General features: G+C 31.6%; 4 protein-coding genes across 5 annotated transcripts; 1 reads left to right on the forward strand and 3 right to left on the reverse strand.

The window, feature by feature from the left end:
- LOC109343413 (serine/threonine-protein kinase ATG1t) lies at positions 9,978-15,173 on the reverse strand. Of its 2 annotated transcripts, none has more exons than XR_002107207.1 (9): positions 14,831-15,173; positions 13,255-13,375; positions 13,117-13,175; positions 12,376-12,440; positions 12,172-12,265; positions 11,753-11,833; positions 11,564-11,675; positions 11,223-11,462; positions 9,978-10,225 (listed from the first exon to the last, which is right to left on the reverse strand). XR_002107207.1 is itself a non-coding variant. In XM_019581684.1 (9 exons), exons 1-9 carry the CDS (start codon positions 15,089-15,091, stop codon positions 10,214-10,216), a joined length of 864 nt encoding a protein of 287 aa, XP_019437229.1. In that variant the 5' UTR covers positions 15,092-15,173; the 3' UTR covers positions 9,978-10,213. The 2 variants fall into 2 exon arrangements, 1 of the variants encoding a protein (XP_019437229.1); XM_019581684.1 differs by having other exon boundaries at positions 11,404-11,462.
- On the forward strand, positions 23,265-23,943 carry LOC109343414 (histone H3.2). Its single transcript, XM_019581685.1, has one exon. It carries the CDS (start codon positions 23,358-23,360, stop codon positions 23,766-23,768), a length of 411 nt encoding a protein of 136 aa, XP_019437230.1. The 5' UTR covers positions 23,265-23,357; the 3' UTR covers positions 23,769-23,943.
- LOC109343415 lies at positions 25,149-30,270 on the reverse strand. Its single transcript, XM_019581686.1, has 8 exons — positions 29,946-30,270; positions 28,942-28,971; positions 28,258-28,356; positions 27,288-27,414; positions 26,392-26,689; positions 26,235-26,289; positions 25,382-25,484; positions 25,149-25,349 (listed from the first exon to the last, which is right to left on the reverse strand). The coding sequence occupies exons 1-7, from the start codon at positions 30,075-30,077 to the stop codon at positions 25,410-25,412; spliced, it is 816 nt and encodes a 271-aa protein (XP_019437231.1). The 5' UTR covers positions 30,078-30,270; the 3' UTR covers positions 25,149-25,349; positions 25,382-25,409.
- On the reverse strand, positions 34,690-39,374 carry LOC109343416 (WAT1-related protein At5g64700-like). Its single transcript, XM_019581687.1, has 7 exons — positions 39,132-39,374; positions 38,980-39,042; positions 38,647-38,763; positions 37,139-37,385; positions 36,901-37,059; positions 36,052-36,203; positions 34,690-34,943 (listed from the first exon to the last, which is right to left on the reverse strand). Exons 1-7 carry the CDS (start codon positions 39,302-39,304, stop codon positions 34,835-34,837), a joined length of 1,020 nt encoding a protein of 339 aa, XP_019437232.1. The 5' UTR covers positions 39,305-39,374; the 3' UTR covers positions 34,690-34,834.

Here is a 72,089-nt window from a genome sequence, read left to right on the forward strand (position 1 = left end):
CATGTTGCCCATAAGGGTGTTGTACCTTAGGGTACCTTAGTTCAGTGGGAGTCTATATGTTTTATGTTTTGCTTTGGATATTATATACAATTTTTATGCATAATAAAGTTGATGATTTATTGTTTCATTTTGAAATTGTGCATTATAACTATTATGTTGCAATTAAATACTTTGGATTGATCTCACTAAAGAATAAAGAAGGACCATTTGGAAATAGACATGTTTGAGATCACGTTGCATAAAATTCCCATGTCACTCATCCATATTTGATCTATGTCATTGAGTATATTAATATGGTGATCATCGTGATCGAGTCACACTTAAAGGTGATGAAAGTTGTGGTGGTTCCATAGTTGATATATGAGATGGACCAGATTGTATTAAGGAGAAGTCTAAATGTAAATAGCATACGGATGCGCGCCTAAAGAACCTGTGCTATAATTGTTTCAGGAAGATATGAAGCCCAAGTGGGAAATTGTTAGAAATTTATAATTTCTAATTAAGGTGAGCATCATATATTTGATACAATGATATCAGCTATTTATTTTCGTGGTTATATTATAAGTGATCTAATTACTAGCTCCCATTAGATTTCTAAAAGCTGATAACGGATATGAACTTAATGGGTGGATACCCATCAGGTTAACCCATAGGGGATAATGGTAACCCTATAAGTTAACACATAAGGAAGGTTATGATCCCCAACACACCAAATCAAATTTAGTTTTCTCTTCTCCCCATCAAAGTGAAAACGAAAGTCCCAAGAGGAATCAAAGATTTGGTTGAGGAAGGTCATCATACCACAAAACCTCTTTTTGAAATGTAGATCAAAGGAGCATATCCAGAAACATGGATTCAGGTATGACACTACACCCTTTGTTTCATATATGTGTGTGAGAATCATGAGATTCAAGATCCCAGGATTGGTATTTCACCAATCATAAGGAATTCCCAATAATATATGCATTTGATATTCCTCGTTTTACCATCGATTGAGATGCCATGCTTCCAACCGATATCACTTCTATTTCCTGGAGCATTTTTGGGACCTTGGAACGACTTGAACCTTCAGTCGAATGAACTGAAGCACCACTAGCATCACCAGACCCAGTTGAAGCCATTATCGAATTAAAATCTGAAACATATTAATATAATTATAAGACTAAATTAAAAATAATAAATAACACCTCACAAAAAAAATATAGTATGTAACATTATATACATATAATATGAAATGTGCCCACTGTAAATAATATGTGCATTCTGTGATCTACAATTATTAAAACATAAAATATGGTTGTGCATAGCATAACTTATGCACAATGTGTCATCCGTGTATATAATATTATATCCATGCACAATGTGTCCTACATAAAATATGACCATTGTGCTTAAGCACAACGTGTCAAACATAAAATATGGCCACTGTGCATATACACAACATGTCCTTCATGTATATAATATTATATATATATATATAATATGGTTAACATGGCCACTGTGAATGTGATATATATAATATGATATTATACATAAAAGGATAGAGAAAGAGCATTGTACACAGAGCCAACAAAAATAAAATATTATTTCATTTAGGCAGAAGCACAGAGTAGGTTTAAAGAATAGAGAGAAAAGGTAATTGTCATTTACGCAGAGTAGGTTCAAAGAAGAGAGAGAAAGGGTAATGGTCTTTCTTCAAATAAGAGAGCTAGAGTATACTATTTTCAAAAAGAACAAAGTAAGTATGTTGAAGATGAAAAAGGAAAACTTACTTTATGAAGATGAAGATGAAGATGAGAGAAACTTCTAGACTTCTTTCACATGGAAATTAATTTTTGGTATAGTATATTTTTTTATCTTGCTATTTAGGGTTTAAAATAATTTGGGGTGGGTCAAATGATTTTGTGCCATGGGTTTCCCTTCTATTCGGCTTTAGAAGACTAGGATTTTACAATTTGGAGCTTTTGCAACAAAAATAATAATAACTCATAAGATGTTTCTCGATTTCAGGATCCTACAATCTTCCTTGATGATCTCAATGGCGGTGGTGACATCGCATTCAAAGTGGACATGTGACTCGTTAACTCTTGAAAACTCATAAGATCTACCGATCCTATGAGTTAACTCGTGAATTTAACTACTATGATACCACAAATACAAGTGTTTTGAAGAAGGAGCAGAGTTGTTTGATTTTTTATTCTAGCACTAATTGAAGGATCAATTATATAAAAACAATGGGAATGGAATAATCCTTAGTAGAAATTAATCTATGAGAAAAAGTGGAGGGCAAGAAGAAAGATAAGGTTCCATTATCCCTAGTGGTATGGGACGAACCTCTGCTCATTCAAAACCAAAAGGTCCTTTACTAACCTCATTTCTATAGTCCATGTGGACCTATCCTATTATAGTGATTATTTCATGAATCAATTCTTCTAGAAAGTTTAAATTATCTCAAGGAAAATGCATGTTGAGTTCTAAATTATACAACAATCTAAATTCTGATTAATTATTATTTCGAAAAGAAAGAAAAAACTATAGAGAAAAAGGTTGTACATTAACATTATGTTCACTACGCCATATATCATAATTAACAATGGTCATTCAACAACGTTTTCTTGAACGATGTTGTTAAAAATGAGGCAGAAGAACATCAACAATGCACATTAAAGCAAACGTTGTCAATATGGGTAGATGGATACAACTTTAACAGCATAGTCTTGAAAAAGCAATGTTGAACATCACTGATGTTAGCGTTGGCTTGAATCAGTTTTGTTTAATAGTGTAAATTATAGGAAGTATTGTTAATGTACATCAATTCAACAGCGCGAGATTAAAGAAATATTGTTAAAGATGACATAGTAACAACCCTTTCTTAAATGTGTGTTGTTGCTTGTTTACGAGGTTTTATGCGTCTTTTCGTTTCAATGGAAATTCTTTGTTTTCATAGAAAAATTAATTGGTTGCACATATGTCAAGGATGGCGATAACGATTCTCTTTCCATTTGAATATGTAAATGTTGCGGTTTACTCCATTGTCTGCTTCATTGTCTCATTTTATAATTTTAGTCATGGCACCCAAGTAGAAAAATATTGGAGGAAGAAAATACGAAGAAACCGAAAAGAGTACAATACAAGGCACAGAGAAAAAGGGAAGTTTTGTAAAAAAAATAGAAAAAAGACATTCCTAAAAAAGGATGTGTATGTCAATTTTGCAATAATCTCCAATCACTATGTTTAATTTCTATGTTTAATCTTTATATCTAATTTTTTATTTTTGTTTTTTCAGAAATTCTTAATTGCTATAGGAGACGATGACCCAGACTATATGGAATATCTTAATTCTATTATGCACTTAGGGGATGATTTCTTCGACTGATATGGAGCATTTTGAAGAAATTATTTTGTTAATTTTTGTTTTATTGTTTTTATTTTATTTTACTATGAAGAATTTGTTTTGGCAGTATTTTGGCAACAACCAAGTTTGGAAATTTGAATGAAGAATGAGCAATTATTTCATATATTAATTTCAATTTTGTTGTTATTTATTTAAATGGTTGTATTTTGGCAGTTCCATTTTAATAAACACAATAAACAAATTCACAAAACTTAATGTTTAATATTTTTTGGATATTTTGGCAACGTTGTATATTTTGCGGCAACATTCAATAACCAAAAGTATCATTATAGTTTACTAACTATGTTAATTAACATATGTTAACTTATTTTTCATCTAGTATTTTTACGTGTAATGTAATATTTTCATTAACAACACAAATTTAGGAAAACATTGTTAATTTGGATATTGAATTATGCGCTGGCTTGAATGAGTTCACCTTAACAACGCATAATTAAGATGACGATGTTAATTAGAATGTATTCAACAATGCATATTTAACGAATCGTTGTTGATGTGTTCATGAATATGAGCTGTCGAAAGCTGGATTCGACTAGGATATTTAACATTGCTTTTTCATGCAATAGTTGTGGAAGATATAATATTCAACATCACATTATTAAGATGACATTGTTAATTAATATATATTCAACAGGGCATAGTCAAAGAAGCGTTGTTGATGTGTTCATGAATATGAGCAGTCAACAGTTAGATTCACAGTGGATATTTAACAATGTTTTTATAGGAAATCATTATGGAAGATGTAAAATCAACATCCCATCCCTTAAGTAGCGTTATTCAAGATGTCAAAACAACAACGCTTCCTTTATTATGCGTTGTTGAAGAGGTCCTATCTACAACGCTTTCTAAATGTTGAATGGTTACTACATTATAAATACCTAAAAGATGATTCAGTTCACACTACGCTCTAAAACTTGATCGGACGGAAACCTCATATTCTCATAAACCTAATACTCTAAGAAACCTCAAAAAACTTTATCAATGACTTCCCAAAGTGGTGATCGTGGTTCTCATAGTGGTGACGAAGCTACACCAAGTCCACATGACAAGCAAATTGTTGCTAAAAAATGAACTCCGTGTGGAATGACTTCTATGAAGAATGTCATCCGGGCAAGAAGTAAGGATACGAAGATAGAAGTTCAATGAAACTGAAAAGGTCAACCGTTAAACTCGAAGGGTGGAATCACTTCTAGGATGCTTGTTGATGAATTGTCTTCTTCGGGTGCATCCCAAATAATGTATGTCTTCTTAGCTTTGATGTCTCGAGAGTCTTTCTTGTTGTCATGTTCAATCTTCTTGAGAAAGGTAGGACATGTGTACCTCATGTTGCCTACATTCCTACTCTTATGGCAAGTTGCTTTGTCTTTGGGATACTTGCACATTTTGATTGAACCTTCTTCATCTTCCTTGTCAAGCTTCTAGAATCCTCCATTATTTCTTAAGTACTTTATGAATTTGTTGATGAGGAGGGACATGGCTTCATCACTTATGTCAAAATCGGACTCATCATCATCATATTTCTCCTTTTGACTTCTTGAACGTGGTTTTGTCGCTTTGAAGGAGATTTATTTGATATTCTCGTCCATTTTCTCATTGGGTGTCAAACGTCTTAATTCTATCTCATGTTCTTGAAGTTTGCCAAATAATGTTGTGAGCGTCATTTGTTCCAAGTCCTTTGACTCCATGATGGTAGTCACCTTAGGTTGTCATTTCCTGTCACGACATCTCAAGTTGCCTTGTCTAAAATCTTTCAAGTTATTTATGCACCTCAATATTCAGAATAATCACTCTTCTAGAATCTAAGAACTCTTCTACAAATCTCACAATCAAAATACAAAAAACGTGAGATGCAAGGTTTCTTTTTTAAAAAAGACTTTACAATGAAGCTATTCGAGGATCTTTCTAAAGATTCACCCTTTTCTCTTTTTCAAAAGAACACTTTGAAAATCTCTCTAAAGATATGAAAGTGAAAGAGCAATGATTTTCATTACAATATGAAAAATCAGTTTTTCGTGTATGTGTTCTAACTCTATGACAATATATTCATGTATGTTATGAAGCAATATGAAAAACTTGGAAAATCTATGTGATGCATGTTTGCATACACAATATGCTCATTCATGTATGCTTGCATCTTCAATACAAACTTAGTTCTCTTCTCTTCTCCTACACTCCTCACACGCGATTTCAGTTTGCTTCTTCTCTTTTTATGCATTCTTCTTCTTCCAACAGGATCGAGGTTTGGATTTAGGGAACAATGATGCCCTTTGTTTCTAATTGTTTCACATCATTTTGTGGTTTGTGCATTACAACTCATAAGACAAATGAAGAACATGGCAGCAATTGATCAATGATCAACCAGAAACATGAGAGTGAAACAATAGAAGATTTGTGTTTAGTGCATACTGTGAAAGCTTGGCTATACTATGGTTCTATATGTTGATTGTCCACCATTGATATTCTATCAATTGTGTTGGTGTACTGAATTTCCATCTTGCATATTAACTCTTTAAACAATGATTTCGTTAACAACCATTTAGTGTAAAGGATTGGCCTAATTCAGTTAGCATCCAAGAGATGTTGATTTCTTTTTTCACCTTTGTTGTGACGCCCTTCATATTTATGGTCATTTTTGCCACTAAGAAAATTAAGGATTCTAAGCGAGCATTGGATCCTTTCTGCTCGTGGGCACTCCATGTCGATGCATTACTTATTGGTAGAAGTATATACTAAATTATGTATTTTTATAATATTCATCTTAGGCACTTCAAGGCCATATATATAGTACAAACTTTGTTACTTGAGAAACAAGCTACCCCTAACGGCTCCTAATTAATTTACCTAAATTTCAAATAACTAAGTTCTCATACTGGATTATATGAAATAGTTAATTATGCTCACACAAAAGTCCTAAAACATGGTATTGGCCCACTAATTTAATAGATGGCTCATGACTTGTATTTTCTGACTATGCACCAATGTGCCATTTGACCGTGCCAATTTTCTATGCAGACTAGGCGATTGTTGTGCAGCAAGAACTATGGAATTATTCATATGCATCTAATCAGTTGGCTTAGTAATACTACAAGCACATGTTTTAGCTAGTCTTGTTGATTAGTTGGAACGAGCCATGCCCACGACCTTGATCCATTTACTTGTCTAAGCACATGTCCTTAGTGATGCTAGAATTGTTGGATTCCTTGGTTAACAAGTTAGAAGTTTTATCCTTAGTATTCAATCCCCCCCCCCCCTCGCGCAAACTGGAGAGTATATATTGATTACTCTCAGTTTGTTACGTAAGTAATTGAAGGGTGAAGGGTCTAAAGCTTTTGTGAGGATATCAGCCAGTCATTGTGTTGTTGGAATTGGAAGGAGATTGAAGAGGTTTGATTGAAGGCATTCACGAACAACATGACAATCAATATCAATGTGCTTTATTCTTTCATGGAAGACTGAGTTGGTTGTTATGTGCCTCGCTGTGTCATTGTCGCAGTATAGTAGAGCTGGTTTATTGAAGGGAATTCTGAAATTGAGAAGGAGATAGGTCAGCCATTGGATCTCACATGAAGCTACTACAAGTGCACGATATTCTGCTTCTGAAGATTAATGAGCTAAAACAGTTTGCTTTTTGGATTTCCATGAGACTAAGAAGTTGCCAAGAAAGACACATGAGCCACTTATGGATTTCCTTGAGTCAATATAAGCTTCCAAGTCTGAGTCACTGAAGGATTTTAGTTGTAGAGGTGAAGTGGATAAGTAGAGGAGTCATTGCCCTGGATTGCTCTTTATGTATCTGAAGACCCTGGTAAGTGCTTGATAGTGCATAGTTGTAGGCTTTGCCATAAATTGGCTCAATTCTTGAATTACATAACTCAGGTTTGGCCTTGCATTAGTCAAGTATAGAATTTTGGCAACTAATCTTCTATAGGAGGCAGGGTCATTGTAAGGTGTTGAATCATCTTGATGTAATTTGGTGGTTGTGATGATGGGTGTTGGTGTTGGTTTACAAGCTAGGAATCATGTGTCTGATAAGATGTCCAAAGCATACTTTCTTTGACACAAAATAATCCCTGCATTTGACCTAAGACTTTGAATCCAATAAAGTATTTAATAATACCAAGATCTTTAATTTTAAATTGGTTATGCAGACACTTTTTCACAAGTTGTATCTCATTATGATAGTTACCAGCCAAAACTAAGTTATCCACATATATAAGTAAGGTTGTAAAATGCATACATATTGCCTTGGTGAATAGAGAATGGTCATGATGACGCTATGTGTATCCCAAAGAGATTAGGGTCTTGGTTAGCTTAGAAAATCATTGTCTTCCTGCTTGCTTTAATCCATACAAAGATTTGTGCAGCTTGATACCCTCTTCTGAAATTTGCATATCACTCCTGGAGATATCTTCATGTAGACATCTTCATTCAACTCACCATGGAGAAAAGCATTGTTGACACTAAGTTGATGTACAATCCAATTTTGTGAAGCTGTTAGGGCAAGGAGTAGCCTGACAGTAGTTAATTTAGTCACTAGTGCAAAAGTAGCTAAATAATTTATCTCCTCAGTTTGGTTTTACTCTTTTGCAACTAGTCTAGCCTTATACCTTTTTATGGAACCATATGCCTTACACTTGATTTTATAAACCCACTTACATACAATGGCTACCTTATCAACAGGGAGACCAACAAGGCTCCAAGTGTTATTTACCTTAAGAGCATTTAGCTCATCTTACATAGCCTTGATCCAATGTTAAGACTTAATGGCTTGATGGTAGTATTTAGGTTCAATAGTAGTGGTAATGGAGAGCACATGGCCTAAGTGTGCTGGTGAAATTGAATTGTGTGACATGACAGTGGAGAGGGGATGATGAATGTGCTTCTGTTGATCTAGAGGGTTATTAGAAGGGGATTTCTTAGAGGTTGTTAAATTGCAATGAAAGTCCTCTAAATAGGTAGGTGTTTGTCTTTGTCGAGTAGACCTCCTAAGGTTTTGATATGGTGGATTATTGGAATCTGGATCATGTGTGGTTACATCTAGTTCAACGATGTCCTCATGCCTAATGCAAGTATGATTTTCAGGCAGAGGATCATAGTAATCAGGTTGTTCTAACAAGGCAAAAGTATTGTTCATGACATTGTCTTGAGTGTTAGTGACTAGAGGTTGGTAGGGGAAATGTGTTCATGGAAGATCACATTTCTAGAGATAAAAACCTCCCTGTTTTGTAGGTCAAAGAGTATGTAACCCTTTGTACCTTGTTAACCAAGGAATCCAATAATGCAAGCAACAAAACTTTTAACTTGTTAACCAAGGAATCCAACAATGCTAGCATCACCAAGGACATGTGCTTAGACAAGAAAATTGATCAAGGTCGTGGACATGGCTCGTGCCAACTAAACAAGAAGACTGGCCAAGAACATGTGCTTGCTAGCATTACTAAGAAGCAAGCACATGTTCTTGGCCAGTCTTCTTGTTTAGTTGGCACGAGCCATATCCACGACCTTGATCAATTTTCTTGTCTAAGCACATGTCCCTTGGTGATGCTAGCATTGTTGGATTCCTTGGTTAACAAGTTAGAAGTTTTGATGTTAGCATTGTTGGACTCCTTGGTTAACAAGTCAAAAAGTTTTATCCTTAGTATTTAATATTACTACCAATTGAAAGTTGATCTACACATTATATGATTGTCTTTCTAATGGTGTTCGCGAAACAATCTTCTTGAACCACAATGGAAGGAACAAGTGCATGAAGTACTTATATGTGTTTATACTTATATTATTTGCAGGTATTTAACGAATTTTCAAGTTTAGTTATACATTTATATATCTTATAATGATTAATATATATAATTATTACAACAATAATAATATATGTATATATGATAAATTTATCAATATAATTTAATTACTAAAATTCATTATTACATAATAATAAAATATATAATATATAGCCTTAAAATAATAATACAAAGGTATAATATATACAATATTTAATAAAAAATAAATTATAAATATATAAATACTCATAGGACAAGTATTATGATTTCTGTAACCACTCATAAGCTATTATTTTGGATACTCATTATAGGTATTTTTGTAGGTACCTACTGGTCGGTTATTATTGTCATCCGTAGATGTAACACTCACTTAATTTTGATTCACCAAAATTTCTATGAAAAAACTCAATTAGTATGGTAAGTCCCCCAACTAATTCACCAAAATTCTAAAAGAAATTCGAGTGGCATTGGAAATCATCCATGACAATGAAGTAGATAGAATATTAATATATCTTAACACTCTTCCATTCTTAAAAGTAACACCAGACTCAAAATGTGATACGAGATTGTTTTTTATTGTTGGTACAATGATACGAGATTGTTGGACTCCACTGAAAATGTTAATTTTCAGAATAAAATGACATCTCTAAATGTTTTTTAATCCGGGGTATTTTTGAAAAATCAGACCCCGAAATATATTATATCAATCAAACACAGATCAAACGTAGTAATGGAATGTGACTTGCCCAAACATCATATTCCCTAAAATCACATTTTTTAGAATGTGCCAAAAAACTATTACATCACCTTTCATTCTTATATGATTTATGTACTCGTATTTTGTTATAATTACAATAAAGGCGTGGAAGGCAACGTCATAAGCAATTTACATTATGTGCAACAAACTCTACCTTTATTCATTTCTGATCACAAAAATGAACGCAAAACCTGATCCAAATCTAGGAAATATCTGAACCTCTCTGTAGGCCCTCTTCTAAATCTTGCTAGAACAAATTAGTCCTCAAGTTATTTCCTGTAAATATAGATCAAGTAGAGTTCAGTAAGTTATTATGCATATTTGAAATTCCAAAAAAATAAAAAACATAGCAGGTTTAAATGATGAGTGGGGATCTACTTACTTAAACTTACTCTTCATTCTCGCCATTAATTTTATAGACATCTAATGGTTTAGATCTACATTTATTGAAACCATTGGATTTCCCTAGAATTGATGGTCAGGATGGGGAGTAAGTTTTAAACTTACTCTTGGAGTAAGTGAATCTCTCCTCTTGAATGATTATAGGCATCAAATAAAAAAGTGCAACAAGGCATTAGTCTAGTTGTGTAAGCACCGCTAGATCCTCAAGATGAATAAAAGGTCAAGAATTCAATTGTTGGAAGCGACACTTGTTGGAATGGACAATCATACAACCTAAAAGAGATTAGTTTCTTACCTATAAGATAACGGAATACACTTAGTAGTACCCAAAAAAAAAACCACACTGTGTTGCTACTTTAGCATGAGAGACTGAATAGAAGAACAAAAGATCCAACACTGAACTATGCAAAGCAGTTTATTCATACCAGTAGATGAAACATAATTTGAGTCATTTTTTCCTCTTTGTAAATGAAGATTATCATTAAATGGCTGCATAGACATGGATACTTTAGGCACATGAGGAAAATTATTATTCTTGATGGAAATGTAAAATGGGAACACATTTACTGTCCAACAAAGTGTGTCACTCCGTGTGTCACTCCGTATGTCACTGCTTGTGATTGATTGAAAAAATATACTTAAATTAAAATTTTAATAATTAATTATTTTTCTAACCAATCACAAACAGTGACACATAAAATAGTACACTATTTTGGGACAACAGATGTCTACCCATGTAAAATAGTCCAACAGTCAAAGAAATCCACATAATAATCAAGAGAGGAGGAATCATAGATGGAAAAGGAAAAGAAAAAGAAAAGGCGTCATATTTTTTTGTAGATGATTTTGATAGTTATAAGGAAAGACTTACTAAGGGAAAATCATGAATATTAAGGGTCAGTTTGCCATATGGGTTTTGGAGAAATAGAAGGCTTCAAAGTCATCTTATATATGTATTTATGAATATGAAACCTTCTATTTTCATTTTCTTCCCTCCAAAACTCAACTCGTCGCAAACAGACTCTAAGTTCCTGGAATTTGCATCAAGTTACCATTAATTTTCTTCGTAGAAATCGATGCCGATAAAATTCATCAAAAGATAGGCGTTCCACTGCAACAGGATGCAAGTACTTCAGAAATAGTTATACTTCCAAAGGAAACTGAGTGAATAGAAAAAACAAAAACATCATGAAATCAGAAAGTGTGCATAACCTGGATCTAAGGATAGTAATCTTGAACAAATATCCAGACAGTCTGGATCCAATCCTGACAGAATCAGCTGAGAAAATGGAAGTTGAGTACAGGATTTGATGTTTTTCAACAGCTGAAATTAGCATTTTTTTATTAGCTGTGATCACAGCTGGAAATTTTTGAATAATTATTGTTGACTCATGGTGTTACCTGAACATTGTTTCTACCATTAAAAGGTGGGTAGCCATTTAGAAGCTCAAATAGAATGGTCCCAACACTCCACATGTCTACCTATATAATTAAGTAAACTTCAGCCAAACCAGTTAATTGATGAGAAGATCGGTACAGCATTTGTGAATTACAACGATCAATCAGCATATATCTTCACAAAGTCTCTCCGAGATCCAAGAATATCATATATGTGACAAGACGGATGCATTTGACATATATGCATCAACTTGAGGGGGTGTTGAGATTGTTGGAATCATATCATGTAATTATTTATTTGATTTTGATCCCCCAAAGTTAAGGGTTTTATATATTCATTTTCTTATTTTAAATACATAAGGTTGAGTGTAGGAACTACTCAAACAATTCAGATAAATAATTTGCTGTTTTTCAAGTGATACCTTGTTATCATATCTCTGGAACTGAATAATTTCTGGAGCCATGTAGAATGGAGAACCACAAACTGTTTCAGCATACTCACCCAGGCGGGTAGTTCTCCACATTGTATGCAAGGAAAAGAAGTTATCATGTTAGTGAAAGTAATAAAATGAAATACAAATAAATTATCTTGCCCTCCTTATTCTTTTTCCTAAACCAGTAGCTACCTTGAGAGACCAAAATCAGCTATCTTTAGCACCACATCATCCCCATGGTTTGATAGCAAAATGTTCTGATTCAACAATAACACCAATGCAAACCAAGTTGCTTCTGGTATCAGAGTGATATACACTACAGATAAATAAACACTGGGAGAATGGTTTACGGTGCAATTAAGACATGCTGTTAAAGGGATGCAATGCTCCCTTCTTTGTTTCCAGACTTTTGGTCCCCAGTAAAAGATTTAACAAGCAAAGTAGTCTTATGTTCTGAACTTACTCATAAGTTTGCATGGTTATAACTTGCAAGAATAACAAAATTAAAAGGCCAGCTCGCGAAATAAATACAAAGTTTTAAATCTGAAGCATCACCATTCACCCACATGGTAGGAATTAGGTAAACTTACAAATTCAAACTCTGAGCAAAAAAGACATGATAAAAAATTTAGGAACTTAACTTCTGTGCTCTTATCTGTTTTATAAACCATTCTAGTTTGTCTACTAGGAAGTAGTGACCTTCATTTAAACTCAATGGACTTGTGATTGATCACTACTACCTTGTACTAACTAGCAACATGTTGTAATATATGCTGTTGAATTCAAAACAACTAGAGAGGAGATTAATTACTTGTAAGTCTTGTTTCATATAAATCCTTAGGTAAAAGGCATGAGACACATGTGCCCCTTAAATTTATCATTTTTAAAGGTGTGCTCCATATATGCAAGTTAAACATATATCTTAAGTTTTACCTCTGGTTTCAAGTCTCTGTGAATGATATTGTGAGAGTGCAATACTTTTAGACCAGAGCCTGCACCACACAATTCAAATGTGTAAAAGCCCAGCTAGAATGTTCCAGTAACAAAAGAACATTTCAAAATAGAAGTTACCAAGCTGCTGCATGAATTTTCTGGCCGTTTCTTGTTGAACTCTCCCGTGGCATCTAATATAAGAAGCCAGATCCCCTCCAGCACAAAACTCTAGGACCAGGTACACACATCCATCATCAACCTAAGGTCGAGATCATCGATCAACATTAAACAAAAAATTAAATTTTCAGCCAAGACATCATTTCAAACAAAAAATTAATTTTCAGACTAAACATCATTTTTTTTAACATATTCAATTTTAACTTGAACAACAGTCCCTCTTAAGCTAAATTTTGGGATGGAGGTAGGGGAGAGTGTGTTTTGTAACGCCGCTATAGGTATGTTTGCAAGTTGATTTTGGAGGGGAATTACATGCACGATAGCTGAGGGGATTAGGCCAAGACCTATCATTAAAAATGTATATAAGAAAGGGAAGAAGGGTGTTTGGATCCAGGGATAGCAGGATTACTACTATACCCTTATGACAGTTAGAGTTAGTTAGGAAAGTGTGTTTATAAATAGCACACTGGGCGGGAAAAGAAAGTTACATGGTTGTTTAGAAACTGATTGTGGAATCAGTGGAGGAAAGGGTCATAGGATCCTATTGTAAGTTCTCTCTATTGTAATTCATCTTCTTTCTAATAAAATTCTCTTAGAACCGTAGCAGAATCCTATTGATTCTGGGTAAGGGCATTTCCTTTGAATCTCTATTCTACTTTTCTGTTCTAATTGATACCAGTGTTATCACTGCTATCAGAGCACCTTTCTTAGTGCCTGAGGAGTGGAAACACCATCGCTACTGATGCTGAATTCGGGTTTATGGTGTCAACCAGAAGCATGGCTAAGAGGTTGATAATGGATCCCAAGATCGTGAAGATTTGCAAAGAGAAAGGGAGGAAATTCGTCTCTGGTTAGAATTGAATGAGACTCGAATGAAGAAGATGAATTACAATAGAGAGAACTTATAATAGGATCCCACGACCATTTCCTCCACTGATTCCACAATCAGTTTCTAAACAACCAACTGACTTCCTTTTCCCGCCCAGTGTGCTATTTATAGACACACTTTCCTAACTAACTCTAACTGTCATAAGGGTATAGCAGTAATCCTGCTATCCTTGAATCCAAACACCCCTCTTCCCTCTCTTAGGGGAGTGTGTTTTGTAACCCCGCTATAGATTTGTTTGCAAGTTGATTTTGGAAGGGAATTACATGCACGATAGCACTCTCACAAGGGTATTTTATGGTCGGTTAAACTTTCTCTTTCATTTCTTTTATGTCTAAAAGTCAACTCACAAACGAATACTAAGAGCTCATAATAAATACTAAGAGCTCATAATAAAAAATAAGTTATTTGTTAGTGTATAGTAAAGAGTTTATTTCCATAAGCTATGAGCTTATATATTTCACTTCTTTCATTTTACAAATGTTAACTACCAACAAGCCACAAGTTGTTAGTGGTGCAAGGACCGTTAGATACCCAGAAAGATCGAATAGTTAAAGGTTTGATTCTTGGTAGAGATACTATAGCAATACGGGTAAAAAGACATATATAACAACAACAACAACAAATTAAAGGGTAAAAAAAAGAAAGAACCTGGAAGAAATGGATGAGTCGAATGATATTACGATGTTTGAGAGAGGACAAGAAATTGATCTCATTATCCAAACAGGCCTTGAGATAAGGGTTTAATTTAGAAAGGAAAACTTGTTTCAGTGCAACCACGTCACCACTTGGTCTTTGTTCAGCTCTCCAAACTAACGAATATGAACCCTCTCCGATTTTAGACTTCAAAATGTACTCTATTCCCTCCCCTCCTACTACCACCACCTTCTCCAAATTACTTCTACATTCCATTCAAAATCTTCACTGGCATTCTTTCTTACTCGGGTTAATTTTGAACAGGTTTGTTCAATGTTCTGTTCTATATTTATCTAGTATCTACCATGTTATTTATATAATGTAAATTGACTTTTTTACTGATTTGGAATTTGTGGTGTTTTCACCGATTGACCGACAAGTGCTTTACGTGGGAGCGTTTTGTTGATTGGGACTTTGATTGCTCTTGGGTTGACCGTAGAATTGGGCCCGAAGGTGGTAATGTGTAGGAGATAAGAAAAGAAATTGTTATTCAAAATATTAAAGTAGACACTCTATATGTTTGTGACAAATGTACAAAGCAAAGGTTATTTTTGTCAATTTGAAAAATTGTTGTAATTATAAAATTAGACATTATTCATTTGTGATAAGTGTACAAAGTAAAGGGTTTTTTGTAAAATTGATGGTTTATTGAAATTCCTAAAGTAGACACTCTTCCTTTGGTTATATTTGACAAATGATTTTCAAATTCTAAAAGTAGTCTTCTTCTTCATATTCTCTCTCAAATTACACATTATTTCTCATTTTTTTCAAATTTTATTCAACAAATCTTTTTCCTCAATCTAAATCAACTCAAAGGCATAGATGTAAAAATCGTACCAGCCGGTTCAACCGGAAAACCGGTGATCTAGTTTCCTAATCGGTAGGTACGGATGTTGAACTGGCCAAGTATCAAATCCGGTCAAAAACTGGTCAAAACCGGTGAACGGCCGGTATTTCACTGAACTGGCCGGTTTATACACATATTTTTTGAAAAAAAACTTAAAAACTTAAAAACCCATGATAAGGTGACCCATCTTTCCAACTCTTCTTCAACACTTCAAGGCACATGCATGCTTCCAAGGCATACTTACATTACACATTTTGGTTCCTAACATTCGTGTGTAATCTCATTGACATTTGTGTGTAATCTTGGAGTATTGTTTGAAAATAGGATTTGGTGCAAAAATATAATATCGATATGAGACAACTTTGACTCCTTGATTTTAAATGTTAAAACTCCAAATTTATTTGTTTTGTAGAGTGAATTGTGAACTTGTGTCATTTATTTATATTTTGTGGTTGTTAAGTGATACTTTTGGATTGATATATGTTTTGTAATTTAAACTTTGAATTTGTTAAAGACTTAAAGTTGTTTGTTTATGTGAATTTTGAGTAGATTATGAATATGGGTTATAATTTTTGAGTATCTACCTATTTGAAATTTTTGGTTATAGGTATATATATAAATATAAATAGGTATGTCCGGTTTAACCGGCATGCGGTTTAATTACTGAACCAACGGTTGTACCACTATACCAGTACTCTACTGGTTTGATAACCGGTACGGTTTTAACAACACTACTCAAAGGTATCATTTTCTGTTCTTTTCATTTTTTACTTCTTCCTTTTCAAATGTTAAAGCAACACAGAAATATGATATTTTGGTCTTTTTATTTTTACTTCATCATTCTCATAACTTTTTTCCCAATTTTTGTTCCACAAATCTATCATCTTCACCAACTCAGGTATGATTTGGCTTTTTTAATTCATTTTTACTTCATCATTCTCATAACAAAATTTGTCCATTCTATTGGTAAATATCAATATATTGGTATTTACTGCTTAGTAGTATATATAATAGTTGTAAGAATATATTTGTCTTAACTACGTTTCTTATAACTAATTCTCAATTTTTTTTTTCAGTTTATGTTAAACAAATTTATGATCTTCAACTGTCAAACCAACTCAAAGGTATGATTTTATGTCCTTCTCATTTTTCTTTGTTGGTAGATATAATTGGTTTATTATATCGGTTTATATATGTACATTATTTTACTCACACAATATTCTTTATCCCCAGAGTTAAAAAATTTCAACTTCTTCAACTTTCCACTCACTTACACCAACAAGGTATCACTAGATAATATTTTTTTGCCTTCTAGAAAAAACTTCATTTTCCTCACATGACTTTTCTTAAAATATTTTCCCTATGTGTATATTTTTCTAAATCAAAAAATACGAATTGGTGATGTTCTTTGTTTCGTCATTTGCAGAAGAGAAATCTCACATACTCGAATACAACGATTAGAGGTTACATTCACTATCTGAGTAAGAATAGTGTCTTCAATTTTATTATGTGTTTGTCCTTTTTCATTCAAAGTTAAAAAAATTTTAGTATCTGAATGTGTCAACCTTATATTGGTAAGAATAATCTTTAATCTTTTTTTTCTAATCATAAATAATTTGTCATGTTTAATTGTTGAACATGTATATTCTATCTAAATATTAAAGCAATTTGATTTGATTTGATTGTGATCTCATTTGATTTATATTTTGATTAAATTATTTATCATTCCCTAATTTTAAGCAATCCTAATTATGGATATAAATTTGCAAAATTGTATGTAATAAATTTGTGGAATATATTTATATCTAATTCCATTTATTCTATTTTGTTGAATTTATGGAAGAGTTAAAAAAATAGAATATAAATTTGTAGAATTATAATTAATAAATTTGCAGAATATTAATTGAGTAATACTCACTCATTAATGTTTTACATCATTTCCAATAATTTGTTTAAATTCAGAAAAGTTCAAAAAAAATTCCACCAGTTACAAAAATGACATTGTACATAATTAATCAATTGGTAATTACACTTTGGAATCTAAAATTATTAGGCATGATTGTCTTTGAATGTCTTTTATTCTGTTAAATATTAAAGCAATTTGATTTGGTTGTGATAATCAATTGATTTATATTTTGATCAAATTTTTATGATTTCCTAATTTTAAGCAATGCACATTATGAATATAAATTTGCAGAATTATAAATAATAAATTTTAGGAATGTTAATATTTAATTTAATTTATATTCTATTTTGTTTGAATTTATGGACGAGTTACAAAAATGGAATTTAAATGTGTCAAATTATAATTAATAAATTTATGGAATATTAATTTAGTAATATCTATTAAGCTATAATTTGTCTTGATTCATTGAATACCATAGCATGCGTAATTAATTGAGCATATTACGCAATTACTTTAAAATTTGAAATTTAATACACAACTATAATTATATTGATGAAGAAATAATTAAATAATTCTATTTTTAATGGCATAAAGAAATAGAAAATTTCAATATTTTTAGAGCAGTTATAAAAATGACATTATACACAACTAGTCAATCAAGTTAAACGGTAAAATATATTAAGATGGTGATATAACACATTAATTCTATAATGTATGTGATTTATTGAGCATATTACACAATTACTTTAACAATGGAAACTTAATACATAGTTACAATTGTATTTATTACTAACTAGACATTTAAATAATTCTATTTTTTATGTCGTAAAGAACTAGAATAGTTCAAATTTTTTGGTCCAGATAAAAAAATAAAATTATTGACAATTAATAATTAAATTAAATTATTAAATATAATAATTAATTTTATACTCATCAAATAAATAAATGTATACGATTAATTTTATACTCATCAAATAAATAAATGTATATAGGGGATAAATCATAATATATTATTAACCATTATAGGATAATAATTGTACAAAATTATAAATTTGTTTTTCCTTAATCAATATCTATACCTTATTTCCTACATTGTTGGATTTTTCAAATTCTATCTTATTTTCTAGTTGAATTAATTTTGACAATTTTATTTCTAGAAACCGTTGAAAAATCTATTACACGGGTTTCTATAATGCACAATGATGAAATTATAAAATTTTAAAAAGATGAGAATAACTATTTAAAAATATAAGAGATGTGATTACCTATGCAATGCGTAAAAAATTAGACACTATTCATTTGTGATAAATGTACTAAGTAAATGGTTTTTTTTTTGTAAAATTGATGGATTGTTGAAATTCCTAAAGTAGATACTCTTCCTTTAGATATATTTGACAAATGACTTTTAAATTCTGAAAAGTAGTCTTCTTCTTCACATTCTCTCTACTCAAATTACACACTATTTCTCATTTTCTCCAAATTTTGTTCAATAAATCTTCTTCCTCAATCTAAATCAACTCAAAGGTATCATTTTCTATTCATTTCATTTTTTACTTCTTCCTTTCCAAATGTTAAAGCAACTCAGAAATATGATATTCTGGTCTTTTTATTTTTACTTCATCATTCTCATAACTATTTTTTTTCCAATTTTTGTTCCACAAATCTATCATCTTCACCAACTCACGTGTGATTTTACTTTTTTATTTCATCTTTACTTCATCATTCTCATAACTAAATTTGTACATTCTATTGGTAAATATCAATATATTGGTACTTACTACTTAGTAGTATATGTAATGGTTGTAAGAATATATTTGTCTTAACTACGTTTCTCATAACTAATTCTCATTTTTTTTCCAGTTCGTGTTAAACAAATTTATGATCTTCAACTGTCAAACCAACTTAGATGTATGATTTTATGTCTTTCTCATTTTTTTCTTTGTTGGTAGATATAATTGGTTTATTATATTAGTTTATACATGTACATTATTTTACTCACACGATATTCTTTATCCCCAGAGTTAAAAAAATTCAACTTCTTCAGCTTTCCACTCACTTAGACCAACAAGGTATCACTAGATAATATTTTTTTGTCTTCTAAAAAAAACTTCATTTTCCTCACATGACATTTGTTAAAATATTTTTCCCTGTGTGGATATTTTTCTAAAGCATAAAATACGAATTCGTGATGTTCTTTGTTTCGCCATTTGCAGAAGAGAAACCTCACATACTCGAATACAACGATTAGAGGTTACATTCACAATCTGAGTAAGAATAGTGTCCTTAATTTATTATGTGTTTGTCCTTTTTCATTCAAAGTTAATTTTTTTAGTATCTGAATGTGTCAACCTTGTATTGGTAAGAATAATCTTTAATCTTTTTTTTTTTCATCATAAATAATTTGTCATGTTTAATTATTGAACATGTATATTCTATCTAAATATTAAAGAAAATTGATTTAATTGTGATAATCAATTCGTTTGATTTATATTTTGATTAAATTATTTACGATTCCCTAATTTTAAGCAATCCTAATTATGGATATAAATTTTCAGAATTGTATACAATAAATTTATGGAATATATTTATATATAATTTCATTTATTATATTTTTTTTAATTTATTATATTTACAAAAATAGTATATAAATTTGTAGAATTATAACTAATAAATTTGCGGAATATTAATTGAGTAATACTGACTCATTAATATTTTACATCATTCCCAATAATTTGTGGAATATAAGATTTTTCAGACATAATAACTTCCTTTAATTATTTGCAAAAATATTTTAATACATAATGATAGATTAAAAAATAAGTTTGTTCACACAAAATAACTTCCTTCAAATACTTTTCCAAATTCTCCACACTTCTCTCCACAAAGTTAATTGACCCATATAAAACTATCACCCATATAAAAAATCACATAGATGTACATCTTGAAATGTAATGATGGTGTAGTAGAGTCTAGAATGCAAAATACAACAACTAATTTGTCATCAAGATTTACTAATTCATGGTAGATTTTATAGATTTTGTTGTTATGTATATTGTAAACTTAGTTTGTATATTGTTTAAGGAGTTATTATGCTAATCTGATTTCTGGTTTTTACATACTTTTATGCTCATTCTTATTTTGCTCACATGTTCATGCATTAGATAGATTTTTAGAGAGATTATCTGATTAATCTCTTAGTGTCATATCATCACATAGATTGAGGTTCTTCACCAAGGCTGGGAGGTCTTGATTTGAGGACAAGAATCTTGGCTAAGGCTGTTTCGTGAGAAAGGTTTTCTCATGCGAAGGGTAGAGTCAAACCAAGGATTTAAGGGTCCTAGATTTCAAGAAAGAAGCGTCTTATGTGCTTGTAATTGAATTGGTGTGTATTCATACTTTAACTCAATATTGTGAAGAAGAAAATCTCCCTAGATCAAAAGGGGAGGCCTGAATGTAGTTTGTAGTGGATCGCAAACAAACTAGGATAAAAATCCTTTTGTGCACTCTTTTTTTTTCTCTGAATCTTCTTTTAGTTTCTTGCTGTTATAAATTGAATATGCAACTAATATTTTGGATATTTGCTTATTGTCATATGCTTATTATTTGTGCGTAAAAATATATGTATTATCTCTGTTCAATTGTGTTTAAATAACTGTGCAATCTGTCTGTCCAATCATTTTGTTCTGTGCATTAGTTAATCAATTAAGGCGTGTTGTTAATCGATTAATTGAGCTATTTCCAGTCATTGAGTTTTGGTGCAAAAGAGATTTGAAATGAGAAATATTGGTACAACACTTCTTTATTAATAGAATACAATATGATATATTTTTAGTGGAAATTTACATTAAACGATATTATATTTGAGACTATTAATGATAATTTGTGCAAAAACTTCTTTATTCATAAAACACAATGAAAGAACTTATATTCTTCTTAGAAATATAAATCAAACAATCGAACAATGACAGTTTTTTGCCAATCAAACTAAGATTGTAAAGTGTTGTTAAAAATGTTTAACGTGATGAGCTAAGGAAACAAAAACATATGTGAATATTTTTTGTTACTTACACAAGGACCATGAAAGAAAAGTGAGTGAGATAACTAAGTATTATGGTTTAATTTGTTATTTATTATACTAGTAAACTTAATATTAAATTTAAATAATGTGAATGTGCTATATATAAAACTAATGCAAAATAGTCACATATTTATAGCACCAAAATAATTCTAAAATACCTCAAATGGGATTAAGGTATCCCAATATATTAATCTTACTCTTGTAAGGATATTCTAAGTCCAATTTTGCTTCTTACAAGATGGATAGGTAGAGTATTGGTGACACTTGTCTCTTACTAAAAAGCTATTTAGTTTCTTGATATGACAAAAAGAAGTTTGGGTAGCTATATCATCTAAGCGGGAACATATGTCAGGTTGGGTAAGGCTTATTCTTTATTATATTCTAAATGTTGGTCGAAATATTTATTGAACCTGAACTCGAGCCCTAGACCCAACCCAAAGTATTGATCAGGTCAACCTTTGAACCTGAAAATGATTTTGGACCCAATTAAATATAACGTATATCCCTTTTAGATAAAGTTTTATCAAAATTACTTATTGTTATAGGCATACAATTTGACATATGAATGTTACACATATATATATATTGTTAATCATCTATATATGATGAAAATTAGAAAATCAATGATGTTTTGGCTAAAGCGATGTCATCATTCTACACACAATTAAATAGACACACATATAAACATGATGAATGAATGACCATGAGATAGGTCAGACCATGCATGTCCCTTATCCGATCCTATATATTGATTGAGTCTAATTTTTGAACTCAAACCTAACTTTGAAACTGATGAAATACGAGCATATTTAGACCTGGCCATGATTAGGTCAATTTGGACGAGTAAGTATGGTCGAATCCTACTAAGCCCAAATTGTGAGAAGACTAATACATTTAATATTTATAAGAATTCCAATTTCTTTCGGCAAAGCATATAGAAATTTGATATTATTTCTTTAAGAGATAAAATATAAAAAGAGGATTGTATTATAAAATTTGTTCAGACATATAAGCAATGAACTGACAATTTTACAAAATTCTCTTTATAGAGGAATAATTATAGCTATTAGTAATATCTTTAGAAATGATTCTACTTACGTGAAATAGTAATTATTATAGGGCAATGAGCAGCTAGGATCAAACATTGATGTATAAATCCAATATTATGTACTCCTAATTGTAACTTTAGTTAACACTTTCATAAATTAAATAAATTTTCTTTCAAATAAAAAAAACAATAAAATAAAAATAATACATTTGTATAAATAAAAGTATTATTCATCATCACCATGTTAATTATATTTTACTTAGAAATAATAACATATGTGTATTGCATTTGCACGAACTAAAAACAACTTGTAAAAGAGTACAAAAGATTTGAAATGAAAAAAAAAGAGCGCCAAAGTTTAGCGGAAACTAAAAAGTTGGAAAAAATAAAAAAGGAAGTTAATCCGTGCGCTACACACTTTAGCCAATCAGAATCGTGAGATGCAATACACACGGATCGCCAAAATCGATATTCAAAACCCAAACATCTCCTTATAAATTCTCCAATTCTCTTTCCAATTGTCACAACTCAAATCTTCTTCTGCAATTTCATTCCACTTTCTCAATTCCCAATTTCCAATTCCATTTCCTTCTCTTCACATCAATGGCCCGCACAAAACAAACCGCTCGCAAATCCACCGGCGGCAAGGCACCAAGGAAGCAGCTAGCCACCAAAGCCGCCCGCAAATCTGCTCCGGCCACCGGCGGAGTGAAGAAGCCACACCGTTTCAGGCCAGGAACCGTTGCTCTTCGTGAAATCAGGAAGTACCAGAAGAGCACTGAGCTTCTAATCCGAAAGCTACCTTTTCAACGACTCGTTCGTGAGATCGCTCAGGATTTCAAAACTGATCTCAGGTTTCAGAGCAGTGCCGTTTCTGCGCTTCAGGAAGCTGCAGAAGCTTATTTGGTTGGCTTGTTTGAGGATACTAATCTTTGTGCTATTCATGCTAAGAGGGTTACGATTATGCCTAAGGATATTCAACTTGCAAGAAGGATTAGAGGCGAGAGGGCTTAGAGATTTTAGGTTATGATGTTTTTTGTGTGGTTTTGTGAAACCCTAACTTGTTGATTTTGTGACATGATAGAAATTTGTTAAGGTGTTTAATGAAATGTGGTTCTGCTAGAGTTGGTTCATTTTATGTTTTGCATCAAATTATTATGTAGTTACTGAATTTTAATTTCAATTTGATCCATTAGCTAATGTTTTGATTGTTTGTAATTAAAACATTCTCATTTAGTTCCTAATATTTATTACCTTAGCTCCTCTAACTCGCTAGCCTTTCAGATCTTTAGTGCCCAAAAGACTGGCAAAGTTTTTCTTATTGGGACAATCAAACCAAAAACCGTCTTTCTTTGTTTCCATGGTAAAGGCTATGGCACCCACCACATCAGCAATCTGACCCTTTCAAAAGAGACACATGTTTTAGGGCACACAAATATTATCATTAGTGTCTGGATAATTAGACATTCAACCAGTGCTCGCAAAGACCCAATTGCAAGAGGGAAACTCTACCAACTGAGCTATATCCCCATAGTCAAGCGAAGTGGAACATATAAGGAGTCGGTTTTCAATTCATTCTATGACACCCACCACAACAGCAATCTGACCATTTCAAAAGAGACAGCTTTTCAAGCCTTAACACAATCATCCAGCTCCATCCTATAGGATCACATGATTAAGAATGCATCCTTGATCTTGAAATCATGTGTGGAAACAATATTACATGCATCCTTGTAAGGATTATGTTGATTTACATGACATTTATTGTGTAATTATTAATAAACCTGCTCCCTGATTTTTTACTAACAATAGCTAGAATGAAATCTTGTGGAACCTACAATTATGGTGTAAATAGAGCCAAAAGGGATTCTTTTGCCACTTCACTTTCTCAACAACACAAAATACCACCTTTGTTGTTTGATTCATGGCCAGACAACACATTTTACGTGCGTAAAATATTGGCAAACAAGGCAAAGGAAAACATGATAAAGGAAAGAATATAAATGACACAATAATCTCCACTTTATTAATATCACAAAAAAAAAACGATTGTATAAAGAAAAAATGGAAATATATGTAAGTTACAATAAGGCCTAGAAAACTATATTCCATCCTCTCTTTCCATCCAAAAAAGAGCATGAAAAAATAGTAAGATCCATGCAATTTTTATCCCCCACTCTATATCTTCCTCCCTTAAGATATGTATCAAGCAATGGATAATACTTTGCATCTCCTTTTCTTTTCTTTTCAATCCAAACAATGCCAATTTCTTTTATAGCAGATAACTTATGTTTGAATGCTTGCATAAAAACCACTTCAACTTTAATTACAAGACTTAAGTTTGAATGAAGTGCATTAGTTTAGTTAATCTTACCTACCTAGTGAATAGAGATGAACCCATCACAAAATATCTAGCAGCATTTCAAATTTCAAGGAAACATCCAGTGAGAGCTGATTATAAAAATTTGTTAAAAAATGTCCATTTCTCTATGGAACACCCTTCACTTTTCTTCTAATTTGACATACAAAAAATCAAATGTTAAATTTATAGTGAATGAAAGTGCACAAATAATTAAACTCAATAGTATACAGTTGATAAGTTTTGATGGTGATGGTGACTGACTAAGAAGCTTTAACAAGCCACATTGTGATCACCTAAGCTGGGGAGAGAGCAGTGCATAATGTCTTGTATGCATTTACACACACTTTGAATTTTTCTTCAGCCATTGCCTGATATAATAATATCAATAGAGGTAAAGTGTAAATATAAAGTATGAGAGAAAAGGATGATAAAAATAATGCAATAGCAAAACCATTTGGTTGTTCATTTTCATAAATATGGTAGATGGTATGATCCCAATTTCACAGTAATTGCATCAACTTTTGTGCTTGCAAATTATTCATTAAGAGATCCGTTGGTTTAGTGGTGTAAGACCTCACTAGATCCCCATATAGGCCAAAATGTTAAAAGTTCGATTCCTGTGAGCGACATTTATTAGGAGTAACAATCATACACTCCGAAAGGTATTAGTTCATTACCCATAAAGTGAGGGGATACTATTGGTTATACAAAGAAAATTATTCATCAAGAGGGTATGTGCAAATGGTAGTCCAAGATGCTTCACCCCTTACCCCCAATCCCATGAGGATAGTTTGCACTTTGCAGCCATTAATTCGAGTTTTGAGTGGCTTGCTACCAACCTAACATATTCTGTAGCATTTGGAAAGCTGACAGAACATAAGGGAACAGAGTTTCTTTCTTTGCTTCCACCTTCTTGGTGGAAGCAAAATATCCCACTTTTTAACATGTTCTGTTCTGTCTATAAAATAGGTGAAACATAGAACAAAACTCATTTTGTTCTGTCCTGTTCAGGCACGTCTACCAAACTTATCATATCTAACAGTTCTTCTCTTCCAATTCTAAGTTTTGAAAATGTATTTAAGAGGTAGATAGGCAAAAAATAATAATCTCAAACTCACCTGGGAAGGGCCTTGATGCTTATCCGGGTGCCATTTTAAAGCTGATAACCGGAAACTACAACACACAAAAACCAGTTGTCAGGAGTTTGTAATGTGTATAATCTCTTTCATGTCTGCTACAAGAATTTGTACCAATTAGGAACCCTAAGGCACTTACGCATTTTTAACATCTTCAATTTTTAATGGGCCTGTTGGAGGCAGACCAAGAATAGTTCTATCAAAACTTGATCCTACACAACATGACTCATCATCAGATTCAATGTCACTTGCACTTTTCCACTTGTTTTTCCTGCTTGAATGCTGTTTCCATTCAAAACCGGATGTCGAATGTTCGGAAGAAGGTCCCTTCATATTGTTAAAGGACCAGGTATACCACCTGTTACCAAATGTTGCATGGAAGACTTGCTCAGGATGACCATCGATTTCCTCAGCGAAACTTTCTCTTCTGATTTTTCCTGAACACATTCAACGATTAATGTTTACAAAAGTAAACAAATGTTAATTTTAAGAAACATTTGGTCAGACAAGGAAATCCAAGATGGCATAACAAAACATCTAAATCTACCCTCAGATTACCTGCTAGCTCCAATGTACAAAGAATAAGTTGTAATGGCTAAAGTGTATTCAAACATAAAATTATAGCTGTAAAGCTATATATATTACTAGAAGTGTACATGTTCCTTACTTCCAGAATATCCATTAAAATTATTTGAGTTAAATACATATATTTCCCGAGACTTGAAATATTACAAATGTAACTCAAAATGAGGTATATTACAAAGATAAATCTTTGATTAAGAAACCAAGGGAGACCTTTTCATATTAAAACTTAAAACAAGCAGTTCTAGTAATTTCTCCCATTGCCAAGGGTATTTTTAATGTATCAAAATGTCAAGGGACATATATGCATTTCCCTAAATAATTTGCTACCAGGCCCTCAACTTATATTCTGAAATAGAAATCATAACATATACAGACATGTGATAGGGGATGTGTGAGTTATGAAGAAAAAAGAACACCCAAACTATATATAAGAACTAAAAAAGAACTCACTTTTAGCTTTCTTTTGTGGCTTTCCACCAAACCGCTGACCAGACTTTGGTCGACTCTTATTTGAATGATCATCGTGATCTCCATACCAGTTGGAGTTTCCTTCAAATTTCCATTTTGTTTCTTTGTCCTAGTAGAAAGTACATAACAAAACATTACCATTGCAAGTTGTTGACAGTTAGCAACTCTAATGCATACAAATAGAACCCAATGTGAGATATTAAGTACAAGCAAAAACATAATTCAATTGTCCGAAAAAGGATGAGTAATATCGGATCTTTAGGTGAAGTAGAGTTCATTAGCAACTCTGTGTTTGCCAGAGGGAGAGTCTAATAATAATTATTCATTAGCCACTTCTTATGCCTCATCGGGTTGAGAGGTCTTTCTGTATATCTAAATAAATCCTAATTCATTGATGAACTATACTCAGCATGTTAGGATAGAATGATTTGGGTCCCTAACACAACTTATAGTTGTTTTGTATGTTTAAACTGGAATTACCAGTTAAAAATTCGTGTCTAACATAGTAACATATCCTGGAGGCAAAGGGGTAAGATATTTTTTGATTTCCCAGAGTACCTTTCTGCAGGATCAGATAGAGACTAATCTTCCAGGATAGGAAAGGCGCTTAAGCGGGGACCTTACCCATAGTGTTTTTTAATATGCATGAACCTAAGGATCATACTCAGGACCTTATGCTTAAGTGAGCCAAAGAGTATGATATATATCCAAGTAGTGCACTTTTTCTACTTATTCTTTTCATATTTTCTCATCCTACATGCTACACCCATTATTTATGGGCGATGTTGACCAATTCATTAAAAAAGTCCCATTAAATAGTGTAATTTTCTTCTTCAAAAGCAGCAAGTTCTTGTACTTCTAGTCCACCTTTCTTTAATCCACAAACAATGTAGACGGTATTAAAAGCACAAAATGACGAATATAAAAATAGTCAAGATTTTAGAAAGCATACCACAAATGGAGATTTAGAGGATCCACTATTGTACAGGAGACTTTTGAGAGCTTTCTTTGCATCAGCACGCTTTTGACGTACAACATATTTGAAATGATTCTGAAGTTCACATTTTCAGCATCAATGAAGCAATCATGTCAATTATTACATGCACATCAAACAAGTGGGGTTTTCTCCCATAATAGATGTATAATGAGCATAGAAGACAACTATATCAGTCCTACACCTAAACCGCGCGCTAAACAAATTTCTAGCTAAATTTCTTGTGAATCCATCCCTGGTCACTAGTATAGTAAACATGTCACTAAAGAAAGCCAATGCATGTTAAAAAATAATCGGACTTGAGAAATGAGAAATCGATAGAACCTGACATACGAGTTCATTAGAGTTATACTTCTATGAACACTATTCATTTAATTGCTTAGTGGTCATTAAGACAGTAAGAGATAGCCGGTGAGAATGTTATAAGTTTTATAGGACGTATTTTCTTTTAAATGCTGTAAACCATTGGCTTGTTCAGACTTCATATATGTTCATATTAGCAAATTCTATGAAAACTTAGCACAATCACACCTGCTATGTGCCACTGTCTTAATAACCACTAAGAAAATAAACTAATACTACTTGTAAGTGGATTTTGAGAATAATTCACCATAGTGGAGCTGGAAGCACAGAACAAAATACCTTAGATGGTTGTTGAGCTTCTCCTATATCCTGTAAGGAAAAAATATTACAAATTTTCAAACATCCTAGCTGGTAAAGAGTAAGACGATATATGTAAAAACAAGTTCTAGTAATGTAATTAACAGAAGGGTAAAAGGAAATTACAAGAGTTGAGGGGATTACAGAAGATAAGCTTCTCAATAGTAACTCATACAAGAAGAAATGAGAAGATAAACAACGCAAGCTGAAAAATTGATAGTTTACCAGACAACCTTAAAAATACAACCAATATTCCTAGTGGCAAGTAATCTTTCCTCTCAAATTTTGGTCTCAAATGCTAAAATAATTCCCCATAGACAAATGTAGTAGTTTATTTATCATCCAAAGTGCAAAACATAAAATATGTATAATCAGTGTTTTAAATTGTACTCCGCAATAACAACGTCGCAGTTTTGAGAGTCACCACAACTGCATGGCAGCCAAAAATATAACCGCATTTTACAGAAATTTTGTGCAATTGTGGTAAACATGACTGCGACTGCAGCTTAAAACACTGTTTGTAATAATTAAACAGCCTAATGCCACTGTATGAGTCCAACAAGCAATATAATTATGCAAACTGAATTTCTAAGTCATAAAATTACTCCCATTTTGTCACTTCTGTAATCATGTAATTTTAGTTACACTGCTATCTAATTATATACTATCATGTAATTAAAAAAAATATTTGGCTCTCATGGTAAATGTCTCCAAAGTTACACTTATGCATCAAAATAAACTTTGTTTTAACTCCACAATTACACTGGTACCTCTATAACTCACCCTATTTTCCTCAAATTCAAAACATTGAAATCAAAAGCAGAAACAGAAAAAATAAACAACGACAAAAAAAACTATCAGTGCACGATACTCCCACTTAGTAGTAGGTACGGGAGGTATACGCAGCCTTAACCTCTGGAGAGCGGAGACTGTTTGCAGAAAAATAAACAAGAACAATAAAAATAATAAAGAACAAAAAAACTCACAGGGTTGTTCCATTTGCTTTTCCATTTATCACAGGAAGAGGGAGTAGAATGAAATGCAGAGAAATGGGTAGATGATTGAATCATACAAGTCTTGATAGAAAACAAGTTTCGCCATCGAGATGATATTTGCATATCTAAGTCTTTTTATGAGTCCAAAGTTGAAGAAACATGTAGACAACGGTGTGTTTTAAAGGAACAATTTGAGTGGAAGACTTAGATTTCGTGGAATTTGAGGTAATAAATAAAGTTATGCCGAATTTGTCTCCATACCCTTCTTCTCCCTTTCTGGTTCTACTCCATTGTAGTAGGATTGGGAGTTGGGCTTTTAAGATTAACGGGCCTCACTTCTATACACCGTGCGCCTCACTTCTATACACCGTGGGCCTCACTTCTAAATAGTATGGATTCAATAAAGCCCCAAAGAATCCAAATGAATTTTTTTGGATTAATCAAAATTATCTCATCTAAAACTAACTTTCTTTTGATAGATGTGACTATCTTTAAATAATAGGGAATAAAATATATTTTTATATCGAAACATAACTTATCTCATTAAATTCACATAGTGTTTGACATGTGTCTTGTTTTTTCTTTAATATATATTTTAAAATAAAGACTTCTTGAATGAAGAGAAATAAGACACATGTCAAACATTCTATAAATTCAAGGAGGTAAATTATTTCCTGATATGAGTAGATATTTTATTTTCTTTCAAGAATCTAATATAACATTTTGATTATTTTAAAATTTTAATATAACCTTATACTACTAGACTAGCCTTATTTGTAGGATGAATGTAAATGTACTGAGAAAAGGAGATGAGAGACACTTTTTGAACCCATTTTATTAATTTGGATCCTAATTTTTTTTCTTCAATATATCAGAAGTATCATTTACTCTTTCTATTCTCTCTTCCTATTCTCCAAAACCCCATAACTCATACTTTCCCAAACCCCATAACCACAAACTCCATAATTTCTCAACATGATACCATACTCTCACTTATATTTTTCATCAAAGTGCGATCCTCATAATCTCAAACCATATATCATCATCTCAATCCTCATAACTTCAAACATGTTTTTGATGTTAGATTTATTTTTCATTAATTACATGTTACCTTTGACTAACTCCTGTTGAAAGTAAAAAAAACCATTTCCATCACGGGTTAGTCAAAAATATATTTTTTAAATGTTGATTCTACAAAGTTCTCGGAACAAATATTACATTTAGACAAACTACTATTGGAAAGTATATATATATATATTTAAAAAATAACATTTATGTTGGAATGCTTGAAATATGTTATTGTATTAGTTTCACATTGTTTAATATTGAAATAGAGTAGAGTAACCAATGTTATATATTGGACTCAAGTCCCTTGTTTAAATGTGCATCAAATATAAATACCAAATAGAAACACCCTATGGGCAGGTGGATCAATGAGTGTGCTAGAGTTTGTAATCTTTATTCTCTAATAATATCTTGGTAGCTGCTAAGCGCTCCCGAGAACGTGGGCACAATTGGCCGAACCCCATTGGGCAGGTGGGTCAATGGCTCTTAACCCGAACGTTAGATAATGGCTAAAGAGGGTGAATGCGTGATAGCTAGACAAGGTGCGTAAAGGTAATGACAAAGATAAAGTAGATGAGTTGAAGGAGAATGAAACATGATAGAACTATGGTGTGGGCAATGTATGTGTTGATCCAGAATTCCATAAGTTCATGTATTGAGTTATGATCAAGGTTGAGATAGGGACTCATGTGTTGAGTTTGACCTAGAGACAAATGCTCACAATATCTCTCTAGATGTTGAGAGAATGTTCTCATTTGAGATGAGAAGTGAAATATTCTAATGGCGTGTCTAAGATGTTATAGTGAAGGATGTTAATTGTTAGCAGATCTACAAAAGCACAGAGGCGGTGATTGACTTTGACGTAGGATGTAACATGAGCATTGACTTTGATACAAGTTGTAATATGAGCATTGGTAGAGACGTAGGGGGTGTGACATTAGCATTGGCTTGGACGCAAGGATGTGAAACAAACATTAGTTAGCATTGATGCAAGGTGTATGTTGTGGATATACTCCTTATAGTGGAGTATGATAGTTCTTTTGAATTATGATTGTCGGAGTAGACAATGGTGGTAACGCTTGAGGCTTTCCAAGGAAGCTCCAAGGTTCAGTTTAACTGAGTATTGAAGAGGACGATTGTTGGTGAACTTTCGTGTAGAGGTTCGAATATGTCGAAAGACTTCCTAACACTAGGTGGCTAGGCGGCGTGTTCCATTTGATAGCGTACGGGAAATTGCACTACAAGTCTGGAGAGCTAGGCTCTTGGTAACATCATCAATGATACTCAGAAGGTCTATGATATATGGAAGCATTTAAAGAGGAATAGACTATTAAATATTGGCTTAAAAGAAAAAGAGAATGATGTGGTCAAGTAAAATGAGTGGCTATAGTGGAACCTTTTTTGTAGCCAATGAGAAGAAGAGGTTGTGGTGAAACATCTTTGTTTTTGGCCATACAATCCTCAAGGCTTTGGCTATAAATAGGAATGCTGTAAGACACACCAATATTCTAGCCTTAGTGCATATTCTCTCTTCTTCTCTTGTTCTAATATTGTGAGGAATATTTTAGTGTTTAAGATATACTTGAGTGAGAGTGATATTGGGTGTACTTGGGTTTTGGGAAGTGAGTGAAACACTTGAGTGAACTTGTAATTCTCTTTTATCATAATGATAATACCATTGTCGCTCTTCAACCGTGGACGTAGGCAAATTTTCGTTAATTTCTCGGTGTCATTTTCTCTATGTGTCTTCCGCATCAAGATAGACATTGAACAAGGTCAAATTATATATTCGCTAAGGTGGAGATTATTGTGGAGATTTTCTAAGGAATGAGATATTCGTCTATTTCAGTCAAGGTGAAGATTATTGCGGTGCTTGAAATATGTTATTGTATTTGTCACACATTGTCTAGTATTGAAATAGAGTAGAGTAACCAATGTTATATATTGGACTCAAGTTCCTTATTATAATATGCACCAGATATAAACATCAAATATAACACCCCATGGGCAGGTGGGTGAAAAATGTGTTGGTTGGATAAGGTATGTAAAAGGTACTGCACGAGGATAAATCAGATGACTTGAAAGAGAAAGGCATATGACGTAACCATGGTGGGAGCGATATATATGTTATCTAGAATCCCTGAAACATATATATGGAAGGAGAAGGACAAAGACTCATATGTTAAGTTTGACCCAGAAACAAACTACTATCGAAAGTATGTATATATATATATATTTAAAAAATAACATTTCAACAAACTAGTGTTGAAATGTATAAATTTTTAAATAATGTCCCAACATGTTCGTGTGGAAATCAATTAATAGCAAATGCTATGTATGAAATTGTTCTATGCTACACTTAAATGTGAGTGACTCTATATTTTTTTAATTAAATCCAAATCTTTTATGTGTTATGATGTTTGGACGCAATCTTTTGTTTTTTTTAATAATAATAATAGGCTCCATAATGGTGAAATAGTTTTCTTTCACTTCCATTTAACTTCCATTTAATTTCCCATCCTTTTGTTATATCAAAGAAAATGGCACAACTTCTTCAAATAAATCAAAGAATAAGTAAAAGAAGAATACCCGAAAAAAACATACGAACACTTGAATGAAAATAATACTTGGTGCTCTCTTTTATTGATTGAATTACTTGATTACATATATAGTCAAGGAAAAATACCATAAGGCAGAAACATAAAACAAACTAGAAGAAAACTAACTAACAAACTTAACTAATTAACTATCATGACTAACACATTTAACCCATGTGTAAATAGCCTAAACTATTCCAATAATCTGAATTGCTTGTACTACACGTAACAACTTTGTTGCTCCTGGGCTTCATCCAATTTGAGTGAATGCTGAAGGAACCCGAATGCGAATGCTTGGGACAGATTATTAGGCTTGTAAGTTTGCAGTGGAGACGGCAATTGTTTGGTTCATTCAGGCTGCATATTCTACTCTTGTTCATTACTTGCATACAAGCATGATCAAAGTGAGATATGTTAATGTTATGCTTATGCCCTGTCCTAGCCTGAGCACCATCTTCATTTGGTGCTGCTGTTTTGTCTAGCATAGAACTAGCTTGCTTGGGTAGCAAGTTAGTTTGTTTATGCATATAGTTGGCAGAAGACCGTAGAGAATAGAGCATTTGTAGGAGTTTTTATTAACCTTATTTGGCAACAAGACCTATGGGTATTGCTTGTACAACTGCTTGGGTATTGTTTGTTTCCTTTTCTTAACATGACATGGGTGTTTCAACTCAATTTACAAATTTCTATTTGATTAGATTGTCTGCTCAATTGGGATTGTACTTTTAACCAATTACAATGCTACCAAGGAGTGATTACAAACTTCAATTTTTTATTACCAACACAGATTGCAAAAAATATTAATGCTATTAGCCCATTACAAAGTTAGCAAAAAGTGTTTGGTATAAATGTAAGTAAAAATGTATTATATATTCAGGAAAAAAATATATGTAATGACAACATATGAGTTTTATATATTATTACTGTATCATCGATCATTTATATTTAATCACTATTAATTTAAAAAAAATAATAATACAAAAGAATGATTGGTAATTCTTTAATTGTTTTATATTTTTACATTAACCTTATGTTACATAATAAAGAACCTGATTACAATTTAAATCTGATCTTTAGTACATCTCGCCGGTCTTAAATAGTGATGAATTTGTCGGCAATATATATATTCTTTTCTTCTCTTAATTATATTTTCTGATTTAGCAAAAAAACCAAAATCACATCCCCAACTAATTCATGTGTAAGAATTGCTATTTCTCTCTAGGCTGGTGCACGTTCTAAGTCTATCGAGGCTTTAGGCATTTGCTCCCTGCTCTTTCCCCATAACACGCTGTACAGTCCTAAAATCAATGCAATCCCACCTAAAATGCTGATTAAACATGAAAGTGCAAACTATAAATTAATTTGTAATATAAAAAAAAAACTAATATTTAATATTTAATGGAAGCTAGTTCAATTTCTAGGAGAATAGGGAGACTTAGAAAATTAGAGGAGAATGATAAAGAAAAACTTAGAAATTAATGTTGTATCGATGAACATGATTATGATTAGTATTGACAATTAGAGCTATTCTGTCTATGCCCATGCAATGTCTATCTAAATTAAGATGGACATGAATATGTTCGTTTTTAAATAAGGCATGAAATATCATCCATTATCCGTCTTAAATATGGGCAGGGTGAGCATGTGGACTGACCTAAATAAAATAATAAAATATATATACAAATATATGTAGAATCATATAAATGGAACAATACATATAAAATATAAATGCATGTATATAATATAAAATATACATTGTACGTAATTCATATAGATATATAATATAAAAATACAAATGTCAATATATAATAAGAAAATGAGAGTACTTTATCACATTTGTTATCCAAATTCATATAACAAATAGAATATATTTTCTCACATTTGACAAACTACATATACATTTAAATATTTGATGTTTAACAATGTCATGTGCTCCCCATTTTGCCTATTTGAAATATTTATGGGCGAATATAGCATGTTGAACGAACATTTTAGGATGAATGAACACATTTTTCATGCCATACTTGCTCAATAAGTGCGAGCTGGCCCCATAAATTTTGCTTAAACCGTCAACAATAATTATGGTAATGTACCATAGTATTGTGTGATCAATGTAACCAACTCTACTCACTTAAGAGGATAAAGACTTAATTGTTATTGTAGTGCAAGTGTGAGTGGTGCATGTGTTTTTTTTAATTGCATCTCGATGTAAATCATGTAATGTCATGATTAAAATTTAAAATAATAAAATTAGTAACATAGATCAAACTACATTGTAATCCTTTATCAAAACATATAAATTGATAAAGTATTATATTTTAAACATTCTTTTAATCATTTCATATGTGATTTTTCCTAACTAATCTCTATTTAAATATTCCTAATAACAACAAAACAACTAAAATTTCAAACATTTATTCGTGAAAATAAGTTACCTTCCCAATCTTATTGTGACGCCCAAGACAAGTGCAGAGGAGAAGATTGTCATAATCAAAGCCATTGGCGTTGACATGGCTAGAAACACAGGTCCTTTCTTCTCTATAACCCATGTTTGTAAATAATACGTGAGACCAGTCACCACAATCCCCTGTCAACACAAATTGAATGCAATCAGGTAGAATTTATAGAGTACAACACTGACAATCAAGGTTTTAGATATGTGTCCTCCACCGCAATTGGGACTAGAAATTGGCCTCATATCATCTATAATTGTGGCAGAGTATTCTTATAATAGTCTAAAATAGAGATGAATGAAAACCAAATCTGCGAGTATCCGTCCGAACTCAACTCGAATTTAATAGTAGGGATAATTCGATGTTATTGAATTTGAGTCTGTGTTTGGGTTTTACCCAATTCAATTTTCGAGTTTGAGTTCAAGTTTGGTATATTTAATACTTATCTTGAACACACTCTGAAGTCAATTAATATATAAAATTAGAAAATTAGACATAATATATATATATATATAGAAATAAATACATGTTTTGGGCGGGTTCTTGTCGAGTTACCTGAAACCCGACAGGTTTGAAGATGATAACATTGTTTTCAATTTCATTTAATTCAGTTTTGAGTTCGGATTTTGGATTTCGCATTTGGAGTTGGATAAGCACAAATTCGACACCAACCCGCCCCGTTGCCATTCCCCGGTCCACAACATTATGATTTATGTGTATAATGGTAACCACTATTTAAAATAAATCTAATTGATAAGTGATTTATCAGATGTATGCTTATAATACTTATGTAAACTTCAGCAATTTAGTTATGAAGAGTGTGAGAATTACACAATATAATACGGCAAGAAGCCTGACATTCCCACACAACTTCCATTGCTCCATGTCCCTTTCAACAGCAATTGCAATCACAAAAGACTGAATTGAGCTTAAAAAGCACTGTATAGTTGTGAAGAGCAGCTTTGAAGGGTAAACTTTTATAACATAAGACTGGATAAACAAAAGAAGAAAAAAACTTAATTAGATAAAATCAATTAATGAAGGTAATGAAAAAAATTAAGATTATTACCTGAAGCACAAGCCAAAGGCCAAAAAAGCTGTTAGATAAGAGCACTAGTAAACAACCCTTTATCCATGTACTAGATGATTCATGAGTTTGAAGTTGGTTGCTTTCATGGTATGAAAGATGATAATGGCTTAAAAATTCTAAAGGAGGACCTTTGTAAAGTGCAAGGGTTGTTACACCAGCCACACAAGCCACAATCCCTACCAACTTTGCAATCCCAGCAGAAGTGCTTATTTTAAAAATTTCAATCCTGAAATATAATACTTTCACGTGAATTAATGATATAAAAGAATGTCACAGTTAAAGTTAACTCATTTTAAAAGTTTTGACAACTAAAATAAGTAATATATATATATATATATATATATATCGTTAAGGGGGAAGTCTAGCTAATCATTTATATGACAACCAAAGAAAGAAATGTGCTCTCCTCCCAAGTAACAAAAAGGAAAACGCACTTCAACCATGCCCGAGCATGTCTTGTTATTAAACTAATTAACCATCCACTAGGTTTAGATCATCTTAAATAATAGCTAGATCTATTGATATTTCATATCAATTAAAATATGTTATTTAATTAAATAGATAATTCATAAAAATATAAATATATTACTTAGTATAATTTAATTGAATAAAAATAGAGATATATGAAATTTTTAGGAATAAATGATATTTCTTCGTAGGTAGAGATAATGAGAGATAAAAACAAGTTTTGAAGGATCAATAATATGATAAATATAGACTCTCCTGAAAATTATTTTTAAAATTTTCCTCACCTAAATAACTATAGTGGTCAGTTAAATTAATCAAGATGTTAAGCATTTCTTTTCAAGAAACAAAAAAAAAAAAGATCTTAAGCAACTACATTGTCTTGATTTTTTCCGTGAGCCACGTCTTACTTGGGCCTGTTCAACCCACTTCGATAAAATTATTACTTTGTCTTCAATATGACATTAATCATATCACATCTTAATCAAGATCCTATTGTTAAGAATTATTACTTTGTCTTAAATATGACATTAATCAAATCACATCTTTCAATAACTTCCTTGCTTCTTTTATTTACTTCTTATTTTTTTAGAGAAAAAAATTTATTTACTGAAAATGTATTTTTTTTTAAACTATCGTTACTTCATTCATCATTCATACTTAATTATTGTTGACTTCAAAATAAATATAATATAAACAATAGTAAATGATGTACATACTAAATATAAATATATACACCGACAATGCATGAAAATTACATTCTATTTTTTATACCTAAACTTAATTCATTATCATGATTAATTTTGACGTGATCAAAATCACATAATAAACACTACACTACCCTCTTCAATAAACTTCTATCAAGATAGGCTTCAAAAAGATATTTTTTTAAAATTTTATTTTCCAAAGTACCTTTCTTCTTGATATAACAAATATTTCTCCTAATAGTTCTTCGATTCAGATTTGAGTTCAGGAACATGAAGCAATTGAATAAAATACAAAACAATCATTTTGTACAATACCTGAGTAGGAGCGCCAAGAGGAAGGTGATAACCGGAAGTGAGTTTGTGGCAGCAGCAGCCAAAGTGGGAGAGGTGTAAATAAGACCAATACCATATATGTCCAAACTCAAAGTAATACTGCAATTTAAGAACATAGATAAAATTTTAATGAATGAATGTGAAAAACAAAACATTAATGTTCCAATACATCATTGCCATAGTTTAGTAACAACGTGTTCATTAAATAATATAATAATTAATGTAACGTATCTAATAAAATTTGAACCTATTTCCACCATTATTGTTAATCATTGACAAGTTAAATAAGAACATTTGATATTTGGTCATACATACCCAAAGAATGAAAGGAAGAAAATCTTGCAGAAAGTTAGGAATGACAAAGACGGTGCAGTTTTCCTGTAACCACGAATAGCTTTCAATAATTAAAACACTTAATTAGAAAAAAAGATTAAAAAAGTATTGATATAGAAATTATTTACACATACCATTCAAAGAAGAAAGCAAAAGGGAGAAGAAAGAGGGTTGCTATAGCCTGTCGATAAAAGACGAAGATGAAATTATTCATGCCATGATCGAATGCAGCTTTTGAGAGAAGAAACATAGCAGCATATATGGCTTGTATGATAAACACAACCACATAGGGCTTCTTTCCTTTCATTGTGAACTTGCTTTTTAACTTCTCCTTGCTTTGAGTATGAGGTGTTTGAGTGTGAGATGCTTCAAGAGTATACGCAAGTATATATAGAGAAGTTTGAGTAGGAATGAAAATCACCCCTCTCATTTAGTGTTTCCATCCCATTAAAAATGTTATTTCAGAAAAGTTATATGATAGTGAATACTTGCTAGCCGTTTACTAATTTTCAAATTTAATTATATATATTTTAAAATAATCAATATATAAAAAATAATTATTATTTGGATAATTTATATATGTGTGATAACTTTGTAATTATAGTTAAACCACTAAAACTTATTAGGAATTAATAGTAAAATAGATATATAATTTAAATGTTTTATAAATATATTTATGAATATGTAAATACCTACTTGAATGATATTCATCTCTATTAATACATTATTATGAGTATAATATCTATATATTATTAATGTAAAGTTTTATAAACAATTAATAAATTATTCACTATTTATTTGTATTATTTTTTGAATAACCAATGATGATAAAATATAAATGACAAATGATGCAATAATAATGTGTAAAAATTATACACTCATACATTTTTTTCCCTTAATTGTTATTATGGATATTGGTTACATGTATTTGGGTACCCATGCCTTTAAGAAGTAAAAACAACCAGGACAAATGGACAATATGGCATCAAGTGAACGAGAAAGACATTTGCTCTTGTATATGTGTGGCGAAGATTATAAGCTGCTTTATTACATAGGGACCACCTACCCTTCAACGTGTGGGCGGTGGCTCCTTTCTTTGGAATCCCCTTCAATTTATTAATTCATGGTTCTTGACCCTACCAAATAGGGGAAGTTCTTTGTTCTATCCTCTCTCTCAAAATGTTATTATTCTTTTGTCTCAAGTTAATCAAATCCTATAAAAAGAATATAAAAAAAATTGTTTTTTGTTTTCATGATTTTTCTTTTTAAGTATATAATAATTTTCAATTAGATTTAGATATTATGAGACATAAAAAATGTAATAAGTGATCTCTTTTCCTTTGTTCTTTAATCATGTGCCTTTATTTTTGTTTTTTATAATTTCACATATTAAAGTTGTTAGTTGATTTCAGTTTGTTAGTTGTAATATTGTTTTCGTTAATCGGTTAAGAGTTTAATTAATCGATTAACTAGTTAGTTATTACTTAGACATTGTAGTATGTAAATGATGATTTCCTTATTCCTTGTAGCTCAATTCAATATAGAAAATTTTCATTTTCTCATTCATGATTCATTTCTCATTCCTTCTCGTTTATCAAAAATATCTCTTTTATCCATGACTCCTACCATTTTAACATGGTATCAGAGCAATGTAATTATCTACTTCAATCTTCTTCTTTTATGCAACAACCTTTCTTCTGCTTTTTTGCTCATTCCCTTCATAACCTTTCTTCCGCTGCAGCAAGTCGTGCTTCAAGAATTTGGCGCATCTCATCAAGAATTGCAAGAAACTCGTCCCTCTCCTCATATGTGTGTTTGTTGTTAAGAAGATGCTGACAAATTTGATGATATGTACTCAAGATCTAAAAGTCTCTGATGAAGATTAGCTATGGCATGGCCATAAGCATGTGTTTCAACTTAATATATTGCCTATTCAGATAATCCACAGAACACTCAATTTGATGCTACCATTTCAGTACGCTTAGAGAAGCTTCAAAGAACTCAAGTTTTGCAAATGGTCTCATACAAAGAAATTTGGAATTGAGCCTAAGTACCGGAAGAACAATAAAGCAAGAACAAAAGGCTATGTTACCTTCAAGATATACTCATCACATTGCTAGAGCCTAGAACAATGTGTATTATATATATATATATATATAAGTTTTTGATGCGTTTTTCATTAAAGATGAATATTGATGTGTATTCCTTATTCCTTTTACAAGAATATAGACAACTAAATCGGCTAGTCATTACTGACATAACACAATTGATGGCATTGAAATTATTAATTGTTGGGAAAGTCATAAAATACATTATTCCTTCATTCAAGAAGATTGATAGCTTCTTAAAATTTTGGAAGATTGGAATACTTGAAAGACAACAAAAACGTGGCAAATGATTATTTGGCGTAGTATGAGCATATCAAAACATTTGCAGTTACTACATTGGTTTATGGTATGATAATTGTACTCCATAAAATGCTTAAAAACATGAAAGTGGTGGTGCTAAGCTGTTGGCGTTGAAGTTTGTTGAAACAATTATTCATCTTCACACACCTTATCCTAATGGTTCTGTGAATTTTCTTATCACACATATTGCACATTTTTTCTTATTCTTTATTATTAACCCTCCAATTATCTTTCTATTTTCTACTCTATTTTATTTACCCCTCTCTCATTAAACACACAACATTATCGTGTGTACTTTTTTCCTCATTGAAGCAACATATAAGGATTGGTTTGCTTATGTCAAAAATATGGTTAAGCATTGAATGAAATTGCTTATGTCAAATGGTGGTTAAGCGTCAGTATTACTTCACGTTCAGACTTCAAGACTGAGAGACGAAGATTCGCTCACCAACAAGAGGAGGTTAGAGTATGTGTGGTGTTCAACGCAATCATTTCAAGCTTGGAATGCTTGACACATTCCAACTTGAGGGAGATGTTAAAGTTGTTAGTTGATTTAGTTTGTTAGTTGTAATATTGTTTTCATTAATCGATTAAGAGTTTAATTAATTAACTAGTTATTTATTAGTTATGCATTGTAATACATAAATGGCGATTCCCGTATTCATTGTCACTCAATTCAATATAGAAAGTTTCCATTTTCTCATTCATGATTCATTTCTCATTCCTTCTAGTTCATCAAGAAGATCTCTTTTATCCATAGCTCCTACCATTTTAATATCACACTTGCGTTAATTAGTTAAAGTTCTTTTAACACTCTCTACTTGACTAAATGTTTTTTTTATAGCATTTAGCCTTATACATTTAACTCTTTATTATTGAGTTGATTTCATCATAGACTAGCTAAGATTGTGTTAGGCATAAGTGGGTAAAAAATTGGGTGAAGGATGAAATTAAGTGATAAGGTAACTATTTAAATGGGAATATTTGGTAAATTTGGCCGATAAGTTTGTAAGGTAACTAATTGCATGAATGATTATACTTATTTATAAAATATTTACACCACTCATGCATTCTTATATTTATTTATTCACTTATACATTAAAGAATATAATTAATGCATAAAAAATATAACTCAAACTTTTATTCCTTCATTCAATTACTTATTCATGCATTTGAAATAGAAAAAAAATAAAAATACATCATTCAAAAATTCATTGACTTATACTTTCATATATTCATTAAAAAAAGAGTTAATTACACTGACACCCCCTGAGTTTTAGTGAAATTACACAAACCACCCCTTACTTTTCTACACCTACACAAACCTCCTCTAGTTTTTATACTTTCATTACACTGATCACCTCTGCATGAGAAATAAGTGTAATTTTTTAAACAAAAAATGTGATAAATGCAATTAAGTTAAACAAAACATAGTATATTGTGGAGACAAGTCCAAATAATATATGAGTCGTACCTCTTTATTATTTTTGGTTATAAAATGCATCAACAATTCTAAAGAGATATTGTTTAAATTGCTCTTATAACGAACCAAAAATAATAAAGAGGTATCGACTCATATATTATTTGGACTTGTCTCCACAATATACTATGTTTTGTTTAACTTAATTGCATTTATCACATTTTTTGTTTAAAAAATTACACTTATTTCTCATGCAGGGGTGATCAATGTAATGAAAGTATAAAAATTAGGGAGCCTGTGTAGGTGTAGAAAAGTGATGGGTGGTTTGTGTAATTTCGCTAAAACTCAGGGGGTGTCGGTTTAATTTACTCTTAAAAAAATAAAAAATAAAATACTCATACATTCATTCATATATTTAAAAATAAAAATTTACTCATTCATTTAGTTATCTACACAAAAATATTAAAACATATCATTCGTACATATACCACTAATTCATCAATTCATCAAAAATAAAAATAAAAATAAATCATTTATTCATTACATTTTATGCATTATTATATTATATATTTTAATCCATTATATCATTTCATTAACTATTGTTAATATCCCCATCCATTATCATAAAAAGGCAAAAATAATCATTCATCTTCTTATATATCATAGTCTTCATACATTCAAAATCATATACATAATAAATTACATTTTCTAAGGCCTTGTTTTGGAGTGGGGTTTTGGAGGGGAAGGGAAGAAAAATGATGAATTTGGAAAGCCTTCCCCTTGTTTGAGAGTTGGATCAAGGAGAGAGGAAGTTTTTGGAGGGTTTCTAAAAAAAAGAGGAGGGTAAATCCTCTCCCTTGTTTGAGAGTATAAAATTTAGATGAATGAAGGTAAACTAATGATAATGTAAGAATATTTTTTCATTTTCCATTAAAAATGTAATTAACAATGAGAAATGGACAATAATATGTAATTATATATTATTACTAAACATATTTAGTTATTTTGACATTTTATCTCCAAAAATAGACATATGGAGGGTTTAAAAAATAGACATATTTAGTTAATTGGGGGAACTTTAAAAATAGACATATGGAGGGTTTTGGAGGGTTTAATCCCTCCAAAAACTTCCTCTCTCCTTGATCCAACTCCCAAACAAGGACAAGGCTTTCCAAAGCCATCTCTTTCCTTCCCTTCCCCTCCAAAACCACACTCCCAAACAAGGCCTAAGAGTCTTATGCACTAAAAAAATTGTTTGCACTCCTTAGTTGCATCTCATGTATTTTCATGCATCATATATAAAAATTTACATTCTCACATCATTCATACATCCCAACATAAATCAAATGCATAGTCATACACATCCCTTGCATTTCATGCATCACTTTGAGTTATAGGTTACATTTCAATCAAATTAACATGATAAAAATAATAATAAAGAAATATGTTCACTCAATGCATACTACACATCACTAAAAATCATTTTTCTACATGCATTTCATGATCTCATTGCTATAGGCACTCATCGACTGAAGAATGAGTTTAAGACATTATTGTTGGACTCCACAAAAAGTAATCATGGTTGAAACTGAAGCAATCCACGAAGAAAGATAGGACCTGAGTAATATAGAGTTCTTGTTTGCAACTGAGAGTGAATGGGCTAAACCAATTTTACAGGATGATAACTAGTCTTCAACCTCAGCTCAAGCAGGGTCTAGTCTGAAAAACTCTCCTCGTGTGAAAACCCCAATTATCCATATCACTCCAAACTGTTACTCTACTCCACACAATTCTATGAATCCCCAATATTAGGAGAAGATTAATGCTATAGAAGAAAGGATCGAAGCCATTGACGAAACATGTTCATATGGTCTAAAGGATATTGTAAACATGTGCTTAGTCCCAAATTTGGCGGCACCACCCAAATTCAAGATACCCAAGTTTGATAAATATCAAGGGAAGTCTTGTCCCTAAGGATCATTAACCATGTATGTTAGGAAAATGACTCATATATCAAAAATGACAATTTGGTAATTCATATATTTCAAGAGAGTCTAACTGGAGCTACTACCGTTCAGTACATGCATCTTGAATATCTTTATATCTGATGTTTCAAGGACCTATTTAGTACTTTCCTTAAGCAATATGAATACAATATTGATCTAGCTCATAATAGGAAGATAATCAAGAAGATGTCCAAAACAAATTATGAGACTTTCATAGTGTATGCTCAAAGATGGAAAGAAATGGCCACTAAGGTGAAGCTCAAAATATTTGATGAGGAGAATGTTTCGATATTTATTGATATTCTCCAACCACCTTTTTATGATCTAATGATAGGGAGCGTCTCGTTAGACTTTCGTCGCTTGATAATTATAGGAGAAATAATAGAGATTAGCCTAGGCAGTAATAAAATTGTGATGGGCTCAACAAACAAGGTAATCCAAGGGGAATGTGCAAGAATGAAGCATGATTCCTCATTTATTGATACCTTTGGTCAGCCACAAATGCCATATTTTCCATAAGCACCATGTTACCCTCACATTCATGGTAAAGAAGGGTGGTTCCGGAAATGAAAAAGAAAAAGTTGGTATGACATGATTCTTATGTCCTACTCTAAGTTACTACGACAACTTTTCAGTGATCCATGTTGACTCATATCCTCTTGTAGAATGTAGAACCTCCATACCTAGAAGGTTTCATTCCAAATGCACGTTGTGAATATCAAGCAATGTCAATTGGTCATCTTACAGAGGATTGTGATCAATTGACGAGCAATGTGCAATGTCTTATTATAATTCAGGATTTATATGCTTTTAGGGAAATGTTTTGGTTTGATAAATTATTTTGTAAAGAACTCACTCAAAATTCCACTATAATAATGTAACATCCTTATTTCTCTCCTAGGACTTTAGGGCCATGAAATAATGGGGCACCCGTGTCCTTATTAGGTCTTAAACAAATAATTTTTTAATGCATATCTTTTTAATGAATATATATTAGTGCATTGATCATGCAAATTGTGTCATCTTATACCTTACTTTATCAATCATATTAACCCAATCACATCATCGACAAAAAACACCAAAATAAAACCTAAAGAAATTTAATTCATGCATTAATATGAGATATTTAATTCAAAATGGAGGATAATGCAAATATAAAACTCAAAGACATTCTCATGACACAAGACATTTTTGTAATTCATAAACAATAAGAAGATATCCTTAGTTACTCAATTTGAGCGTAGACATTATGAAAGTAGATTATTTTTTAATTACCCTCAATATGTCAATAGCCTAGGGGGTAATTTTTCAACTGTTTTTCTTGATATTCAAATATTAAAGAAAATAATACATTTCATCACATCCTCTATGTGGCTAAATAGTTCTTAGCTCGAAATAACAAGTAAAAAAAAGAAAAAGCCCGTTGAGAATTCTCATTTAATATCCCAGGAAAAAGTTAGGGCAAAAGTGCAATATGAATTATCACAAAAAAAACATTTCATAGAATTTTTCCGCCTAAATTATAGGTCATTCTTATCACAATCCAAAAAAATTCACTTGATAGTTGAATGTCATGTTATAAAATTGTTGAAAATAGGATAAAGAAGAAATGCGAAAGATGGGTATGATAAACACGTATTTTGGCCATCATTTTCCTGAAAACCCTTAGCCAAACCATGATACAAGCTTAAAGAGACTTTATCTATGACCTATTTTTCTAAGATACACATCACAAAAATGTTGACTCCACAAATCTGACAAAATTTTCGTAAAAATATCTCATATTTAATGCATGAGTTAAAATTACTTTTTTCACTATTATCATCACGTCTACTCAACCTCAAGCTCAAATTAACTTCCATCACCACCACCATATATACACATGTCAAACCTAAATTAAATTTTATCATCACTACTAGGTCACCACTCAAAGCCCAAACATTTACCAAAGTTTGCATGTTCATTGTTTTATTAATATTTCTCGTTAAAGAGTTATGCACGAAATAAAGAGCACTAAAGTAAAGGAAAAATGAAAGCCTATCAAATTGGAGCAGATTTTAAGATGTTTCATGATTTAAGGCCTTCAAGTTTAAGTCTACCAGCACAATTTGAAGAGAAGGATGATTATCAATATCTCACATTGGGGCAATTATTGGGTTGGTCATATTTTCAAGTGGAAAGTCGTATGAAGTACAAAACTAGAGCAATTTTTGAGTTGATCCCATTTTCTTGTTGAAATTTACAAAAGCCCATAAATTGGGGAAATGGTGAAGTGACTTCTCATGACTCTGTAAGTTGATTCGATCGCAAGAAACCAAAATCCCTTAAACAATAAAGGGAAAGATCTTAAGTTTTCACTTTCAAGAACAACTTCAACAATGACATGTACGAGTGTTCTGCTTCCTATCAATTCAAGTAACCACATCAGAGGTGTTCACAAAAAGCAAAAAAAATAAAAAATAATAAGAAAAAAGAAAAAGATTGCTAGGTTGAAAACCCACATGGGAAACCTAGGAAAATGAGAGTGGTTCTAAGTCGAAGACATGCAAAGGCGCTTAAGATCATAATAGAATAAGAGAATTCCCGACAGATACCTACATTATGCATTCTGAGCAAAAAATAAGGGAAATGAAATGAACACTCTCAAAGTGAAGACTTAATACTATACATCCTCAATTACCCAAATTTGGCCAACGTTTTGGAGAATATAAGTTATAGCTTCCTAACTGAAGACGAGAGTTCACAACAGTCACACTTAGACAGTTTTTGTTGATACAAAAATGTAAACACTTTTGAAATAAAGTCTATGCAAGCCTACACTAGAGTAAAATAGTTGGGTTTAGTCATTCTCCTCAATATGATATTGGGGCAGGTTGTATGCATCACCTTAAATTAAATGTGTCTTTAAACAAACTAGTGCAATTTTGATGCAAAAAAACTATTTTACCAATCAACGGTAATCGTGAGATGTCACTTCAGTCGAACCCATAAAGTTGATGCATTTTTTTTGTCATCCCAAATAGAAAATAAACCATGAGTGATACATTAGAATATTTGCATATATGTCTTACCCCCATTTGATTATATTCAAATAAGCATATAATACTTGTGAATATCCAATTTTGTCCAACCCAAAATACACTTTTTTTTTGCTTAATGACCCAACAAATAAAATCTTAATGTGAATTTCAAAAAGGGGTTTAATTGAATTCCCTCGCAAAATTGTTTCCAAAAAATAAAAAGGGAATTTTGAAAAGAGTATTTAATGGATAATCAATAACTTCGTGATGACTTATATTTAATCCATTTTCGTTTTTTTTAAAGGAAATTCAAAATTGATTTTTAAGTGACTTAATGGTCACTTATTAGCTAGAATCAATTCCTTAAAAAATGTTTACTATGACAAAATACATTGATTTTCATGTACGAGAAAATATATTTTATGATCCTGCAAAGAAAAAAATGTTTTAAGGTTTTAATGAAAGTTGAACCCAAATACAGTTTCTTAGAGTCAAAAAAATTATTTTAGATTTCATGTTCTAAGTAATAATTTTTTAAAGTATCCCAAAAAAAACATAAAAAAACAAATATTTAAATGCAAATTAATGACTAAAAAAATTCTAAAACTTAAATTTTAAAGATCATAATAAAAAAAAATATTTTTTTGGTTGGATTATTTGAATGTGCAAATCTTGCATTGAAAGCTACTTAACAAATTGACTAGACATCAAAAAGATTGCACTAAAGAGTGATTGAATCACATTTTAATTGCTAGCTATGGCCTTGATTCTCTAAAGTGTATAACAAATTGAGCCATGTGCAAAAGTTAGCATTAAGTAGTGATAAAAATCAGATTTCTAATTGGGAATTAATAAGGAAATAAAATCAAATCTCAACATTGATTTTATCCTATGAATTAATGAGTAGTCTTGGCTATAAAAAGAGAAAAACACACCATTTTTTCTTTCCTAACAAATCACAATCCATTAAAAAATCATTCATTCTCAAAAAAATCCTCCACCAATCATCCATTCTAAAAAATCCTTCACCCATCAACTATTTCCAAAAATCCTCCATCCACAATCTCAAAAATCTCTCATACACAATAAATTCATATCATCTATAACAACCCTAAAATCTCCCACACAACCACCCATCAACTCATTCATCAATTTCTCATTCATTGTTTACTCAATCACAAATCCATCAGAATTTCATACAAAAAGTCTTTTATCCATCATCTATTCCCAATAATAATCAACTACTCTCTCAATAAAAACACAATCATCAATAATTTTATTCCTTAAATATCATCTTCCACGTAAAATCATCAAAAAACAATAATCCAAGATCTCCCATACATAAAAATGAGAAAAAAACACAAAGAAACTCACGAGAAATTATAATTGCATTAGGATATATTATAGAGAAGCTTCAATTACATGTCAAAGTCATGTCTTTGAGTTTGTTTTTACACACAAACTTCCTACCTGTCTACTCGACATTGGTTAACTTTTTTTGCACCACTTTTTCTGAGAGTTGCAACATTCCATCGTTGTTGGAATCAGTATGAGAGGTATATCATTTTCATTACTTTCTTTTATAGTAATTTTATTTTTGTTATCAACAATTGCATTAGTAATAATAATTATCATGATTGTAACATATAAATATAACTAAATGAAAAATAAATGTATAAACAATACACTCTTTACATACACACTGCAGCATTCTTTTTAATAAATATTTAATTTTGAAGCAAAATAGGTAATTAATTAGTTTCTCACCATATATCAATTGAAAAATTATTCAATAATATATATAAAACAAAGATCTATGAGTCAATAAAAAATGAAATCACATTACCATAATTTTAAGATATGAGATGCAATATTGGACGTAAAGGTTATGTTTCGCTCATATTAAAAAATAGTTTTTAAATAAAAAAACAAAAAAAAGAATTTCTTAACCAAGTTTTAATATGAGATGTGGTATCGGACGTAAGGGTTATGCTTCACTCATTTAAAAAAATAATAATTTAAATGTTATTTCTTTTAAGAAATAAAATCAACCCCACAAACAAACTTTTTTTACCCAAAGAATTACATAGTCTTGATTCCCAAAAAATGATACGTAGGACCAAGATCACTCTAGTCAGACATAATAATAAAATAAAGTTTTTTTTGTTGGTAAAAATATAATAATAACACAATTAATAATCCATGCAATATAATAGGGTACGTTCAAACGGGCAACTGGGGTGCTAATATCTTCCCTAGTGTATAATCGACTCCCGAACCTGGATATTAAAGTCCAAGGCCCAATGTGATGGGGCCAAAATATTTTTCTACATTTTTTACTGTAAAAAATGTAGTGACGACTCTAATAAGGTCGTGCAACCGAAAATCGGGCGCGATAGTACTCCTATCATACATGACATACATCATCATACCAATCATTGCATACTCACATTCATACATTAATCATTACAATACAAACATCAATATAAACATCATGCATCCTAAACAAACATACCATGACAATATTCATTCAAATTGTATTGTAGTTTATACTTTCTAGTACCCCGTGTCTCATGTGTTTTCAAATCCTAATTTTCAAGATCCTGTGCCTGAAGCGTTCAAAATCCAACTTTCTAAGACCTCATGCATGAAGTGTTTCAAATCTCACTTTCCAGGACCTCGTGCCTAAAGTGTTGCAAATCCCAATTTCCATGACCTCGTCTCTGAAGTGTTCAAATCCTACTTTCCACGATCTTGTGTCTAGAGTGTTCAAAATCCTACTTTCCAGAACCATGTGCTTGAAATGTTTCGAATCCTACTTTCCAAGATCCTATGCTTCAAGTGTTTCAAATCCCACTTTCCAGGACACTGTGTCTGAGGTGCTCAAAATCCTACTTTGCAAGACCTTGGGCTTGAAGTGTTTCAAACTCCACTTTCTAGGACCCCATGCCTGAAGTGTTTCAAATCCTACTTAACAAGGCCCTGTTCTTGAAATATTTCAAATCATACGTTCCACGACCCCATGCATGATGTTTCATATCTCATCTATCCTCTGCTTTGTTCTATGTGTTGTCTGTCTGCTTTAAATGAAAAAGTATACATGAATGATGATTGTTGATCTGTGGTCCCATTGAAGAAAAAAACTTTTGATAAAATAATAACATGAAAGATATTAGATTTGATAATTGTGAATTAAATTTGGTTAAATAAATTTTTTTTGTTTCATAACTTTTGTTGAATGAACCAAATGTGAGAAACTTAGGCCAAACATAATAAGGATTTTGATTTAAACTGAAAATTGCATAAAAACAATTGCATTAAAATGATAGCGGCAATTAAGACTATTTCTTTTGACCTTCAATCGCTTGCTATAAACATTGAAAACTCATTAGTTGTCCACTTATGAACTGGAACTTTAATGATTTTTCATAGCTACTCAAATGAGGGTTTGAGGTAATTTGTGATGTTTGGTTGAAGCAATGGAAAAGGTAAAAAAGTCACGTGTAGTGAAAGAAACCATAAAAATGTGAAAAGAAAAAAAATCATCCTTTCTCTTTTAGAAAAAATAATAAGAATGAATAAAAAATCACAAAAATAATACAAAGTATACTAAAGGAGGAATGATTGAAAAATTATATTGTAAAAAGAATGGTTGATAAAAAAAGATCATATGATAAAGTAAGTCCTATTAAGAGAACCTCAATGCTTCAATCAGATGTCTAAAAAGTTTAAGTATTTTGGGAAATATTTTGAAGTCTTTTGAAGTACCCTTCCTTTGTTTATCCCACCTTAAATCATTCACCATTGCCACATTACAACCATTTAAAGACCCCTTGCTTTTTGCATGCATTCAAATACAGTCAATGACGATTGGTCTATAATCAAGCCTATGGTAATTTACTTTAATGAAAGTTTGAGCGAAATACTATGACATTTAAACACATGAGAGTAATGAGAGAAGAGTGGCCATAATTCATGCAATTATTATGAGTCAAAGACTTAGCTTGAATTTAATTTGTTTATGATTGTCTTGTCTTGATGTCTAGATTGTTTGAAAACTAACATGAGATTGCTTGTTATTTTGGGTCATGGTTTCTATATCATCATTCATGCATGATTGTGAAAGTTAGACATAATACTTGCTTGAGGACAAGCAATAGATAAGCTTGAGGGGATTTGATGAGTGTGAAACTATGCTACATTTTCATTACATTTAACTTACATTTTAGGACATAATTACGAGTTTATGATTGTTTTTAGCTTTTATTTCTTTTTGTTTGAGTTGGGTGGGTGATTTTGGCTATGTTGTATAGTTTTGATGGATTGAAGCAAAAAAGAATAGAGTTTGGGTGCAAAAAGATGAAACTCGGTGTTGAGACTATGTGAAGACTAATTGAAGGGCCAAAAGAAGTCGTGAATGTTATATTCTATTCCTATTTTTTAAATTTATTTTGCTGGGCTTAGCCCAATATTTTATAATTAGGATAAATGAGCGTTCTCCCTCAAGGATTGAACATACTTTATATTATAATTCTCAAATTTAGATTTTGGGATTCTCTTCTTAGTTATGAGTGAGTAATTCCCTTTGTTCCTAGGATTGGGGCTATGCCTTTTTATATTCAATAAACATTTTTTCTTACTTCTATTTCATTGAGTGTTGCAATTTCAATCATTAAACTGAGTTTTATTCGTGTGAGTTGTCTGGCCAAAAAATTACACATCTTAGATACATTGAGGAAAGACCGAGAGGTGAACCCAACTATCAGATCTTTCAGTCATTCAAACTAGAATCCTAATTCATGAGAGTAGTCTTAGGATTCTCGTGAGTTTATGGAATTCACCTTGGGTTGCTACGAAACGATTGGATAGAAAGATCCAAGTAAATGATTCAGTTAATGACCGTACCACGAGAGTAGGTGCGACTTCATTGAGTACACGTGTCGGAGCTCGAGAGAGGATGACACATATCAAAGAGCAATTCACCCTCACAACTTAAAGTTCATGAAAAGGAGCAAAAAAAGGATTTGCGAGTGTAAAGGCGGTGACCCTTATCCTGAGAACTCTTCCTAAATTAGATTTCAATCCTTTCTAATATTTTCATAATTATTCTTGTCAATTGCTCAATTATTCTAAATTCAATTTTATTCTTTATTTGAGTTAAGTATATATTAATTGTTATAATTAAAGAAATTTTCAAGTCCTCGTGGGATTGATATTTTATTAGTTGACGACATAATCGTGCACTTGCAATTTGCCCTATCAGTCCACCATAATTAGCGTGGGAACTGCTTCAATAAATTCCTGGTCCACCATAACAAGTGCAGGAACTGTTTCAACAAATCCCTGATCCATCCACCATAGCAAGCGGGAGAATTTCTTCAACAAATCTGTTGTCCACCAAAGGATGCACGAGAACTGCTTCAATAAATCTCTTATCCAACATAGCAACCACAGTAATTGCTTCAACAAATCCATGGTCCACCATAGCAAGCGCGGGAACTACTTCAACATATCTCTGGTCCACCATAGCAAGCACGGTAGCTGCTTCAATAAATTTCGTATCCACCATAGCAAGCGCGAGAACTACTTTAACAAATCTCTCGTCCACCATAGCAAGTGCATGAACTACTTCAACAAATCTCGGGTCAATTATAACAAGCGCAAATCACTAGTTCATCATAGCAAGTGCGAGAACCGCTTCAATAATTCATCGGTCCAACATAGCAAGCATTAGAACCGCTTTAAAAAGTTCATGGTACATCATAGCAAGCGTAGGAACTGCTTCAACAAATCTTTGATCCATCATAGCAAGTGCGGTAACTGCTTCAACAAATCTCTGGTCCATCATAGCAAACGTGGAAACTGCTTCAAAAAATTCCTCATCCCTGATAGAAATTGCGAGAACTGCTTCAACAAATTCCTATTCCATCATAGCAAGCGCGAGAATTGCTTTCACAAATCCGTAGCCCATCATAGCAAGCGCATGGACTGCTTCAATATATTTCTAGTCCATCAGCCAGCAGAGCCTTAAACTACTTCATCAAAATTTGGGACTTTCGCAAATGCTCTTACTAAGCCTTAACAAAATAATGTTCATTTTTTTACTGGTCACTTATTATGATACCTCACAAGCTTCAGTTTACTTGCTATCAGGTCTGCAACAAATAAAAAGGGGTGCGTATGAATACCGATTTTTGTCCAATCCAGAAAAAGTTCAAAACATTTTTTTAATACCAAAATAGTTTCTAAAATAAACAAATGAATTTTCGAAATAAAAAATAAAATAAATAAATTTGTCACCTTATAAGATACCTCATATCTTATAATTCGTAGACTTATAAATATTTACCCCATTTTTATCAAAATTCATCCAGTTTTATCAAGCAAGTTGTGTATGTTTAGCAAGGCATGAGTGAGAATTATAATGCAGTTAATATACCTATTTGACAACAAAGAAAGAAGAAGCCCTGAACCATATTTAATTAGAGGAAATTTTCAGAAAAACCTTGGGTTTTTAAGTGCTGATTTAAGAAGCCTATTAATTTGACTTTTCTTAGATAATACCCTTACTAAACATGTGTGCTTATCAACCATCAACCTTGAATCCATGTGTTTTCATAATTCAACTTACTTTCAAGTTTCAACCTTCAACTAGTTTTGCCAAACACAATCATTAGTTTATTAGCGTATTGCCCTTGGCTTTTCAACCTTCAACTAACTTTATAGCCTTGACTTAGCTTTTCAACTAATTTTTCAAATATGGTCAAAGTGGTTTCTCAAATGAGGGCTTATAGGCTTTAGGTTTTTGTAAAAGGAAGTTCTTTAATCAAACGAGGCTTCTGATTATTTCTTTAATCAGATAGTCTCATTGACTAACTTACATTCCCGTTTAATATCTCGCAAACACAGAAAAATCACACAAGTTCTACTTTATTTAGTGAGTTCCACTTGAAATACACCATATGATAAAGGTAGCTCTTACATTCATACCATTTTTATCTCATTCTTTTCTTTCTCTTCTCATCACCTATCATCCATCCATTCTACTTCAACATTCCGTTTCAATGATGTTTAAGGTTATGGATAGATATTTATGAAATAATTAAAGATGTCAATTATCAATATTGAATTATCTATTTTAACCAAAATACCATTAATAACTCATATTCACCATTATCATGCTCTATTTATTTGAATTAATAATTTTAAGCAAACAAAGGAAAAAGTTAATGCTTACTCATTTCCAAAAATAACAAATAATATGAGACCGCTAATATGCTTGCCTTTGAATTAGGTAATAGACCATGCTTAATAGAAAAATCTAGCATCTCAAATTTTCAATGTCAAATTGTCTATATCATTTATATATTTTATATTTAATTCATATATATAATATAAAATAATTAATATATATAATAAAATTATATAAATCGACTTATTAAGACTTTTTAAGAAACTTGTATCTAGCATGTTTAGGTCGAATGAACTGTTTAAGAAGTCTAAACCTTGTACGCTTATTAAAATGACCTGATATGGCCGGTTATAGTTTAGGTACTAGGTCCTTAATAGGCGGCTTAGTTTGTTTTCATCCTTAATCATTTAGTGGAGGTGCTACTTGTTGGAATATATTTTGGTACTTTAGATTAATATTGTATTGGATTAATAATTAGTTTAAATTCATCTCCCTTTTGTTATTCATTGTAAATTCAATTTTCATGATTAAAATATGTGTAAAATATATAAATTAGTTAAGGATTAGATAGAGGTATGAGAATAATATAATTATGTCTTCCATGGTTTGTTATTTATCCATCAAGCTTTCAATATCCATCTTCATGGCTTCCAAAGCCGTTGGATGATGATCTTCCTAACTTTCCACCATTCATTTCATTCTTGCATAGCTTGAGTTCATTAAACTCAAGCAATATTATGGCAACCATTACTATCTTCTTCAACAAGCTATGTTCATTTCTCTTTTCTTTCTTTATAATTCTATTTTATAAATTTTTATATTCTCTATCTCTCTCAATCTTTCTCGATATTCTTGAGTAAAAAATTGTTCATATTTCATCATATTCTTTTCTTATTATTCTTAACAAAATTCTCATATTTCATCATATTCTTTTCTTATTATCCTCTTACACCTATGAGTTTGTTTGTAAGTTGGGTTTGGAAGGGAATGAATGGAAATGAGAGACTTCAAAATCATTTCTCAAACCTTCTATTTTATTCATCTTCTCTCCAAAACTCAACTTACAAACAAATCCTAAATACTTTTGCTTTTCTTCTTTTCAATTGACACCTACTTTCTTTTTCTCCCATGTTCCGCTGCCAACGCTAACAAACTAAAAGCTCGAGGATAAAGCATAAAAACGATTGCTTAAGGAAGGGTATCCTATCACATCTTCATTCCCGGTCAGAGTTTTATGACCATGATATGTGCCGAAATCTCTCTTCATCTAGAATCTAATTTTAAAAAGATTTATAAAAAAACACTTTCAAGTAGCTATGATCTAAAGTATGATGATTATGTCTTAAGAGCTTTTTAGGATTTTGGCTATGGTAAAAGAAATAACTTCTTCATTTCACCATGAATTTGCATGGTCTTGCACTACGTGGAAATATTTTCACGTGGAAGCCTTTTAAAAACTTTTCTCTAGTTAAATCACTTTTTCCCAACGAAATTCCTTAGGGTCTGGGGTTTGTACATTTAAGGTAGGGTTTGTACCTTTTAGTTCCCCAATGGAATTCCATGATTGTGGACTGTGTAAAGGTTTTCACCTATAGAGTTGATACATGCAAAGCTATTTTTTCTACCAAAATTACCTTTTTCAAAAAAGCATTTTTTTGATAAGTGTCTTTTGAAAATGTGAGTTTCCTTAGACGAAGTAATTTTGATATCTTTTTTCTTCTCTCTTCTCTTCTTCTTTTCTCACTTTTATTCTGCTCTTTTCTTTTTATATTCCTTTTAATTTTGTTTTTCTTGTTCTCTTTTAATTTTTTCTTCTCTTTTTAGTGGCGGTGGTAGTAATTAACCATGTCGACTACGAAGTTGTTAACAATATAATAATAATAATTATTATTGTTATTATATTGTTGTTGGTGTGTTGATAATTGAGGCACTCGTTGTGATGATGTAATAATATCTATATAGTATTAACATTTTGGTCACTTCATCACATGTATTATTAGTTAACACTTTAAAATAAATGAAAACTTAAACCAATACGAATCCTTTTCACAATAGATTAAAATTAACCATACAATTTTCAACTATTGCCATCCAAATAGAGAGTGATAGCTTCTTTGTTTCTTTCTTCATGTAAGAGTCTAAATCTAAATGCTTAAGTCCTTTTCATACGATTATGAAATAGATTCGGACGTAAAAGGAAAGCAAAGAGATGGCGATAGGTCAATAATGCATTGTTACTTTCCATGCAGTGAGGAAATTGGAATGTACTACTACAAGTCTACAACCATGAGAAACAGTAGTGTTATATATATCAATTTTTTAAGAAGATCAAAGTATCTCTATTTTTTACTTTTTATTTTTTATATCTATAAGTATCTCCAAAAACTAATCTAAAAATTATTAAAAAATTTAAAGTTACTGTATTTTAGTTATCAAAATAGCATTAAGGAAGAAAACATGGGCTATAGAACCATTTCTTAGGAGGTTGGATAGGAGGGTATCCTCTAGATAAAGATCTATAGTCCCAAATTGTATCCCAAACCAGGTCTCGAACTAAAGATATTGAAGTAAAAACATAAAAAAAAACATTTAATTATTTTAATTTTAGTAATGTATTTTCATTGGTTCGGAATATAGTTTGAAACATCAAATCTCTGGTATCCCCTGAACTAATTGCTGAAGGCAATATGTTCCTACCAATCAAATCAAAATTGGAAAGGATGAGAAAAACTTCACATATCTAATATGTCATATTTACAAGTAAGTTGATTTTGTTTTTGGGGTACTATTCAGGATAATTATTTATGATTAAATTTAATTATATTTTAATATGCAGTCAATATCTTTATGGTATCTATACATAACATACAAGTTTTTTTTCTCCCCAAAATTAAGTTATGTTTTTGTGTGCTTATTATTGGATTCTAATCTTTTCGGCTGAACTTTTTCCCCACACACGTGCCTTTCAAATTCAAGAAAAGGAAGAGTCAAAAACACAAAAATTTATGTGGATATAAATTCAAAAAACATAAAAGCAAGGACAATTACAGATTTCACTTTCAATCGCTATTTTATTTATATCAATAAACTTATTTGAATAACCTAAATGTAATAATTGTTTACAATAAATCATACTATTGCTATCTCCATTTTATCTATACAATGTTGTCTAAAAACTTATGGAAAGCTCAAACAACAGCTTAAAATTTTCACAGTTTTAGCATAAAAAACGTTATTCTTTAAAAAATGGTTTTCCCGGTTGAACAAAAATAAATGGAGATGTAGTGAAAGAGTAACCATAGCTAGATTGATGGATACAAAAATATAGATTTCTAAATTAAATCATCCTAATATATAATTGATGGATACAAAAATAACTTAATTCATTTAGAATTAATAGTAAAAAATTTAAAATCATTCAATTAAGTCATAAATGATTTTATTATATAGATATGTAATAAACAAATTCTCTGATATTCAAGTTGTCTATTTAAATATGTTGTTTCATTTTTTTTAATTAAACACTGTGGATGTTCTACCATAAACTCAGATTTCGAAGTAATTTACGTTATTCCATGTCTATAAGTCTTCTTGAATTGGTTAGTTCTTTTGTCCTATTTTAATTATCAATTTCAAGTAATGCATGGAGATTAAGAGAATCACTGGAATTGTATTTTGCCCAAAATATTTATAGGAACTCATACCCACCATTAGCATACTCTATTATTGCAAAAAGGACAAAATTTTCAATTTTTTTTAATGCTTATTGATTTCCTTAAACAACATACAATATCAAAAAAGTAAATTGTTTTTGTTAAAACGAAAATTTTCAAGAATCTATAAATTCAAGACAATGTTAATTACCTCAGTATTAATGATTCTCTTATTTATTTGTATAAAAATCAATAATTTATTAATGATAATGTAAAAAGAATATAAATTATTGGTTGATAAAATACTAATTATATATAAATTTTTATACTATTAATTATATATATTAGACTGTAACAATTTTTTGTGTAAAAAATCATTGATTAAATTGCCAGCTAAGTTTGGCTTCAAGTTTGATGTTGAATGATCAGTCTTAAATGATTGACAATAAATTAAGGAATCCTCATTTTCTTTAATGATGTCACGCTCTTGTTTTTACCAACTCAATAATTAATGAATCACTTGTAATGAACTTATACTCACGTTCTCAGCATATAATAGTAGTTGTTTTGAAATGTGAAACAAACTTGTAAGCTGCATGGCAAAAGCAAAGTCAAGAGTCCAGATCTATTGGCTATAGTTACTAAACAATCCTTCTTAAAAAGAATTGAGTGACACGTAACTAACATAATAGCACATTTAACACACTATGTAATGGAATATGGTAGGAAGAGTCCCATGTTCTACAGGTGGCATTCTTAATGGAGACTTTTTTTGGGTGTATAAATTTTATATATTGTTATTGTATTATTCACTATTTATATTTAATTATGATTGACTCCTTAAAAATGTAATACAAATAAGTAATAAATAATATAATATATTAATTATGTATAAATCTTTATATTAATAATACATTGATATTATAATCGTTTTAATTACTAACACATTACACATGCATGATATATACACCGTCTCTCCTCCTAGAGAAGTTGTTTTTGCCTACACGTTATTAAAAAATAATTATTTTTTATTTTTTATTGTCAATCAATATACTAGGAAGAAAGTAACAATGAAAATTAGGGATGATAAAAGATATACACACGTGGGAACCTATAGTAGGTACTCACAACAACATATTATAGGTAGAAACATATATCATAATATTTGTCATGCTCTATCCACATATCCATAAATTTGTTAGTATTTAAATATTTTATATATAACTATATTTTTTTATAACTTTATATTATATAATATATTTTATTATATTCATAATAAATTTTATTAATTGGAAGATGATAACAAATTTATCATATATATATATATATATATATATTTATAAATGAATATTACATAAATGGTAGCATATATAATATAAATATATTTACAATTATAATTCATTGTGTAATTCCATAGCTTGTAATAATATAGGATAGATTGGGCCTTGAAGTATTAAGTTGGGCCTAGTTGCTACTAAACTTTTTATTACTAGAATAAGGTAGTTAGGTTGGTTGTTAATCCCAACGTACATTTTCCAGATTTAGTTCCAACTCACTTTTCATTCATTTCTTTCCCTCTTCTTTCAACTTCTTCTATTTTACATATAATTCTAACAGTGGTATCTAGAGCTAGAACGATCAAAGAAATCTGTGGTGGTGCCAACGGTGGTCCAAGAGACTTCAAGAGTGAAGCTCACGACAGTGATCAAGCAATGATTCAGAGGTGAAGAATTGGTAAGAAGAAAGAAGAAAAAGATGACTACTTCAAGTGGATTCGCGATGAATTTGCCCATTCTGGATGGGAAGAATTTTGATCATTGGAGCATTCAGATGAGGGCCATTTTCGGGTTCTAGGAGTGCTTGGATGTGGTGCAAATTGGAGTTCAACCACTCAATGAGAATTCTACCGAAGTACAGAGATTGGAGCATAAAGACGCAATGAAAAGGAATTGCAAGGCAGTGTTCTTGATACACCAGTGCGTGGACAAAGCAAACTTTGAAAAAATCTCAGCTGCAACCTCTGCAAAGGAAGCTTGGGAGATCCTTGACAAATGCTACTGAGGAGGAGTGAAGGTAAAGAAGGTCATGTTGCAAATGATGTGTAGACAGTTTGAGTTGTTGCAGATGGAAGATCAAAAATCAATCTCAGAATATTTCACCAGAATTCGTGCCTTGACCAACTTAATGAGAAGCTGTGGAGAACAAGTAAAGGATCAGGGCATTGTTGAAAAGATACTCAGAACACTCTCTGCCAAATTTGATCATGCAGTAGTGGCAATTGAGGAATCAAAAGACTTATAATTCCTAACAATTGATGAGCTTCAAGACTCATTGGAAACACATGAGCAAAGGTTCTTGGAAAAGCTAACTAAAAGACAAACTCAACAAGCCTTAAGTGTTCAATTCAAGAAGAGAGACAATCCTACGCAACTTGAAAGACACAACAAAACTAGAGGAAATTGACATGGAGAGAGGAGTAGTGATGCTGCCAAAACAATTCTACCTGATCATGCAAATCACAGGTATAATACATCTAACTTGAGTCATGATAGTGAGTCAAGAAATGTAAATGCAAAGAGAAAGAGCAATCTCAATGCAAAGAAGAAAAGAGACAAGAGCAAGATCCATTGCTACAACTGTCACAATTGGGGTCATTTTGCATCTGATTGCAAGCTCAATAGGAGGAACAAGGAAGAAGAAGCCAGATTAGCAAAAGATGAAGAATCTGAAGAAGAAGAAGAAGTGTTGCTATGGATGAAGAAGTGAACTCAATATCAGATGGTCTTGAAGTTGAGAACTCTAAAACAGAACAGACATAGATTGAACCAAAAGAAGATGCTCTAATGATGGTCACTACCAAGCAGGAACAACATTCAGTATCAGACAATTGGTATTTGGATACAGGATGTTCTAATCACATGACTGGCGAAAGAGAATTGTTTACATATCTTGATAGTTCAGTAAAGACCAGAGTTAAGTTTGCAGATGACAACTTTATTAATGCAGAAGGAATAGGCAAGATCTCAATTAAAAGAAAAGATGGAGTAGTCTATTGTATCACAAATGTATTGTATGTGCCTAGGATGAAAAACAACCTCATAAGCCTAGGACAACTGCTTGAAAAGGACTATAAGATGAGAATGGAGGACAAAGTCCTCAAGATTTTCAACACTGAAGGAAGACTAATCCTGAAGGCCCCACTTTCTATCAACAGAACCTTCAAGATAGGAATCCACCTCAGTGATCACAAATGCATGAAGTCAGTAACTGATGAAACAAGAATTTGGCACCAAAGGTTCTGTCATCTAAATCTCAAGAGCCTAGAGGAATTAAGCAGGAGTGACATGGTGATTGGATTACCTGAGATCAACTCTTCCACCAACATATGTGAAGATTGCATCATAAGCAAACAGACTAGAAACACCTTCATATCACAGATCTCAACAAAAACAAGCAAACCTCTAGAAGTGGTATACACAGATGTATGTGGCCCCTTGGAAGCTCAATCCATTGGAGGAAACAACTACTTTATGACCTTCAAGGATGACTTCACAATGAAGCTTTGGATATATTTGATTAAAAGGAAGAGTGAAGTGTTTGAAAGATTCAAAAGCTTTAAAGCACTTGCTGAAAATCAGAGGGGAAATAGATTGCTACTAATAAGAAGTGATGGTGGAGGGGAGTATGTCTCAAAAGAATTCATTGATTTCTGCAATAAAGAAGGTATCACACATGAAGTTATAGCACCATACACACCTCAGCATAATGGTATAGCCGAAAGAGTTAATAGATCCCTCATGAACATGGTGAGAGGGATACTGAAAACAAAAGAGTTTCCCAAACGATTTTGGGGAGAGGCAGTGGTAACTGTAGCCTATGTGGAAAACATAAGTCCAACAAAGAGATTGAAAGGATCAACACCTGAAGAGGCTTGGTCAGGAAACAAACCAGATGTGAAAAACTTGAGAGTCTTTGGGTCAATCTGCTTTAGGCACATACCAGATAACAAAAGGAAGAAATTAGATGACAAAGGAGAAAAACTCATTTTCCTAGGCCATCACACAACTGGAGCCTACAAAGTATTTGATCCAAAGACTAACTCCACACTTTATAGCAGGGACATCAAGTTTGATGAGACTCAAGCCTGGAATTGGCACTCAACAGAAATCTCCTCAAACTCCTCAGCTAAAGTAAGTCAAATGAATCTAGAAGAAACTCATGAGCCACAAGAAGATGGTGTAGATGATGAGCACATCAGTGAAACAAGCATTAGACCTCAAAGACTAAGGCAACCACCAACCAGGTTGATAGACTATGAAGTATTCTCTGATACTGCAATCACAACAAATGGTGACTTGGTACACATGGCAATGATGGCTGAAATGGAACCTATTAACTTTGAACAAGCTATAAAAGAGACTTGTTGGGTAGAATCTATGAAGGAGGAAATTGGATCAATAGAAAGAAACAACACTTGGGAACTAACTACACAACCCAAAGGGAAGAAGGCAGTTTTAGTCAAATGGGTGTATAAGGTGGAAGTAAAACCAAATGGAGAAGTATCCAAGCACAAATCTAGATTGGTTGCTAAAGGGTTCTTGCAAAGACCAGGCCTAGACTTTGATGAGGTATTTGCCCCAGTTGCAAGAATTGAAACTGTGAGACTTGTTGTTGCAATAGCAAGCTCACTAAACTGGTCCTTTAGCCAACTAGATGTGAAGTCAGCCTTTCTGAATGGTCCCTTGGATAAAGAGGTTTATGTGACTCAACCTCAAGGATTTGAAATTCCTGGACAAGAGATGAAGGTATACAAACTGCACAAAGCTCTATATGGACTCAGGCAGGCACCAATGGCATGGGATAAAAGGATTAATGCCTTCTTCCTGAAGCAAGGACTCACTAGATGCACAAATGAACATGGTATCTACATAAAAGAATCATCCACTGAAGCACCAATAGTAATATGCTTATATGTGGATGATCTCTTGATCACAGGCTGCAATGATGAGGCAATAGAGAAAATCAAGACAAAATTGAAGCAGGAATTCGAGATGTCAGATCTAGGAACTCTAGCATACTTCCTAGGAATTGAATTCACAAGTGTTAGAAGTGAAATTCTGATGCACCAGAAGAAATTCATCACATAAATACTCAGAAGATTTGGGATGCTCGAATGCAACAACACCAATTGAAGTAGGTAATACCCTGTGTAAAGGGAGTCTTGATGAAGAAATAGTTGATCCAACATTATTCAGACAAATAATAGGGTCATTGAGGTATGTGTGCAACTCTAGACCAGATACATCCTATGGAGTCGGGGTAATTAGCAGGCACATGGAAGATCCTAGAGTTTCACATATACAAGCAGCCAAGAGAATACTTAGATACTTGAAAGGAAGTCTAGACTATGGTGTGCTCTTTCCTAAACCTAGACAGATGAAACAAAAGGGCATATATGGCTACACTGATGTTGATTGGTGTGGAGACAAAGATGATAGAAAGAGCACCACTGGTTATTTGTTCAAATTCGAGAATGCATCAATTAGTTGGAGCTCGAAGAAGCAAGAAGTTGTGGCACTCTCATCGTATGAAGCAGAGTATATAGCTGCATGTTTAGGAGCTTGCTAAGGCTTGTGATTGAAGTCTCTGCTCACTAAGATAGGGGTGAGTACAAGTGACACGATGATGATATTTGTTGATAACAAATCAACAATCAATCTATCCAAGAATCCGGTTTCACATGGGCGTAGTAAACACATAGACACCAAGTATCATTTCTTGAGAGATCAAGTTGAGAAGGGAAACTTGGAGTTAGAATTCTGCACCTCCTTAGAGCAGCAAGCATATGTCTTTACAAAGCCACTTAGAAGAGAAGTGTTTGAGAAGCAAAGAAGGCAACTTGGTGTCATGGGTTTATCAAGCTTGAATTAGGGAGGAGTGTTGAAGTTCATTGTATAATTCCATAACTTGTAATAGTATAGGATAAATTGGGCCTTGAAGTATTAAGTTGGGCCTAGTTGTTACTAAACTTTCTATTAATAGAATGAGGTAGTTAGGTTGGTGTTAATCCTAACCTACATTTTCTAGATTTAGTTCCAACTCACTTTTCATTCATTTCTTTCCCTCTTCTTTCGACTTCTTCTATTTTACATATAATTCTAACATATACAATATATAAATATACAATTAAACTTAAAAATATAAGTGTTGTGAGAACCGGACCGTACTAGGCGATTCGACCAGTTTGACCACTGACCGGATTTGAAAATGACTTTTGTTTGCGGTCTTAACCGAATGAGAGTTAGACCGCTTTGAATCGGGAAAATTCCGGTCCGACCATGTTAAACGCGGTTAAACTGGAATAACCCGGGAAGTAAGCCGAACGGTTTACTTAAAATTTAAAAAAATGGAACACTAATCTAATATTTTCTTTTACTTCGATCCAAAAAATATTGAGAGATGTTATTTCAATATAATTATACATAATTATTAATTTATAAAATTTTATAACTTATATATAATTATATATTTATTGATAAAATTATTAATTATATATGAAATCACCCGGTCCGACCGGACGATTTAACCGTTTAAACCTGAAATGATACCTCTTCCAATTTTACATCCAACTCAAATTTCATAAGATTGAAAAATATAATTGAATGTCCACTAATATTCATTACATGCATAAGTACCCATAGGTAGATGCAAGTATAAGCACGATTAAACTTACGCATTCCAATAATTAATAAAAAGGAAATCCAAAATCTCAACCCCAGCAACCAACGCGAATGATTAATAAAATGGAAATAATTCAATTAAGTTATCTTTAATATGACTATGCCCACTAACCAAAACTTGATTTTTTAAATGCAAAGTTAGCACATTTTCAGCCATCATCTTTTTCAAATTGGAGGACAAACTCATCCAAAACAGTGTAAACATAAAGCTTGATGCTTAAGTCGGTTGGATTTCTACCCTTTCCTTTTCTCCTTTTCCTTATTTTAAGAATGGACCCAACCTTGACTTTGGATCTTAAGACTAACTCATCCCCTGGATAATGAAACTTTCCTAACTAGCGGAGGGCAAAGTAATAGTTCCATAAATTATTAACGGAAATAATGCAACAATTGGTGAAAAAGGAGAAAAAGAAAAAATATATATGTATCAACTGCATATAAGCTACTACATCATTCATTATTCAAATTTAATTATCATTGATTCTTAAAAAATAATTTGAATGAATAGTAAATAATATATTCATTATGTATAAATCTTTATACGAATAATATATAATTTATTGTCCCAATTAAAAATTGTCACATCCGATTAGTCAAAAATGTTGCTTGCTGGGTAGAGATTAAGTTTCCTCTGATTGGGGGGAAAAATAAAGACCGAAATTAAAATAGAATTATGTCTCTCATCATATTAGAATATAACTTATCTCTTACGGTCAGTAAAAGTATCATATGCGTACTGTTTTATTAAGTTTTAGACATATTTTAATAAAAAATAATTAAATATAATTTATGTCATGATTTTTTAGTAAAATAAATTATCTCTTTATAACATGAGATATTTTATTCTCTTAAACTATTGCATGTCACCATAACATTTTGTTAAACACGGTACAACATAATGTTATAAATTTATAATGTAAAAGGAAACCTAAGTTTTATGAATCATTGAATTAGTTTGATATATAAAAACTGAATGAAAGATGTAAAATTAATTCTATATGTATTTTATCCATTCATTCTTTTTGCGAGAAATAATTGCATAAACTTACACGGATATAAGATGTACTAAGTCAATCAAATTAATATTACTTAATAAATAACTATTATAATAAATTACTGGCCGTTTTTTTGTGTGTCGATTAAGATGCATAGAGCTGATAGCAGGGCCAATTTTGACATCCATCTTAAGTAAGTGAGCCAATTAGAGTACAACAAATGTTTTTAAGTTATCTTAGGCTTCGTGTATGATAATATATCTAATATATATTTAGTTTAATTATATTAAGTTTATTTTCATTTCATTATTAGTGTAAAGATTTTATACTTTCAATTAATAACAAATCACTTCACGTGTGACATTTTGGATAATTTATTTTAAATTTGTATGGAAGTTTGACTAGTATCCATATAGTTTATGGTTTGCTCTCCTGGTAAAGTAAAACTTATCTCCTTGATTGTGTATGAAGCGCAAATAAACTATGTTAAGTTTAATGATTTCGGGTCCGAGATAACCATACAATGACATTGGTGTCTATATGAGTGTCTTAATTGAAGACTTAAGAATGTAAGAAGTATATCTTACTAAACAATCTCAAATTAGTTTACTTTAAGTCGTATGATTGTCATGTTTTGATGCAACAACTACTATTGATGACCATTCATGGCATCTTGCCTAAAAAGGTCAGACATGTCATTACTAGTTATTTCCCAATGCTATGTATATCAATGTCATTAACCATCAAAAGTTGGATGAGTTGGAAAATGAGGCGTTCATTATATTGTGCCAATTGGAGACTTATTTTCGCTATAATTTTTAACATCATGTTATATTTGATTGTTCATTTGATGAGGATGATTAGATTGTGTGGTTCAATTTGTTTTAAGATGGATGTACCCACTTGAGTGATGCATTAAGATATTGAAAGAGTATATGCAGAATCCACACCATCTCAAAGCATTTATTGTTAAAAGGTAGATTATAAAAGAAACAACTGGATTTTTATAGACTATATGATTGCATCGAAACTTGTACACCTCTTGAAGTCTCATCATAGAGGAAGATATGATTGGAAGGGTACACATGGTGTCACTGTGCCAAAATACCAAAACAACAACACTTAAAATTATTATTTAATAGCATTTTTGTGGTACTTTCTATGTGAGTGTGGTAGTAATAAGGTTATATCCAACAATATTTTTTGTAGTGCGGTAGAAAGTAGACATTTAACCGCGTTCATTGAAGCAATCGCTGTTAAATGTCTACTTTCTAAATAAGATAATATATCTTCGAGATATTCTATCAAACACATGACAAACATGTCTAACTCTAGCACATTTACAATAGAATCTATTAATCACCAATGACTTCAACTACATTCAACCTTAAAAGATTCCAATATTATAAAATAAAATAACATATGAGTAATGAGATCTTACGCAAATTGTTCATTCTTTCTCCTTCAATGTTCACCATAGCCAAAAACCTAAAACATCATAACTGCATAACTTCACAACAAATAAAGATCACACTAAGAGAGAAATAAATGAACTAAAATAAGATAACGATTTACCTTATGCTTGAAGAGAAAAACCAAAAATCGATAACTTCATCATAGCTGCATAACCTCACAACAAATAAAGATCACACTATTAGTGAAGATAGAAATAAATGAGCTAAAATAAGATAACAATTTACCCTATGCTTGAAGAGAAAAACAAAAAATCGATAACTTGCTTGAAGAGAGAAACTAAAAACAAAAGAAAGAAAAAATGTAACTTATGAAGAAGAAGAAAAGCAAGAGAAATAACAAACTGGGTGATATGTATTATCGTGTAAAGTTTTGTTTTTAAATTTGAAAAGATTCTCGCTCACTAAAACAAACGTTTAACAACGTTTATTGAAAAAGTGTTGTTAAATATATAAAATATGACGTTTAACAACGCTTGTTTCAAGTGATGTTAAAGATAACACATTTAACATCATTTCTTCAATAAATGATGTTAAAGATAACATCTTTAAATGCTTATTGAAAAAATACAGTTAAATGTCATACTTTATATATTTAATAACACTTTTTTAAGCATTGTTAAACGTTTATTTTAGTGAACTAAAAGCTCATATATACGCCCCCTTCATCCATGAAAATGATAAAAGTATATATATAAATCTGAATCTAAGAAAAATGACGAAAGAAGGGTTAGAAAAATAAATTATGGAAGAGGTTCAGAATTATATATCAACCATTCATATAAACGAGATGTATACATTATTTATATGAAAATATTTTTAAAAAATATGTTGAAATACTTAGGGGTCGCAATATGGGTCAGCCCAGCCTGGTCCGCCTTTGGCCCGTCAGAATATGGGCTGGCCCAGCCCGACCCTTATTGTTAAAAGGGCTCAAAATGTCAGTCCGTCCCATATTTGGCAGGGCGAGCTGGCCGGTGGGCTGGCCCGTTTTGTTTTTTTTCAAAACACACATTAAAGTTCTAGACAAAAATAAATAATTCAAACAATTCATAAATGTCTTTTAAAACAAAAAATCATAAACAAAAGACACAATCTCATAATAACATATTGCATTAGTACAAAACTTGTAAATTCTAAACAATAAACTATCATAGTCTTAAACTTTTAGACTCTCAGTTCACAATAGAGCTTATAACTCCTAAATTTTAAAAAGTGTATAAGAATCAGAACTTTATATTATAAATCAATCACAATAAAATATATATATTACTCAATTTAATTTGAATTCGACTACATTAAAAATATAAATTGAAACTCAGTCAAATTCAATTAATTTTCCAAAAGGAATCAAAATCAGTAGTTCTATTTGAGTTTCCAATTTTCCATTTCAATTAATTAAATGTTTAAATTTGATTCAAACACTCCTAATTGTCAGTGAAACTTTACCTTTATCTCATAACAAGTACAATAATTGGATAAGAGTGAAGATAATAGATAACTACATAATGAGATATTAAATGTTCATATTACAAAGAGAAAGAAGAATTATATGCTTAAGCATCCAAACATAAGTTAAAATTGTAAAAGTTTAATCTTAATTGCAATGAGCAAAATTATATACAAATGAACTTTAATCTTAATGTTGGCCCGCTGGGACAGCCCGGCCCGACCCTCCATAGCTCGTCTAAAAAACGGGCTTCCAAAACGGGTTGAATACAGGCTTTTGGGCTAAAACCCTCAGCCCGGCCCGCTAAAAACACATATCCGAATGGGCTGGCCCGTCGGGCCAAGCCCATTTTGCCATCCCTAGAAATACTTAGTTGAGAGAGGAGATGGTTTGAAAGAGTCAAGAGATAAAAAATAAGAATTATAGTTAATGTGTATCTGTTAAATATATGAAGTATGATTTTTAACCATGCTTGCTTTCAATAAGCGTTGTTAAAGATAACATTTTTCTCCAATAAGTGTTGTTAAAGTTAAAACTTTTAACAACACTTTCTTCCATAAACGTTGTTAATTCTCTTCCGCCTTATATTTAACAGCGTTCAACACATAATTGATGTTGAATGAGTTTTGTTAAATATCAATTCTTGCGTAACGTGTTAATGTTAAGATTATGAACAAAGAATGTGCTCGAGCAAAATTTTATATATTGAATAACAATAATAAGTGTGAAGAAGATCTTTGCTCCTGACCTTGGCAAAGTTTTGATGAAGACATCGACATCACCAAAAAGAAGAAAATGAATAATACTTATGAAGACAAAGAAGATTAAAGCATCAAGATAATTAGATTAAGTCTCTATAGGTACTTCTATCCTAAAACTCTTGAATATGCAAAGTAGTAATGCTCAAACTATTTTTAAAGAAAGTTGAAACACTTTAAAAATACTTAAAACAATTTTCAAAAATAGTGTGTAACGGGTTACTTCATCTAAGTAACAGATTACGTGTGTGAGAAAAGAGTTATCCAACTCAAAACTGTTCAGAGTAATCCATTACTGTTTTTGAGTAACATATTACCAGTTTTGAAAAGTTGAGTAACCGATTACCCAGTTTGTTGTAATCGATTACTCTAATTTAATTTTAAATGAACAATGGACAGAGAGTTTGGGTAATCGATTACCCACTACTAGTAATCGATTACTGAGAGCTGTTGCATGAGATTTCAGATTTCAAAATGAAATGTTTTCACTCCAAACGAAATATCTTCACTTCAAACAACTCCTACACTTTCAGTAAGGCACCATGGGTGTTTGGAAAGTCTATATAAAGACTCTAAACTCTCACAACACAAATAACAATAATACACAACAACACACAACTCTTATACAATTTCCAAAAGCTCTTAAACTTATTCTGAAGTTATTTCTCTACACTTTTTGCAACTAGTCCTTAACTTTCAAAGTTGTTTTTTCTGAAGTTTCAAGTGTTTCAAAGTTTTCTAAAGAGCATTATTACTTGGTATACATAAAGATTTGATTGGATTGCAAGTTATATTACTTTCATACTTGTAAAGGCAATCTGCCATTGTTGTAGGCAATCTGTCATTGTTGTACATTCTTCAATATTGTTGTAGAATACTTTCTTTCACGGGGTGTGAAAAAAAAGGGATTAGAATCATTTGGAAATGTGTTTTCCAAGAGTGAATAAGAATTAGGAAGTGTGTAAGGTACATAGAAATCTCGGGTGAGATATTGTAATTACAACTCATAATTCTTAGTAAAGAAATCTCTTGTGCTGCAAGAATACTGGACGTAGCCTTCGGTGGACTAGAAGGTGAACCAATATAAAAATCACCGTGTATTCTCTTCTCCCTTATCTCTTTCATTTTATCTTGATTATTTTTCTGCATATATTTTCCGCTGCACGTTAACTCTTGATTTTGCAGAAAAAGTGACCATAATTTGTAAGTCAACTAATTCACCCCCTCCTAGTTGCAACCTCGTTTTTACAATAAGATTTAACCGTAGTTATGTTAGCACAACAACAAATCAAAGAGTGGTAATACTAATGAATGAAAATGGTGTTTGAAAATGCATAATAAGACTTTCTTGAACTAATTTGAAGAAAGTATTGAAAAATATAGTATTGCTTATGATACATTAATATGTGTAGAAAAAGGGCCTAACTTTGATTTCATATGTTGGAGTGGTGAAATATTAATAAGTTTTCCTTCTATCCAAAATATCTAAATGAAAAAAGTATTGTACAAAATGTGGTTATACTCATTGTGGAGTCCATGTATTTATCTAATTCAAAAGATGCAAATCATATTATGGCATCTTTATTGTACTTTGGAGTCATTGAAGAAATATGAAATTTCAACCACACAAAATTTAGGGTGATTGTTTTTAAATGTAAGTGGATCAATAATAAAATGGTGTGCAAATTAATGAATTAGGTTTCACACTGGTGGACCTTCGTAAGGTAGGTTATAAAGAATATTCTTTCATCATGGCATCTCAAGTAAAACGAAGTTTTATATATGTGATCCTTTTAAAAAGATAGCCATTGGTTCTCAGGTGAAAATGTGTACAATGATAGCACAACAAAGGAAAATCAAGATTCAACTGTAGATATTTATGATATTCCTTCTTTTTCAATATGGGTTATGCAGCAACCCAATTTTTGATGGGTTATCGGTTTCACGACTTAGGAAGAGAGGATGAAGTTACATCCTC

Source organism: Lupinus angustifolius, chromosome LG03 (assembly GCF_001865875.1).
Source record: "Lupinus angustifolius cultivar Tanjil chromosome LG03, LupAngTanjil_v1.0, whole genome shotgun sequence".
In the NCBI taxonomy this organism is placed as follows: Eukaryota; Viridiplantae; Streptophyta; class Magnoliopsida; order Fabales; family Fabaceae; genus Lupinus; species Lupinus angustifolius.

Coding starts and splice junctions, on each gene's coding strand:
- LOC109343413 (XM_019581684.1), bottom strand. CDS start 15,091: ATGGAATGTAGAAGTAATTTGGAGAAGGTGGTGGTAGTAGGAGGGGAG. Junction 11,676..11,752: donor ATGGTAGAAACAATGTTCAG/GTAACACCATGA, acceptor TGCTAATTTCAG/CTGTTGAAAAACATCAAATC. Junction 11,463..11,563: donor ATTACTATCCTTAGATCCAG/GTTATGCACACT, acceptor ATCCTGTTGCAG/TGGAACGCCTATCTTTTGAT.
- LOC109343414 (XM_019581685.1), top strand. CDS start 23,358: ATGGCCCGCACAAAACAAACCGCTCGCAAATCCACCGGCGGCAAGGCA.
- LOC109343415 (XM_019581686.1), bottom strand. CDS start 30,077: ATGCAAATATCATCTCGATGGCGAAACTTGTTTTCTATCAAGACTTGT. Junction 28,972..29,945: donor AAAGCAAATGGAACAACCCT/GTGAGTTTTTTT, acceptor TTTTCCTTACAG/GATATAGGAGAAGCTCAACA. Junction 28,357..28,941: donor AAGCTCAACAACCATCTAAG/GTATTTTGTTCT, acceptor TGTGAACTTCAG/AATCATTTCAAATATGTTGT.
- LOC109343416 (XM_019581687.1), bottom strand. CDS start 39,304: ATGAAAGGAAAGAAGCCCTATGTGGTTGTGTTTATCATACAAGCCATA. Junction 37,060..37,138: donor GCCTTTGGCTTGTGCTTCAG/GTAATAATCTTA, acceptor TTGTTTATCCAG/TCTTATGTTATAAAAGTTTA. Junction 36,204..36,900: donor TTCTTGCCGTATTATATTGT/GTAATTCTCACA, acceptor TTGTGTTGACAG/GGGATTGTGGTGACTGGTCT.